Source organism: Ipomoea triloba, chromosome 2, assembly GCF_003576645.1.
Source record: "Ipomoea triloba cultivar NCNSP0323 chromosome 2, ASM357664v1".
NCBI classification, from domain to species: Eukaryota; Viridiplantae; Streptophyta; class Magnoliopsida; order Solanales; family Convolvulaceae; genus Ipomoea; species Ipomoea triloba.
Window position 1 is genome coordinate 6336674 of NC_044917.1, and position 70612 is coordinate 6407285.

Consider the following 70612-nt stretch of genomic DNA (forward strand, 5'->3'; position numbering starts at 1 on the left):
AATGATTTGTACGTTTAGGACATTTTTAAGTGTATTGTAAGAGGAGAGAGAATTGGCTAAATTAGCAAATGGAGAGAGAATTGACTAAATGAGAGGAAGAACACAAATTTTTATGACAAAGCTGCAAAAGTGGCTAAAAAGGACTATCACAACACACCTTTTGATTTTTTTTTTTTAAATTTCTTTTAGTATTATTTTATTATTATATTTATATAATATAATATCATGTGAGACCCATTTTTAAAAGTGAGAGAGATTTGCATGAATTAAAATAAATAGTGGAGAATTTGTAAATTTTATGATGTGAAAGTCGGACTCATTTAAAAAGTGAGAGATATTTGCAGGATAAAAATTGACGCGTTTAATGTTTCTTGTTTCTTTTTTTTTTTTTATTTCAAATTTCTCTAGATTTTTTCCGTCCCTTTTGCTCGGCCATCTTTCCCAATTGACAAAAAACCTTACAAACTTTGTGAACTAGGTCTTAGGGTTCAAAATATAATAATTGGTAAAAGAAAACCCAGTTTACCTATAATGAGTTGGAGAGATGCCTTGGAAAAACACTTTGGTCTTGGAAGGATCAACGTTGGAATCTACCCACTTCGACCATGTTTTCAGTCCCTCTTCAAACGCAACCATACGATCCATGTCTTTGTACACTTGATCACCTTTCTGGATGTAATCCCATCTGCCAATTTAAAGTGCAAAACACATAAATGCTTCATGCATAATCATATTCAATTCCTCATCTGATGGGATACAATAATATATACTTACGGTTGGCTGCTTCCCTTATGAAGCCACCAATGCCATGTATTGAAGATGAGCATGTCATACCCTTTCCAGGAGTTGCCATTTTGGATTGAATCAAGCTTTAGCACTCTTCCTATCTTCTCTGTCACCAAATCGACCAGAAATGGATTCCGACATAACATCACAGAAACATTAAACTCCTGCACGCAACCCATTCCAAATTAATTAGTGTACTCTTAATCAACAATTTCTGCAAATGCCTAGCTTCTTTCAGCTTACACAAAATAATTTGAAACCTTGTGCTTAGGACTAAGGAGCAATCATATTTGCACCCTTGATTTTTTTGTATATATATATATATAAATTTGATATGACCTATTTGTTTAACTTGTATGTAACAGATCAACTAGTTCGCGTATAATCAATAAATAATTGAATATGAAGGACAATGACACGTATCACAAATCACATCAAATAATATAAAATTGGGTGCAAGTAACATTTTCATAAAAACCCGTACTCACCAACAAACTTGGGCATAGGGGTATCAGTATTTGGGTAGTTCTCTATTTCATATCTATACAATATTATACTCTCTCTGCCTCATTTTACCTATCTTGTTTATTATTCATTGGTCAAACTAGCTTTTCTTCATTACTTATTTTCTTTAGTGTCAAGCCTTGTTAACCGAATCAGACAAACAAAATGGGACGGAGTAACTTGTAAGTCAAAATGACTGAAATTAAAGAGGCTTACTGGGAAATTAAATGTGGGGAAGGCCCCTTTTCTTTGGATTGCCAAGTTTGATTGGGGCAGTGCTGCATGCAACATGCATGTTAAGGACTGCCACTGGTTGAGGCTTAACGAATCCCCAACAAACATTAGCTTCTTCCCTTTTAGCCTCCTCAGAAGATCCCTACCATCAAATCTACAAAAATCCAACAAAGGTTCAATGTTCTTCATATGTTATTACACATTAATTCAAGAAAATTAGTATATATACATACTTGGGCATTTCACATGCAGAAGGCTTCCATCTGTACTTGAGATACAGCTTATCAGGCCTCCCATTTCCCTGGCAATCGAATTCTTTATCGATAAATGAACAAACCGATGAGTTGTATATCGGGTATGATTCGTCGTAGATCCAACTTCCTTGGAACAGATTACAGCTGCTAATCGCGTGCTGTGATTCAAGATGATGCTGTAGGACTGCTATGTCACTGGAGGACGGGCGAAAAGACAACATAAACAGAACAAAAATGTAAACTAGTGAGCTGCAGGGCTTGTTCCAAACTTCCATCTTTGTAAAAACAAAAATTTACTTGGTACTATTCTGAAACAACCTGTCTGAAGGGAATATATATATATACTGCAGTATATATCATCTTTGTGTAGAAGCAATTTCTTATCATTGCTTGTCCATGATTGCTATTTCCCATTTTCATCCTTTCAAGGAAAGATATCCCTTCATCCTATTCACTGTTTCAGTGTGTAGAAAGCTTTTTCTCTTCAATATGATGACTTTTTTTCTGATTTCACATTATTACCAAAGAAAGAAAAACTGAGAAATTTAAATCTTGTTTAATTTTCCAGGTTAAACTCTGTAACCATTTGCCCAGAATCTGAAATACAATTTATCAATGTTGCCATTAGGGGCTGACCAATTCATCTGTTCTAGTAATATTACAAAGTAAAATCAAGAAAATGTAAGAATTAATATAGTAGTTCTCAGTACTTCTCAGTATAAACTCATTAAAGAATAATGTTGTAGAGTATTTCATTCCAAGTATCAGGAACTCCAGCTAGACACCAATGGCTGCAATCCATTCCTGTTCTTCCCCCGAGCCCATACATCGAAGGGTGCCCGTCTTTTCGCAACAACGACAGGTTTGTGACATCAAGCAATGTAACAGGCTTCTCTATTGTTCTCAGTACTCTCTTCAGCACTGTCAATGCAGGAGGCAAACCTCCGGGATATGTTGAGCCGCTCAATGGCAGCTTCTGCCCTAAGCAATTTTTAACCCCCGGTTCATTCCAATCTGTGCCACTGCCCACAGAAACAATACACTAATGTTATCCATCAATGCTTATAAATGAAAAGTTTCACCATCAGTTTAAACTTTTAGTTAACCATCAATGCTTATAAATGAAAAGTTTCACCATCAGTTTAAACTTTTAGTTAAAACGGAAATACAGAACACATCATTTGATTCAAATGGCTTACTTGTAGTGTGATGGGGAAATGCCTTGGAAGAAAACCATTGTTTTGGAAGGGTCAATGTTGGCCTCCACCCAACTAGCCCATGTAAGCAGTGCCCTCTCGAAAGCAGCCACTCGATCCATGTCTTTATAGTATTGGTCTCCGATTTTGATGTAATCCCATCTGCAGAACAGCAAAATATCCTAACTAAGAATCTGAAATATACTCAAAAATGTATGTTTTGGAGCCGGAAAATGGTTTTTGGACTAACGGTTGGGTGACTCCTCTGCGGTTCCACCAATGCCATGTGTTGAAGATTAGCATATCTATTCCATTCCATAGCTTCCCTCCTTCAATGGAGTCTAGTTTTAAGATTCTCCCCTTCTCTTCCCTAACAACATCCACCAAATACACAGTGCGGTCCAGCATTACTTTGACATCATAGTCCTGCAAAGCATTAAGGACCAACATTTAAGACACTTCTGCCATAGTAAAGTCTAACGTTGGAACTGTCTTGCCTCTATACTTAAAGATTTGAGGTTATGCATTCATTACTTATAATTGGACCAGAAAATGAGTTCATGCTATGTTGAGCAGAGCTAATGCATTTGCACATGCCTTAGTAGTTAGTAGAAACTTTCATAGTTCAACCCAAAAATCTTAAATGTTGATCAACATTTCTTTCCTATTCCCTTGCTCACAAAAGGCGAAATTCCCTCGCCCTCAAGGACCCCACACTCCGGCCCGACAGGATAGTAAAATCATGCCCCCATGGGCAGCTCAACTGGTCACAGGGGTGAAGTTTGGAAGAAGAGACCAGGGACCGAGACTCACCAGCGGCAGTGAATCCTTGTGCACAGTAAACAAAGATTTAGCCTCTGTGTTCAATTGAGTTACCATGATTTATATCATCTCAGAAACTTTGTCGGGCCGGGGTGTGGGGACCCTTGGAGTTGAGGATTCAACTTTTTTGGGAGAAGGATGGTAAAAGGGTGGTGTCTGCCTATCTCAATTGGTGTAATTCTCACATTGCAACTATTAGGGCTCGAGATCCTGTGTCTTTACCTACAATCTACCACACAGAAACTAACTGAACTGCCTGTGTTCATTCAATTTACCAACTAAGCTAACTTATGTATCATTTCCATTCCCATTCCCATTTCCTATCAGTTAAGATTCTACCATACAAGTGAACTTGATCCAATCTAGAAAAGGTTCCAAATATAGGTGGAGGACCACTTTGATGAGGCCAGACCATTAACTACAGCTAAATTGTCACGATTCGAAGATGGCTTATTGTCACACCGAGTTGAATGGCAATAAATGGGTTTAAATTGACATTGAAGGGGATTGAGGTTACCGTGAAGGTGAAAATGGAGACGTCACCAACCCTGGTTTGATTGTAATTGGTGGCAGGCGTTGAAGTGTAGAGAAGGCAGGTGAGTGACTGCCATTGGTTTCGGCTCAACGAATCGCCCACAAACATTATGCTTTTCCCTTTGAATTTCTCCAGGAAGGCCCGCCCATCAAATCTGCAATAGTAAGCTTGAATTAATTGCCCCAAAACACTATATGAACTCTTATTTTTACTCTCAGTTTTTTCTTTTTCTCTATAATATTTAATTTAGACACTTTTTTTCAACGATCTACATAATAAAATATTCGATCATTTGTCATATCATCATGAACTAAAAGTAAATAAAGAAGTAAAATTAAAAATTACATGGAATACAACTATTGGATTTTGGGCAGTCAAGGCACGCAACTAATGCTTTTTGATACACAGACAAAAATAGCAAACAGGTGGCGTGCACTTGAAAATTTTGTCAATTTTTGAACTACCTTACCTTCTTCAAGATAAGGTCGCAAGTCGCAATTCATCATAACTAGATTAGATCAACTTTTTTCTATGAATGTCCCCATTAATTTCTGGACTATTCTATTAAATAATTAATAAATGAGTTAATATCACAAATGGTCATTTGACTATTGAGGTAGTACTCCTTTTAATCCTTGACTTTCAATTCGACCACAAATGGTCCTCTGACTTTTATTTTTTACCACAAATAGTCCTCTATTAAAATTTCTGTTAAATATGTGTTAAATCTAATGGTATTATCGTCAAATTGATATATATAATGGTCATAAAATAAAAAATGTTTAGAATTTTTCACCAACAACCATAATTGAAACAATTAACAAATATAAATACTTCTAAATAAAAAATAATGCACCTTATATCTCGTAATTATGCGTACAAAATGAAGNGACCAGGGACCGAGACTCACCAGCGGCAGTGAATCCTTGTGCACAGTAAACAAAGATTTAGCCTCTGTGTTCAATTGAGTTACCATGATTTATATCATCTCAGAAACTTTGTCGGGCCGGGGTGTGGGGACCCTTGGAGTTGAGGATTCAACTTTTTTGGGAGAAGGATGGTAAAAGGGTGGTGTCTGCCTATCTCAATTGGTGTAATTCTCACATTGCAACTATTAGGGCTCGAGATCCTGTGTCTTTACCTACAATCTACCACACAGAAACTAACTGAACTGCCTGTGTTCATTCAATTTACCAACTAAGCTAACTTATGTATCATTTCCATTCCCATTCCCATTTCCTATCAGTTAAGATTCTACCATACAAGTGAACTTGATCCAATCTAGAAAAGGTTCCAAATATAGGTGGAGGACCACTTTGATGAGGCCAGACCATTAACTACAGCTAAATTGTCACGATTCGAAGATGGCTTATTGTCACACCGAGTTGAATGGCAATAAATGGGTTTAAATTGACATTGAAGGGGATTGAGGTTACCGTGAAGGTGAAAATGGAGACGTCACCAACCCTGGTTTGATTGTAATTGGTGGCAGGCGTTGAAGTGTAGAGAAGGCAGGTGAGTGACTGCCATTGGTTTCGGCTCAACGAATCGCCCACAAACATTATGCTTTTCCCTTTGAATTTCTCCAGGAAGGCCCGCCCATCAAATCTGCAATAGTAAGCTTGAATTAATTGCCCCAAAACACTATATGAACTCTTATTTTTACTCTCAGTTTTTTCTTTTTCTCTATAATATTTAATTTAGACACTTTTTTTCAACGATCTACATAATAAAATATTCGATCATTTGTCATATCATCATGAACTAAAAGTAAATAAAGAAGTAAAATTAAAAATTACATGGAATACAACTATTGGATTTTGGGCAGTCAAGGCACGCAACTAATGCTTTTTGATACACAGACAAAAATAGCAAACAGGTGGCGTGCACTTGAAAATTTTGTCAATTTTTGAACTACCTTACCTTCTTCAAGATAAGGTCGCAAGTCGCAATTCATCATAACTAGATTAGATCAACTTTTTTCTATGAATGTCCCCATTAATTTCTGGACTATTCTATTAAATAATTAATAAATGAGTTAATATCACAAATGGTCATTTGACTATTGAGGTAGTACTCCTTTTAATCCTTGACTTTCAATTCGACCACAAATGGTCCTCTGACTTTTATTTTTTACCACAAATAGTCCTCTATTAAAATTTCTGTTAAATATGTGTTAAATCTAATGGTATTATCGTCAAATTGATATATATAATGGTCATAAAATAAAAAATGTTTAGAATTTTTCACCAACAACCATAATTGAAACAATTAACAAATATAAATACTTCTAAATAAAAAATAATGCACCTTATATCTCGTAATTATGCGTCTAAATAAAAAATAATGCACCTTATATCTCGTAATTATGCGTACAAAATGAAGATTTTGCACCTTATATCTCGTAATTATGCGTACAAAATGAAGATTTAACACCTTATATCTCGTAATTATGCGTACAAAATGAAGATTTAATATTAGATATCTCGTAATTATGCGTACAAAATGAAGATTTAATATTAGAGCTCTCGTAATTATGCGTACAAAATGAAGATTTAATATTAGAGCTATCTGATTTAATTTAACCAACAGATTAAAATGGAATTTTTTTTTTCAAAAACATAGCTTCCATTATTTTCATGGAATCATGGTTGTTCATACATGGCTGATTAATATTTCACACTCTTCATTAATCGATCAAACATTTTGTTTGGGACATAACTGAAAGCCGCCACAATTGAATTAATATAATTAATCAATTACAAATTGCAGACATTTAATCATGAATTTTTATTTAATTTGTTCATTTATGTAATTTGTCACGTCCATTTTGTTTTTATATTCATTAACTTAATGTTTATTAATGTTTGAAATTAATTATGTTGTCATATAATTATAAAAAAAAAATCATAATAATATTAATCAATTTGACGATATTACCCCTAGATTTAGCACCTATTTAACAGAAATTTTAACAGAGGACTATTTGTGGTCAAAAATAAAAGTCAGAGGACCATTTGTGGTCGAATTGAAAGTCGAGGACTAAAATGAGTACTACCCCAATAGTTAAAGGACCATTTGTGGTATTAACTCTTAATAAATATAAAAACTCATCTCACAATCTAACAATCAATAAAAAAAAAATTAGTACAGAAACTTTTTTTTTTTTAAATAATACTCTAACCTACCCCTATTCATTTGTGTATCCGAGTTGACATGATAATAATACAAATACAATATGGCTAAATACGAATATGAACACAAATACGATTTTTAAACGGGTTGAAATAATATATACATTTAGTTAACAAGTTTCAAATATAGACATGTTAATATAATTTTATATTTACAAAATAAAACTTTAGAAATAACTTTTTAAAAAATATATATATAATTAAATCTAACAAAATAATAAAGATATTCAATTTATAACATACCAATAATATTCATATAATGATAAAATAATATCTAAAATTCATAAGTAACACTAATATTAATAGGTTAAACGAATTCTTAATGTGTGAAATGGATTTACCTATACACTAATTTTAACATGTTCTTAGCATGTCAACTTGTTAATGATCCATGTACTGTTAACCGTGTTGCAAATTAATAGGTATACTCTAATGAAATTAAACTCTTGCTTTCCTGCAAATTATTACATTTTTCCTAGGAAAAAATGTTATATAGATTAAAATTTTGTATGTTGCAATTCTTTATGTTCTTCATTATCTGTGAATTAGTCGATCTTTCTACAAGTTAATCAAATAAAACCACTTAATTTGAAGAAATTTTAATGTAAAAGATGTGGGGTGACTAATGTTCCTGTAGAATATATAATATTTATTAAAAGAATCTTTCTTTTTCTAAAAAGAGCTTTTCAAAAAAGTTGTAACTTCCCTATCAAAAACTGAATTTATCATTAACAAATTTAGTATTTAAGGGTTTTTAATAAAACAAAATTAATGCAACTGATAAAAATTGTAAAAAACTTGTTATTTCACTAACGACTTAAAGAAATACGTAGTAAATCTAATTCACTTACATTGAAAAACTAAACTTATATTGTAATTAGAATTTACAACTGAAAAAAGTGCGTCACGTTTTTTATTGTTGTATACACTTCGAAACGTACTTCGTAAAAATAAAATATTATTTTACCTAATTTGTAATTTATAATGATAAATAAGGAGTAATAAATTATAGGAGTAGATATTAAATAAAGGACAACCTACGAGTACGAGACACCCGCCACAGAACCCGTGACGACGACAGACAGAAATTAGCATAGTAATCTCCGGTTCACATAGCACCGAGAATCTATGTCTCAATTTCAAGATCTCCAATCATAAAATAATTTGAAAAAACTACTAATTAACATTATTATTTAGACCTTGTTAATCAATTGTATAATCTAACAAAAGAACCCTTTCTTATAAAGAGAATCCCAATCAAATTAATCAGTTGGTCACTTTTTTTTTTAGTACTACTGACTTTATTAGAATGTAATATCTTTCTCAACATATTGAAACACAAAGAATCAATAACATCGACTCCACTGAGGCTCAAATCCACCCCTTCCATATGGGGTGCAACCGAGTACCACTAGACCACAAGGTCTTGACAGGTTGGTCACTTAATAATCATAAAATTGTAAATTCAACTCCTAATAAGAGTAATTATAGACTTTCTTAATTTAAACTGATCAGTTATGAACAAACTAAACTAATTTACTTCCTCTCTATCAGTTAAGGTTAAAAAACAGAATTTACCCAATACAAATCTACTAGTCACTGTTGGGTATTTCACTTTTCAAACTTGAAAGGAACTTTGGTTTTCCAAAAAAAAAGAAAAAAAAACTTTGAAAGGAACAAGTGGCACTATAATCAATGCACTAATCACAAAAAGGAAATAACATTGCTAGCCACTTTATGGCTGTTGCCCATCAACTTTTATCTCACTTTAGATCCATCACAGTTCATAGTGACATTGAATCACATGTTTATATTGTTAAGGGAAAAAAAAAAAAAAGAGAGAGAAAGAATAATGGAAAAAAGGAGAAAAGAAGTTGCAGGTATGAGGATCCATATATAGTTATATACCTGGTTAGAATGCAGTCAAGAGGTTGCCATCTGTAGTGAAGATAAGAGCGGTCAGGGCGGCCATTTCTGAGGCAATTGAATTCATGTTCTATGAAGGGACACATGGAGGAATCGTAGAGAGGATAGGTTTGATCTTCAACCCAAGTCCCTTGAAAATAATCGCAGAAAGGGTGCTGCTGCTGCTGGGCTCCATTTGCATTATGTGGTTTGTGAAGAAGAATGGTGAGCAGTAGTAAGCCTATGAGCACCACAGAGAAACTGCAGCCTATACATACACCCATCTTCCTAGAGATAGAGATGGAGTTGGAGTGGAGACAACAAGTTTTAGAGAGAGAGAGAAAGAAATTGCTGCACCCCTCTCTCTCTCTGCTTTCTTCTTGTACTTGTTGTGTGTGTGTTGACATGTGTTGATATGTGTATATATATAGTGACAGTATCATGACAGAACAAATTGGGCTAGGTAACCTGGGTGTGAGCGGATATAATGGTTTTTTTTGGGTTTCTGACAGATGGACAAGTAATAAGCATATTGTGTCATCCACACACAACTCAATTTATTGATCAATTTCAAGAAGAGTCAAAGTTTTGCCTCACAAACAACTACAAGGTGATGAGTTCGATTCCTACTAGTAGGGGCGGACACGTGTCAAGGTCAAGTTCGATCCGATCATAAATCACAATTAGCCCACTTGAAAAATTTTGAGTTTAGATTTTTAAGCATGAAAATCGAACTATAATATAAAGAAAGTGTGTCGAGTTCGGGTAGTTTGATTTGGTCCTAAATAGGATTCCAGTTACTAAACTTGAAATTTTGCTAGGCCAAAAATGTTTACTAGTCACATACTTGTTATGTCCTTTAATAGACAATTAGTTGTCAATTACGAGGTATTAGAAGTTAATATTGACAATTTATACTTTGGATATTAGGTTCGGGTCTTAGGTCAACTTCGAAGTAAAAATCCTTCACCCAAGACATGAACCGGTTTAAGCTATTTTCTACGCGGATGAATTCGGGTTTGATCAAATTTTATCAAACCTGATCCGGACTTTCAAATTTTAGGTAGAACTCGATTAAATTTTGAGTTAAACCCGTAATATGCTCATCCCTACATGCTATTAGTAAGTATGGAATCGATTCTATTTGTGGAAACTAGTGCACAAACACTTTGAAAAATGTATAAACTATAAAAATACATCTCACGATTTACATTTAATTCTTAGTAATAATTAATAAGCAGACAGTAATGGGAAGAGTCTGATGCATGCAATTGATGAGCTCAATTAATTATACAGGCCATAATGGATTTTCAGTTCAATTATGATGAATATTTCCCTCTGTTTCAGATTCTTTGAAACCCCAGAACCAATGATCTCAACCTCAATAAGTACTGTCAACAATAATATTACAGTGCTCAGATCATAAATATTGTCCAACTGAAGATGAAATTTATTGATTGCCTTATTTATGTGACAGCAGGCATGTCTCCTATCAGTTTTGAAACCTGCTTTTTGATGCTTTAAAATCTCAAATATCCAAAAGGCTTAAAACAAATTCAGATAAAATGGCAAATAAAAAGCCTTTTCTTCATTCTCTGTTTATCAAACATATATAGAGAAAAAGATAAGAAGAAATGCATACACAATACTAGATCAACTTTCAATTCAAATATGATCAATATTTAGTTTAAACTCTATACAAACTTGCATTTTGTTTATCCTATGTGGATTTGATGTATCACAGTCTCAAACATCTTTTATACATCACTATACTTCATATTACTCTCTGAATATTCCAAAAGGTTTAAGAGTATTCAGATAAATATTGCAGATATAAATGCATCTTCTTCATTCTCTTTTTTCCCAGTAAGAACTGTCTGCAACTATGGGGTATAAATCACTAGTTGATGTTGAAGAAGCAGTCCACGGCACGTCCATTGATACACTCCTATCAGGGACATCAATCAATTTATCTTCTTCTTTACTCTTCACTATTTTGTCAGGAGTAACATCAGTGCTTAACTCAAACTCTTCGAGACTTGATCTGCTTTCGAGCATGCTAACCACTGCTGACATGGTTGGTCTCGATGCCGATACAACATTTGTGCACAGGAAAGCTATGTTAATCGCCACCAAAGCCTCTTCCTTATTGAAGTCAGTTCCAAGTCTTGAATCAACTAGCCCCATTATATTTCCTTGCTCCTTCAAGGCGTTAGCCTAATTTGGAGAAGTGAAATAGATATGTTAGTCTATCAAGTTCGGGATGCACTAGGTGAAGGGAAATAAGGCAAAACACAAGTCCTATTTCATACAATACAAACTGGAAGCCAAGAACTTCTAAGAAATTTCGATAAGAATGGCACACTTGTGGCATACATTTCAACGTTTCAACAAAACACGAGTACTATGCATGCTTGTGATGGAAGCACAAGTACAAATAGTGTCCAGATTTACGTTATAACAGAAACCTACAGGGTATAGTCGCTAGAAGTAGTTTTCAATGAAAAAAAAGAAAGAAGAGATAATAGATGAAAGAAAGGTGAATATGATTTACCCAGTCAAGAAGATTAAAGCACTGCTCCTTTGGCTTGATACTTCCAGTACTTCTTCCACTGACAATTTCCAAAACAACAACACCATAGCTGTATACATCGGCCTTATCAGTTAAGTAGCCATGCATTGCATATTCTGGCGCCATATACCCACTGAAAGTAGAGAATATGTCACATCACACACCATACATGTTTCAGTTTCAATAGGATTTGCCAGACAAAATGTTGTGTCAAAATCAAAATGAACAACATAGAAGAAATAGAAAACTACAGAAGACAAGAAAATTTTCATTTTAGACAGCACATATGCCAGAGACCACCAATCCATGATTCTCACCCCAACCCCACGCCACTTACAAAAGGAAAATTTTTCTCCTTTCTCTTTTTTCTTCTCTACCCCATTTCCTACATCCAGCCCTGCAATTCTCCTTCATTCTTTTTATTTATTTGTCAATAAATTTAATGAGAGCTATATTGATACCTAGTTAAAACTTAAAATTGTATTGTATGAAATTAAAATTTAGCTTAAATTTCTAGGACCAAAAATGAAATTTACTGAAAAATAGAATAATAACTCACAATGTCCCAGCAATACGCGTGCTTATGTGTGTATTCTCCTCTTCATCTAGTTTGGCCAAACCAAAGTCTGATATTTTGGGATTAAGATCCTTATCAAGAAGTACATTAGTAGCCTTGATGTCTCTATGTACAATCTTCAATCTAGATTCTTCATGGAGATAAGCTAAACCTTTTGCTATACAAATACAGATTCTATATCTCGTTGTCCAATCCAATTTCAACTGCTGTTCCACTGGGCCTTCAAGATGCCGGCAGATTAAAAATGCTGATCAGCAAGTTGTATGGATTTAAGTGAAATAAACAACACAAGAAAGCCAACCACTGAGCTTACCAAATAGTGCACGGGCAAGGCTGTTGTTTTCCATGTACTCATAGACAAGCAATAATTGGTTCCCCTCAATACAACACCCATAAAGCTTTACAAGGTTAGGATGCTGAAGTGCAGATATCATCCCTATTTCATTAATAAATTCGCGGTTCCCCTGCTTTGATTTGGAGGAGAGTTGCTTAACTGCAATGTCTGTGCCATCTGATAGACGACCCTTCAATTGTAATTAAATGTAAAAGACGTCAAAAATGTCATATTAAGTAAAAGAAAAGAATTACTTCAAAGTAGCTTCCAACCCACCTTGTATACAGGACCAAAACCACCTTCCCCAATCTTATTAGAAGCATCAAAATTCTTTGTGGCAGCTTTAATTTGCCTCAGCGTATAGGAAACAGCTATACCCTTCAGATCTGCCAAATAAATTTAAACTGATAAGAGAACAAAATAAATGGAATTCAATGGAAATTGCAAGCAGAACACCTATGGCATATACAGACATTAAGGGACTGTTCAGAGAGTACATATTTGCACATGTATACAACATACCAGCACACTGAATCTTGCTACTGCTGCCATGATAGGGGTCATTTGATATCCCATATTTCTGAAGTATGGTTCTCTAGTAGATGCTTTTTGCCTTTAGATAGGAAGCTTGTGCAATTTTTTTTTTCTTTTCTATTCTTCTCTACATCTTCAGAGATTTTGAAGATGAACTATCTATAGATGTTCTTTAACTCTACATGCCCATATATATTAAAGATGCATTTCAATATGTTGTCAAACTTAAGTGTGCACACCGTTGCAGATTGTCCATATAGTATATATTGCCAGTTCAGTTCAAAATAGGGATAAATGGAAAAAAAAGGTTGAGTTGTAACACAGTAACCAACACAGTAACCAATTCAACAGTACACTACCTTGCTCCATTCCATTCTTATTTTGCAGACATCCTTTCCACCAAAGTAAGCCCAGAGCAATTAAAATGGTGGACAGAACAGCAAGCACAATCCCCACAATGGCACCTGCGGATAAGCCTTCTGAAGGGGGGATTGGGGGCTGAAAATCTAAATACAATAAATGAAGGAAATGGTTAGAATGAATTCCTGAGGTCATGAATTCTCAACTACGTACATAAGTGCAGAAGAAACTCATTGAAGGGTAACAATATATGTTGATAAATCCATTTTTCTTTGATTGGGATTTTTCTTTTCAGGGCTTAATTGTATTTTTCATCCAATCAAATTTGGGAAAACAAAGGAGTAAAATATCAACTTGTCTTTCTCTGGAGCTTATCTTTCTGAGGTTATCTACATTTTTAATATACAAGCAAGGTCCATTACTGGTCATGTTAGGTGAAATGGTTTCATGAGAACTGAAACCATGAACTCACTTTTAGACAAGCTTGAAAAGACCTATGTGGGTTCATTTAAAATTTATAACAAGTTTTTCTGCTGATCAAAATGATAGTCCTCACCAAAAAAAAAAAGGTTATCTGGACAGCTAAAAAATTTCAATTAAATCTTGTCTACATAAGAGTGAAACTAACTGAGTGCTCATGAAAGATTAAAGCATACCAGAGACCACAGAAATAGCTGAAATAAGAGGGCCATATACTCCCTTGAAGGGGATAACCGTTGTTCCTTTTCCAGCCCAATATAAACGGATTTCTAAAGTCGTCTCATTTACAACTGCAGTGAATGGTTTTATGACTGCCTTGTTAACCCCACCTGCTTCACTTTCTATATTGAAATCCTTTGCCACTAGCTTTCCCTGAAACAATTAGAACAAATTTCAAAGACAAATGATTTACTACAACATATACATTGCACTTGAACTTACTTTAAATAGACTTATTCTAATTTGATCATGTATTCTGATAACTGATAATATTTGCTCGCAGTAATTCCTTATAGCACTTTTTCACAACCTGGCTACTGAAAGGGATAGATACCTGAATGTAAATATCAAAGATGCGGCTCCCAAGGCTACTATATGATCTGTTATCTGTAAACATAATCTCTGCAAAGTGAAGGTTTACGGTGTAGTTCCCATTCCCCAAGCAGAATCCATAGTATGTCAATGACAGGGGGGAACTCCGTGCATCAGTGTAAAGCTGGGAACTGGTGGAAGAAATTCTTGAACTGTTAGACCAACGATAAGTGTTAATATATTTATTATTATCGAGTAAGTGGCCTGTGCTGCTAAGTGCCCAATTGCTCTGACTACTGACAAATACTGAAGTCGCATCTGAGGGATCAGCTTCATATGTTGTACCATTATCACTTTTTACTTCTTGTCCACCACAATTAATATGGATAGCATACCATTCTGCCATAAAACACTTCACAAAAGTCAAGCAAAGAGGAAAGATATAGCCATATAGGAATAAGAATTTGAAAGATTTTCTCCTCCAAATCAAGGAACTATTTCTGTGTTTATGCATTATGTTTGTCATGATGTCATCATTTACATATTTAACTGACATAGTCATGGTATTTCAATTAAGCATGACCTGTTAAATGCTGCATTATCAGTGTTAAAAATACGCAATTCATTTGGTATGAATCCTGAAATCTTAAAGCATCATTTCCAATTGGGGAGATAAATCAAATGATCAATAACAATCATGGAAGTAGTTTGCTACCATTCTCTGTGTATGATAATTTGTAAAATTAATTCTGAACTTGAGTCATGTTTAAAGAATTGAAATTTTAGAGCGCAAAGCCTAGAAACAGAATCCACAGTAATGATGTAGAAGGGAAAAAAAAAAGAAGGTCAAATTGTGTTGATTGCTGTATGCCTTTATTAAAAACATAAAAATGTAAAGCATGCTTGTCTTCCTTTCAGGGGTTTGCATCTCACACTCTTCCTATAAGGTTTTTGGTATAAAGAGGTGTTATTTACTTTTAATTCACATTCGGAGTGGTTGGACTTGGGAATTGGCCAAGCAGTTGGATATTGATCACTAGGAGGTGAAATCAAGTCCTAGAAAGTAGAAAGTAGAACCATCTTCTCTGAATAAGGCTGCCATATTTTCTTTTCCATAGCTTACATCACTAAGAAGCCTTGCACATTTTATTTAGAGTCACTGAGAACATAGGTAAAAGATAAGAATATCAGCTTAAACTAAACCTGATAATTGACTTACTCTGTGCGCATTCCTTCTTCAAGCACGAAACAATGCCCCTGAAATAACCAGTGAGATTATACCTTCGATAGAGAACAAACTGATGTAGTGTCTTAGCAGAGTGTGTGAAAAGTATGAGGGCTAACAAATTTTGAGACTTACGATCTATTTCCATTATAAGAGCTCGCAAACATATTTCTGATTGAAGAGAATTCAAAGTTAGCCAAGTTTTTAGACAAAATAATCAGCATTCCTAGCAAAGTGAAGGTAATCTCACATATTGTTCTGTTGGCAATTTGAGCTTCCTAAACTTTTGGGTGTATTTGTGTAATTGTTATAGGAAAGATCACTGCAGACAAAGTCAAACACTGAAAATTTTATTTACCACACTTTCAGCATAAAAATAAAAACACTAGCCACAAATTCAAGTATACAAGTGACAAATATTAGCCAAGGAAATAAATACAATAACTCACAGGGACTTAGTTATCCAATCAGGCACAACTCCAGTGAGCAAGTTCCCAGTCAGATAACTAGCAAAACCAGAATCAAGAATTAATATATTATAGTGATAATGGCTTATTTCTTAGGAAACTGTCGTTAGATGTGCATGTCTGAAGAGCCAATGTTAAATATATTTTGGGTATTTTCTTTATCATAAAAATAATATGACTAATGATATTTTATTTATTATATCATTTCAGGCAATTTATTTATGAATTAATTCCACGTAGATATTTCATAATACTCATTCTTAAGAGTTAAGAATATGAGTGAAAATAAAATAATTGGCTGATATTGCAAAATATTCTTAGTCAAATGAATTCTAATGGGAATTTAGAATTCCATAAAGACTTGCACATTTTTCGACTTATCATTTTGGACATGGTGAGTCATACTATTATGACATACAACGAGCAAATGAGTGCTTGTTAGTGACTAATGAACAATGAATCACATGGTGATTAGCTTCAAGTTATCAATTCATTGCTAATTATTGTTGAAATTGAGAGATTGGAAGTCTTGGCGAGCCAATAAAGTAGAAGAAAAATATGTGAGAAATCAAAGAAAAAGATAATACAGAAAATATATGATTCTATTAATAATAACAAACTACAATATATCATTATATTGTCTGTCTATGTCTTGAACAGTACAAAAGGTCCTACATTTATACAAACATTAGACTAAGCCCACTCCTACTAGGATTATAATGTCAAAGTGGGTCTAAATAGTCAGGTAGATCTGCCTAAAGTTTTATACTCAGACTTTTAGCTTGGATTATACTAATAATTTCTCTCATGTGACAAAATGACTTATATTCAACTCTCTTTCTGAGGTAGCTACTAGTTAGTGAATGTAACCCTAATCCTGGAAGAATTTCAGTCATGAGTCAGACCCACATACATTTTTATGTATACATAAATAGAGTACTAGTGTGTTGTAGATATGCTTTTGAAATATGAATATACAAAGTTTTTTCTTAGTAATATCAGATCAAAGCCATAGGGCTTTATTTCATGTGAATTGTCATTTCATAGGATAAAAAATTCAGCTGGGATTGATATCTACATTGTATGTATGGACTGTAGGTCAATTAGCAGATTTATTTATGAAATGGCTCAATAAAATTAAGGTTGATTGTATTTGTAACAAGTTTGACATGATCAATACCTATGATCTAACTTGTGGGGGAGAGTTGAAGGTAACCCTAGCCCTAGTAGGGTTTAGTGATGGGTCAGGTCTACCTACACCTTTATGTATACATACATAAGGCATTCTAAACGTATTTCAACACACAGATACATGAAAGAATCCTTTATTTGTAACAGTGTGGATGATTTAGAGCAACCTCAACATTCCAAAATTTTACAAGGTTTTTGCAGTGACAAGTAGGAAAGAGAGGGAAGAGAGAAGAGGGGATTAGATGGAGAAAAAAAATTCTGACAACAAATAAAAAGAAATTAAATAAGAGAATTTACACGCCTAGCTGGCGAGTGCAGTGGGAGCTGCAGGTGTGCCTAACGCGCGCACACCAGCACTAGTATCTTCTTCTTTTTTTTTCAAATGGGTCCCACCCAAAAAACTTGAACTTGCAGGAGAAAAAATGGTGTAAAAACCTTATCCCCACCCCCCCACCAGTTAAAAACCTCAGCCTAATTTTTTCATCTGAAAAAACTCCCCAAAGAACTTCTCTTGGGATGCTCTTATAAAGGCACTTATTTCAGCACTTTCAATTGAATAATATGTCCAAGTAGTACTTTCTTGGATAGAGGATGCATAGTCAAGACATGGCATTTGTATCTCTCAGGAAAAGTATTATCTAGATATACTTGAAGAGAGTGGAATGCTTGATTGTAAGCCAATGTCAGTGGATATTGATATAACAGACTACATCACTACACATCATGCATCAACCCTCAAGCAAATATATGTTTCATGTTGAAGAAAATCCTTAGGTGGTTTGTTCAAGTGATCGACCACGCCCTACCCCATAAACCACAACTTAATTGTAGAAAAACAATAATGAAAGTTCTATGACCCAAGTAATTATTCAGTAGTTATAGTTGGGCCACCCAAAAGATTAGAATGAAGACAGTCAAGAGAAGACTTGCTAGAAAATAAGTAGGAACCCCAGAGGTTGATCACGAAAGAGGGAAAAATCACAACTAGAAGTTAAGCATGGAATTATATATTGAGGCTAAAAAGAGCAGGTGACTACCAATGAAAGTTTAATTGCTCAAATAAGAGTCTATGAAGTATGAATAATAAAATTTTAATGTAAAGTCATACATGAATTTTATATCTTTTGAGCTTCCAATGATGTGAGGTACTTGTCCACTTAGCTTGTTAAAACTGAGGTCTCTGCAAGAAGAATAAAATGTCCAATAGAAAAAAAGAGCTTAACTACGGCAAAAAGTTATATGCTAGTAGAGAAAGATGAGCCTTTGGGAAGAATCTAATTACAAATAAGAGAATGTGAAGAAAAAATCTTAAATTACATACAAGACATTTAAGTTTTTCAGTGACCCAATATATGGCGGTAACTGGTCAACAATATTGCAACTCCTTAGTATCCTGCATGTCTCAATACAGACAGAATGAGGCCATTACTATGTTTTCTTAAGAGACTAGCAAAGCAGTGGTTAGAACTCACAGTGTTTTGAGGTTTGTGGCATTGCTAAGGTCTGGAAATTTTGAATCCGTACCATTCAAATCAGTAATTCTCCTGAGCAATTTATACCATATAAGGAAACTAGCATCAAACAATCCTTTATATTTTGTATTGCAAGATAAATAAAACAATAATGATAAATACTAGAATATAGACCTCTAGCCAAATAATTCAAGTTGATGAGTAGATTGAAGAGATAACTCACAAGTCAATCAATTTTGTCAAGGAAGAAATCCCAGCAGGGATTGGCCCACTCAATCCACTACCCTGAATAACTCTGTCATTATCAGAGAGAAAACATGACTTTAACCACAAAAACAATGAAGGAACCAAGAAAACTGTATAGCCAAAAATCTATTAGGTCTCACAATTTTTCCATATCAGTCCATTCCTCTATGAAATCTGGTATACTTCCGCTGAAGTAGTTATCACCAATGCGACTGCATTATGATAAATGATGGCATTATCAACAATTAAAAAAAAAAAAACTTAATAGACACTGAAAGCTGAAACTAGTAGAGAAGGATCAAAATAGAACTCACAAGTCCTTCAAAGCTGACAGCTTTGCTAGTTCCTTGGGTAACTCTCCACTAAGATTGTTCGATGGTAGATGTCTTAGGCAATCAACAAACAAAGAGTCATTCAGCCTATTCTCCCTTTCTATAAAAAAGAAATTGACTACAATGGAGAAAAAGTTCATAATTATATAAAGGGTGCAATTAAGTCCCTATTCGTGAAGCAATCACAAAAACCTTACAGTTTATTAATGAGAGTCAGATTCCCTAGCTCCGCAGGAACAGTTCCAGATAGCTGATTGCACTCGAGTGTCCTGTGAAAACAATATAAACAAAATTATTAGCAACAAATACATTTAAAAAAGAGAGAACGAGAGAGATTAGTAAATTTCATAAACTGAATAACAACAAAAGTATATCCATCCACATGTTTTACGGATTTACAGAAAAATAACAATGAAATCGTTAACAACTAATAAGAACATGTACATATTGGCAAGAGTGCTGATGTTGCCAAGCTCTTTTGGTATTTGACCCGTAATGCGATTCCCTAGGAGGGAGCTGCAGTATAGTAACACCATTTTAAAACTCAATCAACAATTCATCCAGTCTCCAGAGAAAGAAAGGGGAAGATCAAACATTTTTTCACAAGAATGCGGAGGAAAAGGGCGTAAGAAGTAAAAACATACATATTGACAAGTTTCATGGAACCCCATTCAGGAGGGATTGTGCCGCCAAGGTAGTTGCGACTGAGATCGCTGCAGGAAGCAATAGCAACTTTCGTTAAGAATGCGAAGCTGAAGCAATTAATGGCTCATGGAGTCTAGCGATATCATATGCTTACATTTCTTGAAGGAAAGGGAGTTTAACCAACTCTGCTGGAAGTGTTCCACCTAGATCCTGTTGTTTCAGAACTCTGCAATTGGATATTAATTAATATAGTAAACACGATTAATAAATTTATGTGCTAAAAAAAATTTAATTAATAAGAGTCAAATAAGTCATTGAACTACACACCAAAATGCAATTAGATCATCGAACTAAAACAAATACAATTGACTCCTTGAACTACACAAACTCATGCAATTCAACCTAAAATGACTTGTTTACCTGAAATTGTGCTGACGTGGCGGTTATCGATTTAAAAATATTTTTAATAATTTAGAATAACATTTTCAAAATAATAATAATAATTAATTAAATTAAAAAAAAAAAAGCGTCGGAGACGAATCGTCTCCGATAATCTTTGTCTCCATGGCCGATGGGGGTCCAGACCTTCGTCTCCATGGTCTGGTCAGCAGACGACATCCCTAGCCTGGAGACGAAGTCGGGAATGGCTTTTTTTTAATTAGTTATTTTATTTTAAATTATTAAAAAATTATTTTTTTTAAATCAGTAACCGCCATGTCAGCACAATTTCAAATAAATAGGTCATTTTGAGTTTAATTGCATGAGTTTGTGTAATTTAAATACCTAATTACATTTTGTTTTAGTTCGATAGTCTAATTTTAATTTGGTGTGTAATTTAGTGGTCTATTTAACCTTTATTTCAATTTTGATTTAAGTGATAACTCTCATTTAATTGCTACAACATCAAATTAAAAATACGAAATATCCAAAAAGAAATTCAAAACAATTAAAGCTAAACTGGCCCAGAATTGTGTCCAATTACCCAAACAGAAATGTACTAGTTGGCCCAAAACCAAATACCAAAAGTACGTTACAATATGACAGGTGATAGAAAATAAAATATTATGTTCACTCTCAATATTTAATTTACTTTCAAATTCTTGATATAAACACTATTTTAGGATACATACAATAAAAATAGTCTATCATTATTTGTCACATTACGAAGTTAAAACTATACATAATAGAACCCGTGACATAAATGGTACAAGCATGGCCCGCATATTTATTTCTAAAAGGAAAATGATTTAGGGACTTTCATGAAGTAACACCCCTGCAATGTGTTGTGATTTTATTGTTAGAAGAAAAAAAAAAAGAGTAAAAAATTGTGAATCACTATTTTTTCTAGTTGAATCCAAACACGTCACATGAACTAAGAGTAAAAAAATATAGTAGAATTTGTGATTATGTGCAATATTACTCTTTCTAAAATTAGACCATATTGAAAACCGTTTCAAATAGAAAATAAATTAAATGATGTTTGCCAGCAAGAATAGGCCAGTTAATTCTTGAGTGGTGAATTGTGGTCAAAGGTTTTTTTTTTTTTTTTTTTCCAATGACCTACCGAGAATGAAAACGTGGGAAAAAGTTGAACATTTGGAGTAAAAAATAATAATATATGCTCCTAAATATTAAAGAATAAATAAAGAGGTGAAGTTACGTTACATGCTAGTGACATGGCAGGTAGTATTATCTGCATAGGAGCAATCGCAGGTAACTACAATCATTTTTTCTTTGGTGGGGTTTGGACTAACCCAACTGGGGTGCCCGCTGCATGGATCCACATTGAAATCCCAGTCCGTTTTCCCCAAAGTTTTGGCAATCTGCTGCAAAGCATCCACTGCCCAACACGGATCAACCAAAAGAAACTATCAATTTAATATAATCATACTTCGGTTTTATAGTTTAAGACTAGAAATGGCAGATTTTAAGGAAATTAAAAATGAGATCAATAAAGTAAACCAAATCATGTTATGCGTTGTTTATTTCATGCGTATATAACTCTCTCTCTCTCTATATATATATATATATATATATGCTGTATGTATAGATTTTCCGGGGATACCTTCATCAGTAGCCAAGAGAGGGGCGGCGGCGGCGGAGGAGGCGGACGCTATAGCAGAGAAGCACATGAAGAAGACGAAGAAGTTTGAGACAGACATTTCCGGCGGCCAGAAATAATGCGAACTTGATGAGATGGAAATTAAAAATGATTTCCGATGAGTTTCCATTTCTTTCTTCATTTCCTCTCTCTTATCATTTATCAATCAGCTTGTGCAAGTTGTACAACAAGCAATACAAGCATTTAGTATTGGGAATTAACCAACATGGTTGGCCTGGTCCCCTTAACCATGAAGTTTTTTTTTTAAATTCAAATGATAAAAATTAATTTCTCATTCACTTATTATCTATTTTGAGTATATAATATATCAAATTAATTAGGCATCTCACTAACAAGAACGTGAATCTATTTTGACCTATTTTCTAAATTGGGAGAAGACAACACTAAAAATTATATCACAGAGTGACCACTTTAAATGTAATTTTAAATCAGTTTTTTAACATTTACACCAAGACTGATAAGAGTGTAGGTATGGATGTTAATCGGAATTAATGATAATGAATAAGACTGGCGGACTGGGCAGTAGAGGGCGTGGACTTTGTTTAGTATACGTACGAAGACTAGTTGACTAGCTTTAGTTTCTGGTAGGGTTGCCGTGTGGGGTTCAAGTTTTGTGGAAAATACGAGCATGATGAATAGTCTGCGGTTACCGTTCTTCCTCTTTATACTTGTCGGCCTACAACGACAACAACTCCCCAACCCCCCTTTAATCTTCCATTATATCAATCCAGTGGCATAAGATGGTTTTTTCATATGAAAGGTCATGAGTTTGAGCTTCAGTGGAGACAATATTGACCTTATGCTTTGATAGGTTGAGAAAGTAATTATGAACATATATTACATTATAATAGAGTCAATAGTACTAAAAAAATCTTTTTTATGTAACATTTTAGTTATTTTGGGTTGATATTTGTATGTATTATATTGATTTATTGTACTATGTGTAGTTGGCAATTTTGACTTAATAAAGATATAGGACAAGTAAAGAAACATTATTAATTCTCATTTATACACGATATGATGGAAAAATAAAAACAAAAACTCTATAATTGAGTGATATAAATTTATAATTTTAAGTGAGAAGTTACAATAATCCAATACTTACTATATACCAAAAAATACACAAAAGGGAAAAAAATTGGTTGGTTAGATTTGAGAATTTGAGTAAGTAATATAATGTGGTTTTAGACTTTCATAATCTAAAACACGGACATCGACTAAACTCATAAACATTAAAATGCTTAAAAATTACATGTTTATGAGTTTAGTTGTAACTTTTGAAAGTTGAAGGGATGTTTTATAAGTGACATTTTTTAAAGGGCTTTATTTTAGTTTTTTTTTTAATTTTTATTTTTACAGTTAATATATGTGTGATTTATATCAAATTTTAATATTTTGTCATATACATTTTTGAATTTATTTAAACTTCACCCCTTCTAAAGAAAATTCATGGATCCACCCAAGACAAGCACGACGAATATTATGTCTATAACATGATAAGACCCTTATTTATAACTTTAGGATTCGCTTAGCTTGCCTCTTAACTCTATTAATTAGTATACAATTATTATTTGGGGCAATTATAATCAAGTTGAAAAATCGATTTGGTACCATTAAAATTTAAAATTCGACTTGTTATGAGAGTTATTTATTAGCCTTATTGTTTTAAGTCAGTCACATATAAACAACTTAATGCAAGTTTTCTTGTAAATCAAATAGTACAATCGGCTTTTGGCCGTTAAAAAATCACTGAAAATCGAAATCCTTGGGCTCTTCACGGTTGACTGTCTTCTTGAGGGATAGAGTGGAATTAGTTTAATAGACATATTTGATGCTTCAAGTTACTCTGTTCAATTTGGGGGACAGATACGAGACTTCTCCACTGAGGGTTACATAGATGGGAGGATTAACAGTTTTCAGCAATGGCGTCGAGGCCCTAGTTTAGAAATGATACAAGAAGATAACCATGTTTTTCATTCCTTACTTGATTACTAATATGGTTCAACATTGTTGGTTATAGACATTGGTTTAATGGGTCCAAATTATTCTTGTTGGGCCTTTTTATGCAATGGCTTCAAGACAATTTTTTGTTTTTTAAGTAAAGCATCTAATAAATTAAAGTAATATAATAATGATATGTTATATATATGTAGTTGTGTAATCGTGTAATACTATATCATCGACTAGCTACGTCAAAGTGGTACCAAAAAATAAATTGAAACAGTTGGCAATATGCAGCCTTCGTCCACAGATTGAGACGTACCCTTATTGATGTGGAATATGTTAATTCATTTTTTTTTCCAAAAAATACAATTTGTACTCCATCCTAAATTCTACTATCAATTTTTATTCATTTCCACAACATTTTAATGTTTAAGACAAATTTATTTTTTGGAAGTACACTTATTAAAAAAAACTCAAAATAGTATGTAATAAATTAAACACACAAATGAATAATTGTCAAATAGGTAACAAAAATGTGATCAGATCATTTAGGTTTTTTTTAATAAGTGTATTGAAAAGTGTGTCATCAATTCGAACATCCTTAATATAGAATATTTTTCTTGGTTTTTTCACGTCACATAGGAGAGGGGAAGGAGAGAGAGAAAAAAAAGGAATAAAAATAATTGTGTTTGGAAAAAAAAAAGGAAAAAAATGAAATTACGCACTACACGTGCAAACTGGGCGTGCTTGGTACGCGCTTCTTTTTCCTTTTTCTCTTTGTGTGCTGGTCCCATAAAACTATATTTAGTGCAAACTTGCATTGTTTTCTCCTCTTTCCTCAATCCTCTCTCCTCCATTAAAAAAAAATCCTAAAAATTTACTATTCGTGATGGAAAATACTATTTGTACTCCTGAATTTTACTCACTCACAAGATGAAAATTTCATATCCACGCTTTCTACATCAAGGAATATAATTGATGAAGTAGAATTTGGAAGCCCGATATATAGTAGAACTCATTGGTGATGCTTAGGTAAAACTCTTGGCATGACATACTTGAAATTATGATTTATGTGTAGTTTTGTATTTATATTGCACTTGATATAGGGCTACATTTAATAATTTTTTTTTAATTACTCATCACATAATGTTAGATTGATTTTTCAAATGTTGAGTCTGTAGAAGTATATATCATGAATTTTTCATCAAAAAGTTAGTGTTTTCTCTAAATATATAGTGTTTATTTCAACTCAAGCATTTCAACTTATAAATGATTAATATTGTCAAGGTGAACTATTTATGATATTGTATATTTAATAATGTGATAGGGATTCAATCGCATTTTATGTGTATGCTTCAGTTAACAAGCATGGACTAAATTTATTTACAATTTAATTTTTATAATATTAAGTTTAGTATTATTATATAAAATTTATATATTTAGAAATTACATTAAAACTTAAAAGTACTATCAAACACACACAAAAAGAGTTAATGGGTTGTTAGATTTTTATAGTAATTCAAATTAATTCATTCAAATATGGAGGAGGAAGATAAAACTAAATGCGATACGTTGAAAATGAATATATATACTTAAGGTATAAAAGTATAATTGCACATATATTAGTGTAATTGACTAATAATAATTGTCTAATAATTATTATGGTAATTAAGCTAAACAATGATCGTTGATTTTATTTTTATAATAATTATAATTAAATTATTTCTCATTTTTCTCATATTTATTTTAGTAATAGTATAATTACATAAGTCATACTACATATAGATCTTTTAAAAATAATTGTAAATAAACAAGTCATATATTATTCAATTAATTGAATAATACTTTTGTTTCATATATATGTTTCATATAACATTTAGAAATTATCCCAGCCTGAAAAATAAAAGGAAAATGACACTTTTTCCCTGATAGGGAATATACCCCGGGTGTACAACCCTTAGTACTCTATACATATGCTCGGTGTATTGTACAGGTATTGGGCCTATATAAGGGCCTAGCCCTTCAAGTGAAAGGACTTTTTTTAGCCTTTTACACTCTCTCTAGAGAAAACCCTCACCCATTCCTCCTAACTCTCTCTACTCTATTCAAGAAGTAACAGTGAATAGAGAAAGCTTCCAAGAGCTCATATTTGGCTATCTACTCTCCATACTTTACATACATTCTCACTACATTATCTATACACCGGAGTATACGGAAGAATAATCCTTATCAAATATAAATACATCATATATGGTCTGAGTCAAATATGAAAACAAAGGATATCAACTAGGATGGGAGATAACACTGATTCTACAGGTCTACCCTTCAAAAGACAACGCAACGCGAGAAGATATCAATTATGACTAAAGATCAATTCTGTTACGAGGTTAAATTTCTCGTATTTAAGTTTATTTAGTTAAATGTTAGACTATACACAATCTGCACAAAAAATTACGGAGGAAGTAAAGAATGAGTTCATAATTGTTTATACAAGTGTATGCATCCATAATCGCCGGAGAGGTTACCGGGGCGGCAGAACCAAGCTTCGTCATCGACCACGTCGGGGACGGAGAAATCGACCCATTGAGGAGCATTCAAGTGTTCAAAGAGATCATCTTTTACAAATATCTTCCTTCTTCAATTCGTTCAGAACCAATTTCCCTTTTTTGGTTAATAATTTTGAAAAAAAAAATTGTCCTCATAATTTTAGTAATTCTAAATGCATTAAAAAATTTCGACAACTTCTCACCTACAATTTGACAACTAAAATTAATAAAAATTAAATAATTATGAATTAAAATTGATAATTTTTAAAATTCGTGGACCTAAATTAAAAATACCATGCATAATAGTTATAGGATCAAAAGTGACATTTTTAAAAGGCAAAAACTTGTATGAGACCGTCTCACCATGAGACGGGTCGGGTCAATATGCAATTGTAACACTTATATGTTCAAATGTCATACTTATATGCTCAAATGTAATACTAATCAGGAATAAAAATTTTGTTACTGGGTAAATGTAATACTTTTAAGGGAAAATACAATACTTTTACATTTCAATTTAAAAGTATTACTTTTTCCCTCAAAAGTATTATATTTGCCCTTATAAGTAAGGGACACTTGTCAACATTACTTATTATGAAAAATGTATTACTTTTTCTCTTATAAGTATAAAAAATTGTATTCTTGATTAGTTTTATATTTGAGCATATAAGTATGATATTTGCATGGTGCTTTGACCCGACCCGACCCGCCTCACGAATAAGGATCCGTGAGACGGTCTCACACAAGCGTGACTCTTTTTAAATTTTTTTTTGACTAAATTACCAGAAATGAAAATATATAGCAAGTGAAAAATCCAATTCGAAGGCCAAAGCAAGAACCTTAGCTTATTGGCTATTGCATATATTTCTTAATTGTGAAGGTATTTTGATCGCAACATAATGGAAGCAAGAAATTCTGGTACTGGTGTTTGTTCAAACCGGGAAGTCCATAATTCAGTTCTGACCAGGCAAATGCCTACATTTATTTTCCAGGCTGGGATAATTAATGTCATGCTTAGCCCACCATTGGTTTAGGTATTTTTGGGATATTATTAGGTCATTACATGTGGCAATTTATTATCAGTTAGTACATATGATGACTAACATTCTGATGATACTTGATCCTATCTCTGCTTTAATGCCTAAAATGAAAACCACAACAATAATAAATCAAATTTCTCAGACTTCTTGGTAAATGGCAACTGATACCTGTACGTGGTTCTTTTTCACCAATAGCGTATTTAACAACTCCATCAAGATATCAGCTAAAAGGAGCCTCAATTTTATGGTGAGAAAAAGGAGTCTCAATAGTGTAAAGAGTTGATTCCATTTGTTCTTATTGATGTATGGGTGACAATCCACTTTTAATCTTTTTTATTAGAAGTTTAGAACATTTACATGCATTTGATCCTATGGCATAACCATTTTTTGTCATCTGTCAGCAAATTAAAATCGTTGAAATGTTGTTAAATACAAAAGCATTTCGATTTTTTTTATACAAAGTGAGTTAACTCCGTTCTATTTTTATGTTTATTTTTTTTTTGAAAAAAAAATCATAACTGAATATTGAAATGGCTTTGTATTTACCTGCATTAAAACTATTTTGTTGATATAAGATTAGAAATGGCCATGCCACAATAATACTAGAATCAAATGTGGATATTCTAATAAAAAATTGACTAAAAATGAATTGGTACCTATAAATCTAGGACCAAAAAAGAAATTAACTCATAGTGTAACTTTTTTGAAGTTTTTTTTTAGTGCCAAATAGAAAAGAGAAGATGAAAAATGGATGAAAACAGAGAGAAGGGAAAAAAATTCTGACAAAAAAAAAAGATGAAGAAGAAGAAAAATTATTTCACGTTTCTAGTTGATTTTTTTGATTAGTTTGATTTACATTTTTTTGGGATGACGAGCGAAACCCATAGTTACTACTTAAGAGGATTCATTGGGTAAATTACGCTCTTATATAATACGGAGTAACTCGCAAATCATATAAAAGAGGCAAACTATACCAATTAGACTTTGTGTGATGGATTCAATTGAAGCAGTATTGACTAGATAGAACCAAACGCGTGACCTTCTAGTATAAGAATGATGTTTTATCCACTTGGTGGTCACCCCTTTCGGGGCTTGATATACAAATTGTGTTTAGACCTCTAAAGGGAATACAATTGTTAGGTAGTGTTGATGTGGTAAGAATTATTTAGTCTAAAATTTCGTCATTACTTTAGTTGCTTATCCCACTCTTGTATTAAAAATAATATATATATATATATATATATATATATATATATATATATATGTATGTATGTATGTATGTATGTATGTATATATATCCCTTTTCTTTTTTCACATTGATTTGTAATTTAGCCAAAATAAGAAAATGAAGACAAAATAATAAACAAAATCCCTCATTTCTTGACAACTAGTACTCTTTCCACATGCACCCCTCCTAAAACAATCTCCCTACCTACAAGAACACCATCAATGATGACGACAATACAATAAATGCCGAGAAAATTTTAAATTAATTTAATATAAAAATATACTTTTTCTTTGAACTTTCACATATAATTTGTGTCTAATTATTTTTTTTAAACTTTATATACATAGTATTAGTTTTTTTTTTGGGGGCCATTAATCCCTTATACCGAACCACTTTGTTTTTTTTTTTTGGTTGTCCAAATGGAGCCGATATCCAGAAGACTAATCCTCTGTCTTAATGGTCAGCACACTAAGTGATAGGGAACTGGCCAAATAGTTTATACCAGGGCAAATTATTGTGTGGACCATGAATATAAGGTACATTATTTTTGTATTGAAGGTACATTATTTTATAGTACCTTCAATAATGTACCTTCGATATAAAAATAATGTACTCTAAAATAATGTACCTTCAGTACAAAAATAATGTACTTTTAGTATATTAAAAATGTACTTTTTATTTGTGGTCCATGCAATAATGATTATTTATATCAGTCTTCCATTTTACTATATTTTACTTTGTGTCGATAATTGTAACAAATGATTAAAAAAAAAAGTAAACAATAATTGTTATTTTTTTTTCCAAATAAAACCGTAGTAAAATTTTTCTTTATTGGAATACTTACAAATGTGTGAATGGACAAATGATGTTAATGTCCAACACTCCAACCGTCAGAACGCAAAGCCAACACACGACGGAACTTTGATTTCATATTGACCCGGAAGACAACGATCCAGTTAGGAAACATAATTAGCTTATCTGATAATTTTGATTTATTTGACCATTATTAATTGTTTGCCTTGATTAAATAATGAATATGAGTGTGTGATTAATTAATTTTTTGTAACATTTTATTACTCTAAAATGTTAAATTTTAAAAAGCTATTCAAAACAGTTTTTTCAATCAACTTTTTGATAAAGTCATTTTGTATGTAATCAACTATCACCTAATAGTTAATATATCAAACATTTTTTTTTACAATCAGTTAATATTATCAACTGGTTAAACTCACTAACCCAATCAGCTAACAGTTATTTATCAAATACTCGCAATATTTCATTTTATTGAATATTGATATCAAAATATATACTTATTATTATTGATAAATTAATTTGTTTAGAAAACATAAAAGTAATTGATTTTATTATAAATAAATTAATTAATCAAATTAAATAGTATCACATCGAATTCTAAAACCGTGTGAAAATTGGCCTTTATTACTTCACGCAGACAAATTGTAATACGAGGGTCTGAGTGTTATTTATTTTAGAATTTTGATTGTCTAATCATTAACTGCCTAAAAACTTTGTGAGAGTTCCTTCGGTGGAGAGCATTTCGTTTTACTGTTTCCGCCTTCTTCCCAAACGCACCCCTCAAACCCCACAGTCCTCCTTCTGATCATTTATCTGCAAATTCTCTTCAACTCTAACTTGCAGATTTGGAGTCTTCTGAGGAAGCTCGAATTGAAGAAGAATGAATACTAGAGGGACTCTTGTTGCTCTGTTTCTATACGCATTTCTGGCATTGAGTTTCTTCGCTTGCCTCACATCCGCCGCCTCACTCTTGCCTGCGGAGGAAGGTACGCTACATATACTGATGAGTGATATATAGATTGATGTTGAGTGAAAAACACGAACAAACAAGTAGTAAAGCTCCGAGTTTACATCACGGACTTTTTCCTGTAACTGTATTGTTTGATTTGTTTCATCCATTCCGTTCTTAGTTCCTATAACTGCAGTTTTTTTTTTTTTTTTGTTTTTTTGAAAGCTATAACTGCAGTTTTTAAATTAGTATAATGGAGAAGAAAATGAAGGGGAATGCTGAATGAATATTCGTGACATTTGAATTAGCTACGGAAGTACAGGATGAAATAATTAACATTTTATTTTAATTGAAACATAGCAGAATTGCATAGTGCAGTATTACTTTTTCCGTGCGTTGATCTCTGATTTCGGGAGGATTTTGATCGGTTGTCATATATCACTATTATAGTCTTTTTGAGTTTTTTTTTTTCTCCTAAAATTTCCGAATTTGTATATATTCAAGTAAACATCAACATCATTTCTGTTAAATGTATTGTTATTTTCTAAATATTTGTTGCTGTTGAAATAATTGCAAGGGAAAAATGCACTTTTGGTCCCTTAATTAGTAACACATTTGAAATGTTCTCCCTATCTTTCAATTTGGACACATTTGGTCCCTCAGTTATTGAGACGTTTGTCAATTTAGTCCTTCTGTTAAGTAATTTAATTAACTCCGTTTAGACCAGGGGTATAATTGAAATTTCACATAGGAAAATGCACTTTTGGTCCCTCACCTTGGCATAGAGTTGTTTTTGGTTCTGATAGTGAATATACTCTAGGACCGGTCGGATGCACTCCAGACCCGGTCTTTTGCTTTCGGTCGGGGAGTCGGCTGGTCGGGATTCTGATGTGGGCTCGACCGTCACGGGTCGAACAGTGCCCCCGGCGGGCTCACGACTCGGCGTGCCAAGGACTGCCACGTNCCCCCGCCGTGTTTGGCCGAGAGGAGTCTGACGGCGTAAAGAAAGTTGAACAGTTCCATCATGCAGATCTGGGGAAAACACGCGATCATCCGATGAGCGTTCGGAATGATCTGCCCCGGAAGGACCTCATAGTACTTCAAGAAGGCAAGAAGGAAAGGAGAGAAGGGGAAGGTCAGAGGCGCCTTCAGGGAGTCCAAAGGAGAGAAGGGGAAGGTCAGAGGCGCCTTCAGGGAGTCCAGATGAATCCCGAGCCAGTCGTCGACGTGTCGATCGATAACGTTGCCGAGCGACCGACTGACCTTGTAAGGAATCCGACCGCGTAACAACGCGTGGATTTCGTCTACCTCGGCTCGGGTGAGCAGGCACTTCTGCTGTTGAACGACCTCGCTGTTGAGGAAGAGCATCTTCTTCCGGGTCGCGGAAGGTTCGTTGGCGGTCTGATCGGCCTCTGCTGAGGTCGGATCCGACGAGCTGGTTACCGCTGGGGCGTGCGATGCTGACAACTGGCGGGGGTTCGGCGCTGATGGACTCGCTTTTCCCGGGGCCGGGAGTGCGCGGGGTCGGGATGAAGCCTCGGGGCCCGAGGCACGCCCTGGGGCTTGTAACTTCCGAGGGACGCCCTTCCGAGCTAAAGAGACGGCAATCTCCTCCACGGCGCGGGGGCTGAGATGAGGGAATATCTTCGAAACCACTGCTCGAGGCGATTTGCCCCGGCCCGACGAGCTGACACCTTCGGTGGAGGCTGAGGGTCGCGGCGGCCCTTCGTTTTCCTCGGCGATTGGAGAGACGTGTTCCACCTCGTCGATCTGATCGAAAGTGGAGCCTCCCGTTGAAGGAGAAGAGCTTTCGCTGACCGCTTCGTCGCCTTCGTCGTAATCCCGAGTCGATACGTTCTGGCTGTCCGAGTCCGACATCCTAATTCCTATTTAAGCGAAGGGATTGGGGTTCAGCTGGGAGGCGTGGCCGACCTAAACCACGGGGTCTAATCTTGCTAAAAAGGAGCAGGATAGAAGGCTTACCGAGTATGGGGGCAGCGGAAGAGAGCAAAGACTTCGCGATGTGACACGACGATTATCCTTCGTTTCCACTCGGGAGGCTCTGATCTCCGAATAGCTGTGGAGGCGAAAGTGGGCGTCGAAAGGTGGAGCGCTTATTTATAGGCGGGGAGGGGTAAGCGACGGCCGCGGTGACGGTTCGGTTTTCGAGGGTTTTCCCGCCAAAGGTGTTCTCCGCCGTGAGCGAGCCCTCACCGAGTTCCGGTACATCCGCGCAGGAGAACCACGACGACAAGTAGCAACGCGGTCTGCTTGACCTGAGTTTTCACCCCAAACCTCTCACTCCAGGACCGGTCGGATGCACTCCAGACCCGGTCTTTTGCTTTCGGTCGGGGAGTCGGCTGGTCGGGATTCTGATGTGGGCTCGGCCGTCACGGGTCGAACAGTGCCCCCGGCGGGCTCACGACTCGGCGTGCCAAGGACTGCCACGTACTCCTTCCCGCTTGGGCGTAGAGTGAAGAGGGCGCATGCGCGCCACGTTCCCGCCATGCCGGAGGTCCGGCAACCGTACATTTTCCTCCCTTATAAATAGCACATTTATGAGGAGAAAGAGGGCTTTTGGACTGTTTCTAGACAAAGACTTAAAGAGAGCTCGGAAAGTAGGGAAGCCCACTGCCGACCTGCCGAGCCCTTTGAGCATTTATTAACTTGTAACCGGGTTTGGATCCTTGAGTTAATAAAGATCGTATTTTCCGGTTTTACTTGGTGCACGTATTTTACCACATCAGGTTCTATTTCACTACCCACTGTCATTCCAAGCCGAAAAATACTGTGAATTCTGTGAGGTTCTATTGCTTCCACTGGGGTTTTGGCGAGGCTTCCAAGTATCAATCTCGAGTATCTTGTCACTCTTCTCATCATCAGCTCCCCCGTCCTTGAGGTCAGAATTCTCGTAATTGTTCCATGCATGTTCTTCCATCCAACAATCTAATCATTTTGAACATAAATCCTTCCTTCCCACGCTTACATTCTCATTCATATTCGATTTGGAATAACAACTCTGTATTTAACAGAACATAGGAATTTTTTCGATAATAAAGAAATAGGAATCTACAGAGACAGAACCAACAACCTAGTTCTCGGAATCTACATAGACCCAAAATAGAAAATTGTTTTTTTGCGTTTGAATTTAAAGTGAGTGAATATATACCTTCAAATTTGACCCATGATGAGTAGAACTGTAGGAACATTGCTTGAAGTTTTACCAGTCCCTTGAGTGCCCTTAACGCCTTCCTAGCCTACAAATGCACCCCTTAAAATTACAAAAAAAACCATATACACAACATGATACTGTCACATACTCTAAATAAACAACTCATGATGGTTGAACGATGGTGCACATGAATGTTTTTAACTACTAAGATCAAGCAACTGACTTTGGATTAGCAGACAAGATTCCTACATCATTATGAAACATGGAATCAAACTGACATTATAAGTCCGTAATCCAAGATGTCAAATTTTATGTTGAATCAGAGTACAAAGGAAACACCATAATAGCAAAATAGTAACATACATGCTTTAAAAGAATAATCTGATAAAATAATGGAGAGACTTTTATCCACTTTTATTGCATCCATTAATCATATCTCACTCATATATCCAATTGCTCAAAGGCAAGGACAAATAATCAAGTACTAGCAATAGAACCTCACAAAATTCACAGTATTTTTCGGCTAGGAATGACAGTTGGCAGTGAAATAGAACCAACAACAACTCTGTGTCAAGGTGAGGGACCAAAAGTGCATTTTCCTATGTGAAATTTCAATTATACCCCTGGTTTAAACGGAGTTAATTGGATTACTTAACAGAAGGACTAAATTGACAAACGTCTCAATAACTGAGGGACCAAATGTGTCCAAATTGAAAGATAGGAAGAACATTTCAAATGTGTTACTAATTGAGGGACCAAAAGTGCATTTTTCCCTAATTGCAAATATGGTGGATGGGAATACCATGCTTTTTATTTATTTATTTTTATTTTTGTTTTTTTAAAAAGCAAGATATTATTGACACGTATCACTTCTTTTTCTTTCTTTCTTTTCTTGATATATATATGACCATATTCCCATGAAACAAATTTTCATGTGGGAATTGCGGTCCATATAGGATGACCAACGGTTGAAAATTAATAAAAAAAATGATAAAAATGTGATGACATTTTTATAATTTGTTGTAATTATGATTATGCATTTAGAAATATTTTAGTATATTTATAAATGTTTGACTATGGATTTGAAAATGCCTTGAGTGCATCTTCTTTTCTATGTCATCACAAGAGTTTCTAAATACATTTTTAATCATCCGTAAATACACGGGCAAACATTTTTAAATGCATAATTGTAATACAATTTTTTTTAGAAATACTATCACATTTTTTTCTCTTTTTTTTTCCATTAATTTTCATCCTTTTGTTATCACTAAATGAACAAATCAAATTTGTCCACAATACTCCAATAGTTATACCATGGACCCGGGTCCATCTTGGAAGGGGGACCCATTACAATTTACATATTAAATATTTATAATTTACCTATTGAATATTTACAATTCAAATTGCGAACATTCAATATGTAAATTGTGTATTTTAAATCTGTGTCCATCTTACAATATGGATTTGAGTCTACAAAATAATTTGTCACAACACTCATATGTGGTTATTCTCTTTCGGTCTATATATATAAGAAATATGAATTTTTCATTAGAAAAAATGTTACAATTAGATTTGGTCAACTGGTATCCAGTGTATGTAAATATCTTTTGCCGTCTGATACACTCTCATTTGTACCTATTTTACTTGTGTTTTTATGTAGGTTTTATAGTTAATTGTGTGATAAAATGTTGTGTCCAATGCTTATTTCCTTGTTTTCATATTTTAAATGGTATAATGCTTGGTTTAGATGTTTTTGATGTGTTTAGAAGTGCATTAGAACTATTTGGGAGCAAAAGCCAATTCAAAGGAGCCAAAGAGTTGTAATTCCCGCTACCATGACGACATCTTGGTAATCGGACCATATCTCTTCCTATGAATATCCAAATGAGATGATTCTTGAGCCATTGGAAAGAAGACTTCAAGGGCTACAACTCTTATGAAGACATCAAAGTGTAGATCAAAAGGAAAACTGGTCAAAAGATCAAAGAGTTGTAATTCCTGCTAAATATGGCGACACCTCGGTAATTGGACCATATCTCAGTCTAGGAGTATTCAAATGAGGTGATTCTTGAACCATTGGAAAGAAGACTTCAAGGGCTACAATTGTTATGAAGACATTAAAGTGTGATTCAAAAGGGAAAAGGGTCAAAATCAGGCTGCAAGTTGGAGCTTCGTCACAGGCGGATTCTCGCCGCGGCGAGCTTCATTCTCGCCGTGGCGAGAATCCCAAATTTTGGGCAGTGACGCTCTCGCCGCGGCGAGAATTAGGCTCGCCGCGGCGAGAGTTGCAGATCTGCGATTTTGCAGTTCTTTGAATTGCCATTTTTGCCCCCCATTCTCCACCCACTATAAAAGCATCACTTCCTATCAACCATAACAAGCTTGGCTGCGGATTTGGACCAAAAATGAGAGCAAGGAAGAAGATTTGAAGCAACAACAAGAGAAGAGAAGAGCTTAGAGGCATCATTCGGGAGAATTTCTTCCTCTCTTTTCTATTTTAAAGCTTTATTGTATATTTGTTGAATTTATTTTAGCCATGATAGGCTAAGCTTTCCTTTGGGATTTTTGGATTGATAAGTGTTTATGAACCTATGTGCCTAGTTCTTTAATTGCTTGAATGAAATATCTATTTGGGTTTATTACTTGTGTTGTAATTGTGGCTTAATTTCTTGATGCTTGTAGTTAAGGATCCTAATTACTTGTTTCATTGCTAAATTTGTCTATGAATTAGAGCACCCACAATTGCACTTGATTCTTGTACCTCGAGAGAGGACATGTTGATTAAGGGATTTATTGTGAATAGCTCACGAGAGTGAGTATTCCAATTGTGAATAGCCCACGAGAGTGGGTATTCCATTTATTGCTTGTTCTTGCTTATACGTTGTGAATAGCTCACGAGAGTGAGTATTCCAATTACCTTATTTTGGGTTTAAATTACGAGAGTAATCTTTCCCTTTTAGATTGCAATCATCCACACTTGTTGAACTCTAATGGTTATTTCACTTTAGATTGGCACTAGGTGATTAACACTTTGACAACCAAAAATCCCGCTCTTAATCTCTTGTATATAAAAGTCCGTTTGCCTTGCTTCATTTATTTTGTTTTCATAATTTTAGATAAATACCCATTGTTAGCGTTGGAATAGCTTCTCGTGAATTAATTAGTAACTAGTGCTTAATACCCCGCTTCCCTGTGGATCGATAACCCCGGAATACTCCGGGTATTTGCGTGTACCTAAAAGCTACAACCACCGTCATTGGTCTGGCCCACTGGATGGTTTGATTGATTACGACATGGGTTACATTTATGGCAATATGGCATGCATGTACTTTACAAGTTGACCAAGTTCGGAAAGTTTAATGAGTTTTATTTATCTATTGATGGGTAAATACCCCAAGGGACTACTGTAGAAATACAATGTATATAGTCCATGTATTATTGTACCCCTAAAAGGTCGGGTGTCCCTTAGGAATTGTTAAAGGGCAAGTGACCTTTGGGAAATATTATATTCCCGAAGGGTTAGGTCTTATTCCTATATAAAGGACCTGACCCTCCACTGTAATGGCATCCTTTGATCCTGGCCTCTCGACCCTCTCTCTCTTATTCACTATGGAGTTCTTGGCTATTCTTCTCCAGGAAGAAAAACATGCATTTCCTTCCCAAGCATACACACTCCATACACTACATCATACTCAATCAAACACACATGGTGTAAATCCGTACCCCCGTTTACATTTACACCATCATTGGCGCCGTCTGTGGGGATCACGACGAAATGCCGTGTTCCTCTAATCAACGGGATGGTGTTCACCACCATCCTCATCACCATTAACAATAACTTCATCGACCAGTTCCACCGGAGTTGCTGACAACTGCGCCGATTTCTACCCGGCCGGAGTCGTTGCTGCCACCACTGGAGAGCTCCACCATGCTGCCGCACCACCATCACCGGATCCAGCTCCATGATGCCGCCGCTCCATCACCACGGCCCCCTCCACCGCAGCCACGATGTCTCTCTCTCCCTCCCTCGCTGGAGCAAAATGCCGAAGTCACCATAGCTTCCGCCGTCATCCTTCGCGCAGCTATCACCACCATAGCATCAGTAGAACTCCGGTAGCCGTTGCCGGATTTGGATTTCGTTGGCAAGCTCATTTCCTCCGGCCACCTTCGCCACCCTCTCGGCCATTGCTCCAAACCACCAGAATCTATAATCCTTTTTTATTGTTTTCCCTTGTAGTGGAACATGTAAAAAAAAAAAAGGGAGGAGAAAATTATGGGGGGTGTCGGTCAAAAAGAAGCAATAGAATGGGGGGAAATGTTGTTGTCAGAAGTGGAAAAATAAAGAAATAAAAAGAAGACAAAATAGTTGGTGGCAAAAAGTCAAAAAGCAAGGAGGAAATGGTGGAAGGATTTACTGGGGATAAAATAAAAAAAAATGGTGGGGGGAAAGAGATAGGAAAAACAAAAGAAAGTGAAAAATTGTTGGTGACCAACTATAGCAACCTTGTACTTCTTCTACTTGGACCACCGAAGAACACCCATTTTTGTTTTGGTCATAGCCAACCTGCTTCCTTTATCTTCATTCCCCAAGAAAATAGTTTACTTATTTTCCTCCACCACCCACGTGAATACACTCCAAACCAAGTAGCCTAATAAATTATCTACTCACAAGGCTCAAGGTTTCATACTTTGTAATGTTTATATCTATACATTATGAAGAGGATCCATGGAAAGACAAAAGAAAAGGGAGACAACACCAGTACGCCATCACGTTGCCACTCCATCCCTCTCTCTAGCCACCACCGCGACGTCACTGCCACCGCCTCCAACAACGACAATGAACGACGGCGATCTCAGACTCCTCCCATGACAATCGCCGTCCCAGGAGCTTTACCCACCGCCGACCGCTGCCTCGACCAGTGACCTTCAGCGACTAGTACACGCTTCTTCCTCCGGTCACCACCACCCGCCGCGAATGTTGCCTCCAAGCTCAGAAAATACGTTGGCTCAAGGAACACCCGATCCAACAAACCGCCGGAAAGAGATGCGGTCGCCGGTGACGTCTCTTTCTCTCCGGCAAAGAAGACAGCAAAGAAGAAGATGATGAAGCTGGTTTCTTCTTTCTTCTTCTTAATCCATATAATATTATTATGTATTATTATTATAATGTTAAAAAAAAAATGTATGGGCCTATGGGGTAGCACGGCTACCCCATGTGATTTTCATAAAGTGTCCCCCACATTGCATTTTTATATATATATAAAAAAAAAGGAAATAGGACAGCCACTTTCGGCTATCCTATTAAAAAAAAAATTCCTTAATGTGTTCCTATTATTGGATTAACGAAGATNAAAACTCTCCGACCCTTCCGTTTGGGGTTTGGCCGACCTGCACGGATTTGTTCGGTTGAGTGTGCCCATGCCTCGTCATGGCACTTGGAAAAATCTCCGGCTCTTCCCTTTGGGGTTTGATCAACCTGCACGGATTTACCCGGTTGATTGTGCACATGCCTCGTCATGGCACTTGAAAAAGGACCATTGTGGTCGCAAAAGGGCCATTGTGGTCGCAAAAAAATACATAAAATCCCGCGCTCCCGCGATGACACCAAAATGGTCGCCCAAATACCGGCTTGGTGAAAAAGATGCCGTTGGCACAAAGAAAAAAGGACCATTGTGGTCGCAAAAAAAAAATAATTATAAAAATCCCGCTCCTCAGCGATGAGACCCTTGTGGTCGTCAAAGCACCAGCTCAGTAAAAAAGATGCCTTTGGCACAAAAAATCTTGCGCAATATAGTGGCTTTGGGTGCCCGCACAGCCCCAAAGTGGTGCATTAAGGTATCCCTCGGAGTGAGGGTTCATTTTTAGTTATAGAAGTGGAGTTAGGAACTAACTTAGAATTTGCATATCAGGATAGGCATGCATTACATGCATATTTGCATTTTTTATCTTATTTTTTGCAGGATTTCTAAAAAGCTCACGGGATATGAAGAATCACTAGGGGACATGAAGAATCACTCGAGATTCAACCTAGAAAAGCTGATCAAGCTGCATAAAACCAAGACAGCCCCCTTTATAGTCTTTAAATGATTACGCCTTTTTGGTTGCACTCTTTTTCCCTTAGCTAGGTTTTTTCCCATAGGGTTTTTCTTAGTCTAAGGTTTTTAACGAGGCAACCAGCGTAAATCACGCCCCTCATGCTCAACTCAGACTTGAGGGGTTCATCACAGACTATTAAGGCATTCAGACCGGGGAGACTTTGCTTGTAACAAGTTGGCAGCCCGGAGCACATTTTACTTCTCGAACCTGACGACTCTCGCAGATTCAAGAAGTGGGGGACTTGTGATGGGTAAATACCCCAAGGGACTACTGTAGAAATACAATGTATATAATCCATGTATTATTGTACCCCTAAAAGGTCGGGTGTCCCTTAGGAATTGTTAAAAGGCAAGTGACCTTTGGGAAATATTATATTCCCGAAGGGTCAGGTCCTATTCCTATATAAAGGACCTGACCCTCCACTGTAATGGCATCCTTTGATCCTGGCCTCTCGACCCTCTCATCCCTTGCCTCTCGGGATCCTGATTCCATTCATCACTCAACTCTCACTCTCTCTCTCTTGTTCTTGGCTCATCTTCTCGAGAGGAAACCATAGCTTTCCTCCCCAAGCATACACATTTCATACACTACATCATACACAATCAAACAACACACGTGGTGTAAATCCGTACCCCCGTTTACATTTACACCATCATCTATATAAACTTTTAAAATTTTTTTTAATGTAACTGATAAATTATATTTTTATGATGAAAAAATATGTAATTATTATATCTCTACTTTTTTTTTTTTTTATATTAATGTGACAATCAAATCATAAGGTATTTTTATTAATATATCTAGAAAAAATGTTACTCCATCCGTCCTATTTTATGTGTCTGGTTCTAACTCTAAATAAAAAGACACATAAATAGTGCGTTTCGCGCATTGTCGCACCCACACGCCATGTTGGGCACGTGAAAATGCTCTTCTTCTTTTTGTCAATTTTTTTAATTTATTTTTTCTTTTTCTCCCATTTTTCTCTATTTCCTCTTTTTATATAGCCTGTAAAAACCAACTAATGAACTTGCTCTTTTATGTCACAGTGGAAGTTCTGAAAACAATATCTGCAAAGCTAGGGAACAAGTATTGGAACGTTACCCAGACATCTTGCAATGATGGTGTAGGTTTAAACCAGACCTTTCCCGATGATGGATCTGGCAACGATAAGTTCAGTCATGTAATATGTGATTGCAGCTTCAATGGCAGTACAGTCTGCCATGTTACAGATATGTAAGAGTTATTCTTTTATTGTTATCTTTGATGCATTTTTCACACTAAAAAAAAACTGTTTATTGGAATTTATCAATGATTAGGGATTTTTGTTAAAAAAAATGAATGTCTTATTTTCTTGTATAGATCTCAAGAAGACATAGATTGACCCGTGAATTTAAGATTTTTTTTAACACACACACACACACACATATATATATATATATAGTTAACTCATTTAATTTCATGGATGATAAAAATGATCATGCTATAATAATATTAGGACTAAAAGATGATATTTTGAAAAAACTTGATTAAAAGTACTACCAACAGAAAATGAAAGTAAATTTTGGTAAGAAAAATGTCTGTTTCACCCCTGAATGAGACATTACTCTTTAGAAGTAGTATCTCAATTTTTCTACGACTGAAAGCTTCCATACATCTTTTATTGTAATGAAATTTAAATTTTTGTTTAACAATGCAGCCTGTTGAAAGGTCTTAGTCTCCCAGGAGTTCTTCCTCCAGACTTCGCAAAGCTTAGGTTTCTGCGGCAATTGTGAGTAATTAAGACTGAGTATTGATACTATTGTTATCAAATTCAGTTATTATGCTTTTAGAACTAGTAAAGCTCTCTGTTTTGATCATGTTCCCTTGCATGCATGCTTTTAATGCACCAACATTTACTTATACTGATGTTTCTTGCCGTCCTAGGGATCTGACTCGCAATTACATTAATGGATCAATTCCCACCAGCTTCGGCCAACTCCCTCTCACTATTTTGTAATATCTCTTTCTCTTGACTTTTCTGTTTTAATTTACTGCTGCCTTAACATGTTTTATTAGTGTTATGCATTAATATATATAGGTCACTTTTGGGGAATCGAATCTCTGGGAAGATACCCAAAGAAATAGGTGATATTTCTACTTTGGAGCAGTTGTAAGTTAAAACTTTACATATGTAGTGCTCTTCGTCTCACTGTATCAATTAGTAGTACCCAATTTTGATTACAAATATGGGTTGATTGCTTAGAGTATTGGAAGATAATGAGCTTCAAGGACCTCTTGATGAAAATCTAGGAAGGTTGAGCAATTTGAACAGACTGTAAGTAGAATGAATCGAAGGCTTTATGAATTATGATTAATACCGGGATTCCTACAGTGGAAGTTATTTTTGATTGTGATTGCTTAATTTCAAACAACTTTGCCGCAGCCTTCTCTCTGCCAACAATATTACTGGAGTCATACCAGAAACTTTTGGCAATCTTAAGAATTTGACAGACTTGTAAGTGTTATAAGTTTAAAAGAGTGTAGGTTATGATTTCAAGAATCAAGGTTCTGAAAGTTATTGTTGTCTAATTTTTCAGTAGGATAGACGGAAATCCAATATCTGGTAAGGTTCCCAATTTTATTGGCAACTGGACACAACTGAAAACATTGTGAGTATTTATGAAGAATCATATGATAACATTTAATGAAAAGCTATGGTTTGCATGTGGCATCTTGATTGAGAGAGTTACCAAATTTGTTGCAGATACATGCTTGGCACATTGCTAGAGGGGCCAATTCCTCCCACTATATCCCTGTTGAAAAACATAGAAATACTGTGAGCTCAAATTTGCTTCTAAATATTGTATCTGTGTTGCTTGTTAATCATAACAAATTCTCTTTCTTTTTTTCTTAAAAAAAAAATAAAAATTGTTACGTCTCCTTTAAACCCCTACCCCACAAATGAACTAAATAGCTAATCCCACTAAGGGAGATGAAACTTCAATTTGATAGATGTTTACATGCATTGTGCTTGTCAGGCAAATTTCTGGTTTAAGAGGAGGAAGCATGACATTCCCAAAGTTAGAGGGCATGGAAAATATTACAACATTGTGCGTAGGATATACTTATATTTTGTTGCTAGCAATCAAATCTTCTCTTTGATATATCTATATTCTAATGCACTTTCCAATGCAGAGTTTTGAGGAATTGCTCGATTGCTGATACCATCCCAAAATACATAGGAGATATGTCCAAGTTAAAAACTTTGTGAGTTTTTTTTATGAGTGGGAGTTCTTTTTGTTGCTTGGTAAAATCTCATATTTAGTTTTGTAATATCAGTTATATTAATATGGCTCTACTAAGCGTCTAAGCTAGTCATCACTCATATACTGTGCTTTCATTTCTCTAACATTATGGGGGGAAATCCCTCCGAGATCATAGGCTCTTATGGTGCACTTATATTGCACATAGAAAACAATACAATTGAGGGACATTTTACCAAAATTGGACTAACTACAATGTTAGCCATCAGCAACAATTTGGTTTTGAAGGTAATTTACTTGGTTTCTGAAGTGTGATCTATTCATTTGCAGAGATCTTAGTTTCAACATGCTAAATGGTAAAATCCCAACTGCAATGGGCAAGAAAATTCAATATGTGTAAGTACATCACCTATGAATGCTTATCAAGCTGATGTATTTTTTTTAATAAATAAATTTTATTACAGTATTATTATTTTCATAGTAATTGCTCATCCTTATAAGTACTCCATTGTTTGTGATTTAGGTTTCTAGCGCATAACATGTTAAGTGGAGAGATACCCAGATGGACTTTGGAAAGCAAAGATAGCATGTTAGTATGAGCACAAGTGTTTATTATCACTACTCCCACAAGTATTGGTAGTCAGTCATGGGATTGCATAATTACTTATCTTAATAGTTTTGTCAAAATGTATTCAACTAAATCAGAGAGGTAAATTTATGAAGGGAAAGTAGCATTTTGTTTTTTTCTTTTGTTATGAATTTCAGTTTTACATAAAAATGTTATTTCAATTTCTTGCAGTGATTTATCCTACAACAATGTAACAGAGTCATCTCCAACAGGGTGCCAGGCCTCCAGTGTGTATGTCACTTCCCTATTCTGTAGCTAAATTAAATATATTATGTTACAGTGTTACTTAAACTGGCTTTTTTTTTTTTTTTTTTTGGGTACAGGAATTTAGTCTCCAGCTATTCAGTTCCAAGGAGTGACTCGTAAATTCCCTGAATATAGACTATAGTCAACTACTTTTTGTTATTTGTTAGATTGTTGCTCATTTCATTTCATTAAGTTTGCAAATTGATGTGATATAAATCATATAATCCCATTTACGATTTGTAGTAATGCTTGGTGTTCACAGAAAGACCTCCCTTGCAGTAGTGGCAAAGCTCGATGTGAGTCTCACTGTTGCTATGTGAGAAAACTATTTAGTAATTTACAACAGCTTCATAGGATTTTACTTTGTCTGCAGATCATTCTCTCTTTATAAATTGTGGAGGAGGCAGAGCTGAATTCAAGGATAATACATATGACGAGGACTTTAACAATGAAGGCCCATCATACTTTTCTGCATCCTCTGATAGATGGGCTTACAGCAGCTCAGGATTGTTCATTTCAAATGATATTGCCAAATATGTTGCAGCAAACACTTTTTCATCAAATGTGATCAAAGGTGATATTTACAAAACAGCTCGACTTGCTCCAACTTCGCTTGTGTATTACGGGTTTTGCATGAAGCAGGGGAGCTATAAAGTGGTCCTCCACTTTGCTGAAATAATGTTTTCTAATGACTCAAACTATAGCAGTCTTGGGAGGCGACTATTTGATGTAAAAATCCAAGTAAGTCATAGGCATATACCACTTTAACATTACAGTTTTTTGGCTTTACGATTATTCACAAAGTAGTGGCATAACAGTTAATCAATTTCCTCGACAGCCTTTCTGAATAAGAGTCATGCTAGAAAACTTTCTGTTTATTTGGTCTTCTTCAACTCTTATGCAGGGGAAGGTAGTCTTGACGGACTTTAACATTGCGGAAGAAGCAAAGGGTGCTGGGATTGGCATTACAAGAGAGTTTGGCGATGTTCTTGTCAATGGTAGCACCCTAGAAATACACTTGTATTGGACTGGAAAAGGAACTAATGCTATTCCTCAGAGAGGTGTACATGGACCTTTGATTTCTGCTATTACAGTCACACCAAGTTAGTATCTCTGCATCCTTATACTTTCTGCTTTTCTCTGACTTGTTAGTTGTTTCTAACAAAACCTGCCTTCTTTCTCATAGACTTCAATACTGATGAAGGGTTGAGTGCTGGAGCTATAGTTGGCATTGTAATTTCTTGTTGTGTGTTCGCCCTGTTAATCTTAGTAGCTCTAAGGATGAAAGGGTATCTCGGGGGGAAAGTTGCAGAAGACAGTGGTAAGATATACCACAAGAATGTTTTGAGGTCACTCTACAAATAACATGTTTTCTTGTCCTATTTTCGGTTTTGCTGACATTTCTAACCATCCTCTTGACACAGAATTGAGAGCACTTGATTTGCAGACGGGCTATTTTACTCTCAGACAGGTTAAGGCTGCTACTAACAACTTTGACCTGGCTAACAAAATTGGTGAAGGAGGATTTGGGCCAGTTTACAAGGTAATTAGTTACTTCTCCCACTTATCTTTCACTTTTATCTCCATTAATTGTTAACTCAGTTATCAAATTAACAATATTGGAAAAGCAATTAAGGATGCTTTATCCCAATCAAATCATGGACTGATAATCCTACTTCATTGCAGGGAGTTCTTTCAGATGGTGTAGTCATTGCTGTCAAGCAACTCTCTTCCAAGTCTAATCAAGGAAACCGGGAATTCATCAATGAGATAGGAATGATAACAGCTTTACAACACCCAAACCTTGTGAAGCTTCACGGTTGTTGTATAGAAGGAAATCAGCTGTTACTAATATATGAATACATGGAAAACAACTGTCTTTCTCGAGCACTTTTTGGTAAAATGATTGGCTTTGAATTACTAAAATGATATCCGCTCCAGTTTTGTTGCTAACCTTTCATTTTCCTTAAGGACTCGAGGATCAGAGGTTGAGTCTAGACTGGCAAACCAGAAAGAAGATATGCTTGGGAATAGCCAAGGGCTTAGCATATCTCCATGAGGAATCGAGGTTGAAGATCGTCCATCGAGATATAAAGGCTTCCAATGTGCTTCTTGACAAAGATCTAAACGCTAAAATTTCAGACTTTGGTTTGGCTAAGCTTGATGAAGAAGAGAATACCCACATTAGCACACGAATTGCTGGCACTATGTAAGCCTTTTTCTTAGTAGTTCTTTGCTTTGTATGATCTTATTTAGGTTCCATATTCTAGAACCCATCCCCATACCCAAGAAATATTTCTACTTTGATATTGTAGAAGTTATTCTTGAAATAGTTCTTTTGCTATTTCTAACTGTTACTGGAGTATTTGGAATTAAATTTAATTTGTAAACAACATATTGAAAATGCTGCTTTCTTATTCGTTCTTTCAGAGGTTATATGGCTCCAGAATATGCGATGAGGGGCTATTTGACAGACAAAGCAGATGTTTACAGCTTTGGAATAGTTACATTGGAGATTGTAAGTGGGAAAAGCAACACAAATTACAGACCAAAAGAGGAGTTTGTGTATCTGCTTGACTGGGTAAGCCAAGAAATGAGCTAGCGAGCTAGCTCTATCTGCTTTTTTCACCCTCTGTAGCATCATTTCTGATAATAACCCTGACGAGTTTGGTTTGCAAAATGAAGGCTTATGTCCAAGAAGAACAGGGAAATCTATTAGACCTTGTCGATCAGAGCCTGGGTTCCAACTATCCCAAAGAAGAAGCGCTGATGATGCTCAAATTGGCTCTATTGTGTGCCAATCCATCACCAACTCTCAGGCCACCCATGTCCTCTGTGGTGAAGATGCTCAACCGCGAGATCCCGGTGCAAGCGCCACCAGTCGGGCTGGGGAAGCCAAATGATGATCCTGCCAGGTTTAAAGCCTTCAAGAAACTCTCACATGACAGCCATACCACAAATTCGTCCTCAACCATCTCTAAGGACACTACTCGTCAGCTGCAGAGAAGTATTTCACTTGGTGCACCCTGGACCGGTTCGTCGAACTCTTTTCCTAGCAGGGATGGCTACCAAGATTGTTCTTCCACTACCAAACTTCTTCCGGATCTTTATAACGTTAACCTGGAGTGATTGATGGATAGAATATGGAAGTGAGGCTTGAAAATGGCAGTCATTGTATAATGATTTATGTGAAATGATATATATTTGTTTGGTGCGAAACTAGAAAATGGTAGTGACTATATATGTTTGATCCCTTGTCCCAATTTATTTATGTAATATATTAAGTGCTTTAATATAATATTGTAGCTATTTAGTCTTTCAATTATTGATTGATATAGTTGTAAATTTAGTCTCTTATAATTTTAATAGACCTAGAATTCATATGCTACGTAGTGTAGTGTATATAGAGAGTAGAAAGTATGTGGTAGAATGCGAAGTGATGTATGTATTATTAATAATAAGTTCAAGTATGTTGGGAAGAGTCCGGTAAAGGGCTAAGTTTATCGATTGGTGGCTAAGGGATTGCTGCGTGGAGGCCAGTGAAGAGCCAAGTTCAAGAGTGTACCTCTCAAAAATGTTATGACAGTTTATGAGGAAATAAAGTTGCACCTTCGCTACCAACTGGTGCGTCTTAAACTAGAAAGTGATGCACCTTAAACTTTAAACATATGCACTTTAAGTTATAAAATTACGCATCTTAAGCTTTAAACAGACCTACCTTAAGCTTTAAATTTAAACACTTTAAGCCTTAAACTTAGACACCTACAACTATAAACTTACACACCTTAAACTATAAATTTATTATGCACGTTAAATTTTAAACTTACGTAAAATTATCATAATGTCACCGCGTTTTCTTTTAAGTTTTATTCAATCTAGACTGTTGATTTTGGTTAGATCAAGAGCTGAGATTTCACTTCATTTTTTACCTGGAGACCTCCTTCACTTTTGATCTCTAGTTTCTCTCCCTATATATATATATATATATATATATATATATATATATATATATATATATATATATGAATGTGTGGTTTGTCTATTCTTTAAATCAACAAAATATTAAATTTCAATTCTTTTTTTTTCTCCATGAATCAAATAATAAAATATAATTCATGTTATATTTATTATATATTATATTCCCTATAGAATAAAATTCTAATTTTTCTAAAATTTAGGTTGTGAATCAAATCATACCTTAGCCAAAATGAAAAGAAAGAAGACAAAAGTAATAAACCAAATCCTTCAAAGTTGACAGCTGACAAATGAGACCCATGGGCCGTGGCTCTCTTTCACTCACACCCTTTCCACGCAACAAACCCCTTAGCTTCTACAACAAAATAATTAATCCCCATCAACTTGTTGATTACGTACAATAACTCTTCAACGATGACGCTATAAACACATCAAATAAATGTGGCGACAATTTTGACTTCTCTTAGTTTTAAAAGTAATAATTTTTCTTTTAAAACTTTTACATAAAATGTATGTGTTTGTTCATTTCTATTATTTTAATTACATATAGAATTTAAGTTATTTTTATTTTTATTTATGTTGGGTGAACTATTTTATATCGATTCTGGTCAATTTCATTAATTCAGTAGTATATAATGTTTTAATATCGCCCCCATTGAGGCTCAATCTCATGACCTACCACATAGGTGAGTCACTACATGTCATTTGAGCACAAGGTGTTTGTCAGAGTATATAAATAAAATGTGAAATATATATTTGATTTTTGAGTTATATGTCAATTATAAATTTTTAATTACTCCGTAATTGATTTTATTATAAATTAATAAGTTTCATTATAAAAAAAAATCCATAATCAGTAAAAATTAGTCAAACTAAACAGTAGTCTGAGGAATTTTAAAACCGTGTAGAAATTCCTTTTAAAACTTTCCGGCATAATTAATTAATTATTTCGAGTTTTGGACGCAAATTCTAATTAGGTAGTCTGACTTTTATTACAGTGAGTATATTATTTAAAAATTTGATTGTCTCAAACCATTTACTTCCGTCCGTGGAGACTGGAGAGCATTTCTTCAATTAATTTAAAAGTGTTTCTCCCTTAGCTTCTTCCCAAACGCAGCCCTCAAATCCCTCATTCTCATTTATCTCCAAATTTTCTTCAACTGTAACTTGCAGTTCTGGAGTCTTCTGAGTTCTGAGGAAGGTCGAATTGAAGAAGAAGAAGAATGAATTGTAGAGAGAATTCTGTTGCTCTGTTTCTATACGCATTATTAATTCTGGCGTTGAGTTTCTTCGCTTGCTTCACATCCGCCGCTTCACTCTTGCCTGCGGAGGAAGGTACGCTATATACGCATCGATCGTTTCTCATATATCACTGTTATATTCTCGGAGGTTTTTCCCTAAAATTTCCTAATTTGAATATAAGATCACATCATTTCTGTTTAATGTATTGTTATTTTCTAAATAAGGAGTACTTGGTGCTGTTGAATAATTGCACATTTTGTGGATTTTAACTTCTCTTACCATTATCGCCATCGGCTTTTTGGTTAAAGAAAATAAGCCGATATTACCGGCACGTGTTACTTTTTTTTTTTTTTTTAAATGTATTTCTTTGCTCGTCTGGATAAATATAAAAATACAATAATTTTTTAAAAGGGATAATGTCACATATTTTTCTTAAATTCTTATTTTGACATGACATGACATATTTTTATTAAAATTTTCAGTATTTAATTATTACTCCTTAATTAAATTTATTTATAAATTCCTGGCGAGATTAACAAATTAATAGGCACGAATAAAAAAGAGTTTAAATACCAATCATGAATAAAAGAGGGGGACCAAAACCTTGGGTCTGTGACACCCGATTGCATCCATATGGAAGGGGCACTCCATATGAAAGGAGTGAGTTCGAGGCTCGGTAGAGTTACTAGTACTAAAAAAAAATGAATAAAAGATTGGAGAAATTATATTATTACAATTAGATTTAACTGATAATGGTACACATGGTATCTAAAAATCTTTTGCATCATTGACCTGGCCCATTGGAGACGTGGCTTAATTAGATGCATGCATGTACTTTACAATTTGGCTTTGACCATGGTGTGAAAGTTTACTACGGACCTTACGGGGTATGTATATCATGTTCTAGTCTACGTCACTACGTCGGGATGTCGGTTGGTCAATACTTTGACCGCCAGATTCAGTAATTTCATCACATTAACAATTACGGAGTAATTTAATTTGACTATTCTTCATTTCAAAATATTTGAATTTTGAAATCAGTTGGCTGGCATTCTTGAAATTAGTTGAGGAAAACCTTCATCTTAGGATGTTTTATTCCGTTAATAAAAAAAAACTAAATTAATTGAATTTGTAACATGTCTTAACCGACTCTTATTTCTGAATTAACTGAATCATTTTTTTTTCGGTTAATCGATTAACCAAAATATTTTAGTACAATTTTTAAAATTTTAAATAAAAATTTTTAATTCATAGTTTCAGACCATAAAATAGTCATTGCATCAATATATAAAAATGATAAAAATGGAAAAACTAGTCTAATAATATGATTTATGAATTGTAATATACACACACTGACACACACAATTCAACCGATCGGTTAATTTGGTAAATCGACACTTTCAATCCAAATTAACTGATAAAATAAAACTTTTAAAAATCATTAACTGTTAACCGAAACAAAATAATTTCATTAAAAAATGATTAACTAAAATTTGTCAATTCAATTGGTTAACTGATTTTTCACCAAATGCACACCCCTACTTCATCCCCATTGCCCATTAGCTTTGAATTGACGCTTAAGGAAATTGCTCATAATGGTAGGAGCTTTCCTGTGTCTCATGCTTATTTTCTACAATCAAACTTTTGACTTTAGTTCATGTATTCATGTCATAGTGGAAGCTTTGAACACAATATCTGAAAAGCTAAGGAACAACTATTGGAATGTTACCCCGACATCTTGCAATGATGGTGTAGGTCTGAACCATACCTTTTCCGATGATGATATTGATGGATCCGGCAACGATACGTTCAGCCATGTATTATGTAATTGCACTTTCAATGGTAGTACAATTTGCCATGTGACAGGCATGTAAGACCTCCTTTCACTATCTTATATTGTTGAAGTGTATCCAGACGCCCACACACACAAAAGAGGGAGAAATAAGTTTATAATTTGATGGGTTTAAGTAGCTAATTAGTTGGATTCAATTTTTAGTATTGATTTGATCTAGACACAACACTACTATTTAGAACTTAGAAGGAGTATCTCAAATTTTCTATGAATTAAAGCTTCCCTATAAGTTTTATTCTTATGATAGTTAAAATTTATTTTTAATGATGCAGCCTGTTGAAAGGTCTTAATCTCCCAGGAGTTCTTCCTCCTGCAGAAGACTTTGCAAAACTTAAATTTCTGCAAGTATTGTGAGTATTGATACTCTTGTAAGTCAGCTTGTATTATGTTTTTAGAACTATAACAGCTCTCTCTATTGATCATGTTCCCTTGCATGCTTTTAATGCACCTACATTTATCTATAATTATGTTTCTTGCCTTCCCAGGGATCTGACTCGCAATTACATTAGTGGATCAATTTCTCGTAGCTTTGGCCAACTCCGTCTCACTAAGTTGTAATAATTCTCTCTAAACTTTTCTATTTTAGTGCTAGACTATTTTAAAAAGTTGCAATTAAACATATTAGCTCTTGATTTAATGCAGTTAAATTGATAACTTGTTAAATTCTTATAATTAAGTCAATTAGCCGGTAAATCTAGGGTTAAAACCAGTAAAATATGTTGACATGTCATTTTTTTAAAATAAAAATTTTAAAAATAATGGTTTCCAAAGAAGATGGAGAAGCTGGCTGCCACTTCATCTTGTCTGACAATCCTTCGTCCAATTGTACAAAAAACCTAGTCTTGGCTTCTCCATCTGTTTTTTTTTAAGTAGTTTATTTGAATAAATGTTGTCACATCAGCATTTTTACCAATTAAGTTTAGGTAACCAGCTAATTGGTTTGATGTATTTAATTGTAACTTTTTAAAGTTTAGACTTTAGGTTTAATCATTTTTCCTTTCATTCATGTTCTGCTTTAATATAGGTCACTTTTGGGAAATCGCATCAATGGGACAATACCCAAAGAAATAGGCGATATTTCTACGTTGGAGGAGTTGTAAGTGAAACTTTATATATCATTGTATTAATTAATAGTACCCAGTGTTGTTTACAAATATGGGTTGATTGCTTAGGGTTTTGGAAGATAATGAGCTTGAAGGACCTCTTCATGAAAATCTAGGAAAGTTGAGCCGTTTGAAGAAACTGTAAGTAAAAAGAATCAAAGGCTTTATGAATTATGATTAGTACCACAATTCCTACACTATTACTCATTTTGTATTGTGATTGCTTAATTTCAAACAACCTTGCTGCAGCCAACTCTCTGCCAACAACATTACTGGAGTCATACCAGAAACTTTTGGCAATCTTAAGAATTTGACAGACTTGTAAGTGTCATAAGTTTAAAAGAGTGTAGGTTTTGATTTCAAGAATCAAGGTTCTGAAAATTTTCGTTGTTTAATTTTTCAGTAGGATAGATGGGAATCCAATATCGGGTAAGGTTCCCTCTTTTATTGGCAACTGGACAAAACTGACAAAATTGTGAGTATTCCTGAAGAATCAAATGATAATATTTAATAAAAAGCTAGGGTTTGCTTATGGTGTCTTGATTGAGAGAGTTACCAAATTTGTTGCAGATACATGCACGGCACATTGCTAGAGGGGCCAATTCCTCAGAATATATCCCTGTTGGAGAACATAGATACACTGTGAGCACAAATTTGCTTCTAATTGTTTCATTTGTGTTGCTTGTTAAGTATAACAAATTAAGTCTCCTTTAAAGTTTAAACCCCCACCCCCAATTCATGAAGCTTATGAATGAGCTAATCCCACTAACAGAGATGAAACTTCAATTTGATAGATGTTTAAATGCGTTGTGCTTGTCAGGCAAATTTCTGGTTTAAGAGGAGGAAGCATGGAATTCCCAGATTTAGAGGGCATGAAAAATATGGAAACATTGTGCGTAGGATACACTTATATTTTGTCACTAGCAATCAAATCTTCTCTTTGATGTTTCTGTAATTTAATGCACGTTCTAATGCAGAGTTCTAAGGAATTGCTCCATTGCTGGTACAATCCCAGAATACATCAATAAAATGACGGACTTAGAAACTTTGTGAGTTTTTTGTGTGCGTGGAAATTTTTTTTGTTGCTTGTTGACATCTCACATTTAGTTTCTTAATATCAATTAACTTAAATAAGATTCTATCATTCTATTAAGCTGTTCATCGCTCATATACTGTGTTTCATTTCTCTTTCTCTAACATTGTGGGGGTAAATCCGTCCAAGATCATAGGCTCTAATAGGTGCTCTTATATTGCACATAAAAAAATAATACAAGTGAGGGAGTAGACATTTTGCCAAAATCGGACTAACTACAAAGTTTGCCATCTGCAACAATTTGGTTTTGATGGGAATTTACTTGAATTTTGAAGTGTACACTATCCATTTGCAGAGATCTTAGTTTCAACAACCTGAGTGGTAATATCACAATTCGAGACAGACAGAGAATTCAATATCTGTAAGTACATTACCCATGAATGCTTATCAAGCTGGCATCTTCTTTGTTTGTTTCTTTGGTAGTAATTGCTCCATCCTTATAGGTATTTCACATTTTTTGTCTGTGATTTAGGTTTCTGGGACATAACATGTTAAGTGGAAAGATACCCCAATGGATTTTGGATGCCAGAAGATATTACATGTTAGTATGAGCACAGGTTTTTATAACCATTAGTACTGGTAGTCAGTCATGGGATTGCATAATTACTTATCTTTATAGTTTTTTTCATAATGTATTCAACTAAACCAGAGGTAAATTACGGGAAAATAACATTTTTTGTTGTGAATTTCAGCTTTACATAAAAATGGTATTTCAATTTCTTGCAGCGACTTATCCTACAATAATTTAACAGAGTCAGAGCCAAAAGGGTGTTCAACCTCTTATTTGTAAGTCTATTGAGTAGCTAAATTAAATATATTATGTTTCAGTATTACTTATGCTGCCTTGTCCTTTGACAGAAATTTAGTCTCCAGCTATTCAGTTCCAAAGAATGACTCGTAAGTTCCCTGAATAAAGTCAACTGCTTGTTGATATTTGTTATAGATTGTTGATCATTTCGTTTCATTAAGTTTGCAAATTGATATGATACAATCCTATTCGTGATTTGTAGCAAAGCTTGGTGTTCAAAGAAAGACCTCCCTTGCAGTAGTGGCAAAGCTCGATGTAAGACTCACTGCCCACCAACTCTACTGTTGTTGTGTGAGAAAACTATTTACTTATTTACAACAGCTTCTCAGAATTTTACTTTTTCTGCAGATCATTCTCTCTTTATAAATTGTGGAGGAGACAGAACTGAATTTGAGGATAATGAATATGAGGGGGACTCAACCGGTGAAGGTCCGTCATACTTTTTTGCTTCCTCTGATAATAGATGGGCTTACACCAGCTCAGGATTGTTCCTTACAAAAGAGGATGTCAACTTCGTTGCAACAAACAAGTTTCCATCAAATGTGATCAATGAGGATATTTACAAAACAGCTCGACTTGCCCCAAATTCACTCATATATTATGGGTTTTGCATGCGACAGGGGAGCTATAAAGTGCGTCTCCACTTTGCTGAAATAATGTTTTCTAATGACTCAACATATAGCAGTCTTGGGAGGCGACTATTCGATGTCAGAATCCAAGTAAGTCAAAGGCCTATACCCACTCTAACGTTACAGTTTTTTGGCTTTGTGATTATCGTTCACAAAGTAGTGGCATAACTGTTAATCAATTTCCTTGAGGGCCTTACTGAATAAGAGTCATGCTAGAAAATTTTCTGTTTATTTGGTCTTCTTCGACTCTTATGCAGGGGAATTTAGTCTTGGCAGACTATAACATCATGGAAAAAGCTAATGGTTCTGGGAAGGGCATTACAGAAGTGTTTGACGATGTTCTTGTCAATGGTAGCACCCTAGAAATACACTTGTATTGGACTGGAAAAGGAACTAATGCTATTCCTCAGAGAAGTGTACATGGACCTTTGATTTCCGCTATTACAGTCACACCAAGTTAGTATCTCTGCATCCTTATACTTTCTGCTTTTCTCTCACTTGTTAGTTGTTTCTGACAAAGCCTGCTTTCTTTCTTGTAGACTTCAATCCTGATAAAGGGCTAAGTGCTGGAGCTATAGTTGGCATTGTAATTTCTTGTTGCGTGTTCATCCTGTTAATTTTAGTAGCTCTAAGGATGACAGGGTATTTGGGGGGAAAAGTAGCAGAAGACAATGGTAAGATATACCTCAAAAGTGTTTTGAGGTTGCTCTACAACTAATATGTTTTTTGTCCTGTCTTAGGTTTTGCTCACATTGCTAACCCTTCTCTTGTCACAGAACTGAGAGCCCTTGATTTGCAGACAGGCTATTTTACTCTCAGACAGGTTAAGGCTGCTACTAATAACTTTGACCAGGCGAATAAAATTGGTGAAGGAGGATTTGGGCCAGTTTACAAGGTAAATAGTCACTTCTCCCACATATTTTTCACTTATCAAATTGACAATATTGGAAATTTCTGACAGAAATTAAGGATGTTTTATCTCAATTGAATCATGGACTGATGATCCTACTTGGTTGCAGGGTGTTCTTTCAGATGGTGGAATCATTGCTGTCAAGCAACTCTCTTCCAAGTCGAAGCAAGGAAACCGGGAATTTATCAATGAGATTGGAATGATATCAGCTTTACAACATCCAAACCTTGTGAAGCTTCATGGTTGTTGTATAGAAGGAAACCAGCTGTTGTTAATATATGAATACATGGAAAACAACTGTCTTTCTCGAGCACTTTTCGGTAAAATGCTTGGCCTTGGATTAATAAATTGATATCCTCTCCAGTTTTTTTGCTAACCTCTCGCTTTCCTTCAGGACGTGTGGAACAGAGGCTGAGTCTAGACTGGCAAACCAGGAAGAAGATATGCTTGGGAATAGCCAAGGGCTTAGCATATCTTCATGAGGAATCGAGGTTGAAGATTGTCCATCGAGATATAAAGGCTTCCAATGTGCTTCTTGACAAAGATCTTAGCGCTAAAATCTCAGACTTTGGTTTGGCTAGGCTTGATGAAGAAGAGAATACCCACATTAGCACTAGAATTGCTGGCACTGTGTAAGCCTTTTTCTTAGTATTTCTTTGCTTTCTATGCTCTTATTTAGGTTCCACGTTTTAGAATCGCATCCCCATACTCAGAGAAATACCTACCTTTTTCTTTTTTGGATGATGAGAGAAACCAACAGCCACTACCCGACGGGTGTGCACTTGATAAATCTTGTCTTCTAACCCTAACTGGCAAAGGACTACAAAGAGGTAAACCAACATAGGTTGTCCATAACTGACTAGCTTAAATCAAGAAAACCAATATGACACTCCCCTTCTGAGAGTCAAACTTGGAACCTTGTGGTTACCAAGCCAACCGCTGAACCGCCTAACCAACTTGGTTTCGGTTGCCCTCAAATATACCTATTTGATATTCCGTGTCATGTTTTCTCTTGTTTCTTCCATATGTTCAACAGTTTATTGTTCTCATATATAATACCCAAGTATTGTAGAAGATATTTTTGAAATACTACTCTTGCTATGTCTAACTGTTACTGGATGATCTGGAATTAAATTTGTATAACATGTTGAAAATACTGCTTTCTTACCCTTTCTTTCAGAGGTTACATGGCTCCAGAATACGCGATGAGGGGCTATTTGACAGACAAAGCAGATGTTTACAGCTTTGGAATAGTTGCATTAGAGATTGTAAGCGGGAAAAGCAACACAAATTACAGACCAAAAGACGAGTTTGTGTACCTTCTTGATTGGGTAAGCCAAGACATCCATTACCTTTATCTGCTCTTTTGTTACCATTTCTGATAAATAACCACTCAGACATGTGTTTGGTTTGGAAAATGAAGGCTTATGTCCTAGAAGAACAGGGAAATCTATTAGAGCTTGTGGATCAGAGCCTGGGTTCCAACTATTCTAAAGAAGAGGCGCTGAAAATGCTCAAATTGGCTCTTTTGTGTGCCAATCCATCACCAACTCTCAGGCCATCCATGGTCTCTGTGGTGAAGATGCTCAACGGCCAAATCCCGGTGCAAGCACCAGCCGTCGGGCCTGGAAAGTCCAACGATGATCTTGCTAGGTTTAAAGCGTTCAAGAAACTGTCACATGACAGCCAGACGACGACAAATTCTTCGTCGACTTTCTCCCTGGATCAGAGCCAGAAAAGTATTTCAGTTGGTGCACCATGTACAGGTTCCTCACAATCTTTTCCTATTGATAGTTCTTCCACTTCCAAACTTCTTCCTGATCTTTATGACGTTAACCTTGAATAACTGAGAGGGCAAAACTAGAATATGGCATGCAGTAATTATACTTTGTTTGGTGTTAAACTAGAATAAGGCAATCATTATATTTGTTTGATGTCTCCTTTTCCAAATTATTTTTGCCTAAATTAGAAAGGTTGTGTATCTATTTTTAAGTAATGTGTATATTGATTCTATTGTTCAAAAATATGATAAAAGAAGGGTGATACGTTTTATGATTGATAAAATATTCGAATTCAATTGTATAGATAATAAAAATGAGTAAACAAACATGGTACTGTGTATCAAATCAGATAATAAAGTACAAAAATTTTTAATCAAAGACCACTTAGATTTTTCAACTATATGGATAATTATATTGGTAAACTAGCTCAAAGTATATAGATTGTAGATTTCACAACAATATGAAATAAAACATGAAAAATATGCATGATAAATAAAGAACACAACGATTTTTACCTAGAAAAAATCAATGAATTTTTCGACAGTGTCAAATCGAACTTCAGAATATTGTTTTATTATCACAAGAGAATTTAATACATAATTTATAATTAGAGGACAAGGTCCCTATTTATAAGAGAACATATGCCTTCGTTAGTCCTTTCCACATTCGAAATAGAATCCAAAAATATAGGCCATAGTATGATTTGGACATGAATACCGACTCGTACTCATTCTCCAGTTCTTTAACATTACTCCGGCATACGGTGTGGACCATGGTCCAAAATGATAACGTTGAATTTTATGAGTTAGAATAATGTACATTATGTGTTAGAATAATGAAACTTCTAGATAATTTAATTACATTGTGTGTTAGAATAATGTATGATTTTAGAATAATGAAACTTTTTGGGTTAGATAATATATATTATGAGTTATAGAAATGTATATTTGATCGTGATCCACACAACTGTGTGGACCGTATTGCATTACTCCCATATAGGAATGTAAACAAATAAAATATTTTTAATTCAAATTTGAATATTTCAATTCGAATTTTAATTGTTCGAATACGAATCCGAATTCAAATATATATTTCGAATCGAATAGTGCTTTCCTAGTCATGAAAGGATTGTGTATTTCTCCTTTATCCATACAACTTCTAAATCGATTAAATTAAGGTTATTGCATGCACGAACTCACGCCTATATATATATACCAACAATCTAATCCCAAAAACAGAAGAAACTAAAAATCGTGTTTTCTGAATTCCCCAAATTAAAACGACAATCTATCAATTATTACGTGGGCATGGAACGACAAGAACATATTCCAGACGGCTACATATTTCGTCCAACAGACGCAGAGTTACTGAGCTATCTTGCTCTATATGTTACCGGCAAACCCGTATTATCCACCGTCCCGATTACGGAGATCGATCTATACAACGGAGAGGAGCCATCGGAGATATTCAAACGATCAAGAGAGAAGGTTATGTACATTTTTACCACCTTAATAAGGAGGAGTTCCAGCGATTCACGATACATTCGGACCATTAGAGATGGAAAGGGGACCTGGAAGGCACAAGACAGAGGAAAACCGATTTACAGAAGATACGGTAATGATGACGATGATAACCAACACTTGAGACAACTTATCGGATACAAGAGGAGTTTGAGGTACGAGAAAAGTGGATCAAAATATGACGGCCGATTCTTGATGAAAGAATATTATTTTCCCAGCCACATAAGAGCCACACTAGAAGTAAGTAAGATACATTTTACTCTATTTATGTAAATTTGGTAATACTTGTGTAAAACTGTTTCATGTGTCTCAAAAATTTGATCAGACGGCAAATTATTGTGTGGAGCATGGTCCGCATAAGTCGTTATACTGTAGACTGCGGTCCACAATGCATTGTGGACCAAGTTCACAAAACGACGTCATTTTAATAAGTAGAAGAAACGGCTCTCATAAATCTTCATAATTGATACTGCAGTTGTGTTGAAACGGAAGGAACGGAAACTGTTTCATCTGTTTGGAACTGATACTGCAGTTGTGTTGAAAGAGAACTGCAGTTTCACGAAACGGAGGCCGTTTTTGTTTTCATTAATCAAAACGACGTCGTTTTGTCAATTGGACCACAATGCTTGGTGAACCGCAGTCCACAGTAAAATTTGCGTGGTCCGCATAGTGCTGTGTGAACCATAACAACAAGTATATTTTTAATATACTAAATAATGTGCATCCTCTAATACAATGTACATTTTTAATATACTAAAAGTACATTATTTTTATACTGAATGTACATTATTTGATATTATGGTTTACACAGCTATATAGACCATGATCCATACAATAATAATTGTCGATCCAATCCATCTCATAGATTGAGACATGTGAAACAGTTTCCCACAAGCTTTTGCCATATGTATTGTTTAACTTCAATTCGTTATGTAGATTACAAGATTTTAACGTAACTATCATATATGCAGAGGCCATTGAATGACACTGTCCTTTGTAGAATCAAGAGGAAACAAAATAATAGAGACATTATGGGTTTCGAGAGTGGATCGATTGAAGAAGCACGAAACATCGGAGACATCATCGGCAAATTGACGAAATCTAATAGTTCTTCGGAAGTTAACTCTCTTCTAGAGACGTCGCATTAGTCCCAATGAATTGAAGGAGATAGTTTTCATTGTTCCTTTTGGGGCGACCAGTACTTAGTTTAGTAGACGTTCATATGTATATTTTCTGAGTAATAATGATGTAAACTGCCATCACTATTTGAGGTTGAGCATTGATTAATTTTACCTTATAACTCTAACGAAGAAAGGACAATAAAAATGTAAATCAACTTAAATTATCTGTATATACTAAGAAGATTAGTAAGTCACACTGTTCTAGAGTCTAGTTTGTTATATTGTAGTTACTAACTTGATCGGATTGACTTATCAATAATATATTTAATGGTTTATATATATACAGTGTTATTAGAGGCGACCAAAAACCGGTCTCTACGACGAAAAATCACTCTCTATGATTTATTGAGATTTCAAAAAATTGTTTTGACTTTTTTTTTCCATTTTAATTAACTTCTATGGAATATAAAAAATTCGAAGAATGAAATAAATTATTGTAAAATATGCATTGTTGCAAAAATCCCCGCTTAGACGCTAGGCGCTCCTAGACCGAGGCGAATTGCTCCCTAGGCGTCTGCCTAGGTGGCTGGCCGCCTAGCGCCTAACTCGGCCGAGTTGGCGACCGATTGACTCGAATTTGACCGAGTTAACTCGCCCAACTCAGCAGAATTAGCCGAGTTAACTCGAGCGAATCGGCCTTGTTAAATAGGTAGTTGGACTTATCACTTTTTGTGTAATTAAGTCAATGAACTTTTTTTTTTTTTTGGTCAAAAAAAAAAAGTCAATGAACTTTTTAAAAAAATTGCATCAAACCATCAAACAAAGTTTGGGAGAAGAAGTAAAATATGTGTAATTGGAACATATATCTTTTTGATTTCTTTTAATGCAATTTAAGTTTAATATGTTTCAATCTTTACCCTTAATGGTAAAGGAAAAGACAACTCTTAGTACATACTATGTAAGCGATATGATCGGATTCTACCGAGAAAATTTTAAAAAATGTCTCAATTGCATATTTTGCTTGTTTGGTGGTTTGATTGAATACTTTTTAAGTTCAGTGATCTAATTACACAAAAATAAGAATTTCAGTGGCTATTTCAATTATTTGACACCTTTTAAAAAATTATTTTCTAAAATTCATTGAAATAGGGCTAGAAAATTGCAAAGTAAACAAAGATTTAAAACCTATATATTTCAACTTCGTGATTAGTATTGTTTTGTTACGTTAGATTTCTTAGCTTACATCACATTAATTATAAACTCCTAGACCCCGACTTGCTCAAGAGTTGCTTAAAGAAGTAAATCACTAGTCACTCAAGTAACATCCGAGTCAGTCTCGGCTTGTCGTTAACTCACAAAGGATCTTATCCCCGATCACACTTTCATCAATTTGGAGAGCCCAATAAAATATATAAATATGTGATTAAAAATATAATGCTAAGTTTAAAATTTTGACCTAAAATAAACATAGAGATCAATTTGAAATTAATGAATCTAAAGGACTAGAATGCTAGTAGTCAGCGCCATACAATGCGCAACGAGCAGTTGGTGGGAGTTGAACCTCGACCCCACCTTATCATTAGATGATTGGAATGATAAATTTAGTTCAAATGGTTTAACACTTGAGATAGCCCTGCAAACTCATCTTTGACATATATGCGATAAAACATGCATATTGACTCCATCAATAATGGTAGGAACCAACAATAGACTATCTTTAGATTTACCTGGAAGAGTGATCTCTCACTCCATGAGGATTAAGCCACCAAGGGGTAGGGGTATTCGAGGTGGAAGATTCACATAGGAAGTTGGATGAGTTGAAGCAAAATGAGGAAGGTGCGACCAATACAAGGTTTTCAAGGAGCTAAGGTTGTTATGCAATTAAGTTGATTAACAAGTTATTTGTACAAAGATAACATGTTAATGTTGCAACTTAAGTTAATGTGTCTAATTATAATTTTTTTTTTAAAAAATTTTTTGTTTTAGAGGATTGATAGTGTTAATACTCACTTACACTGGTCGGCTACTCAGGTAGTATTCTTACGGTCGGTAGATCGGCCACTTGGCCCGACCGGTGTTCGGTCCGACCGCCTCAGATCGGTCGTGACCTCGATTGATTGACAGTGGTTATGTCGGGGCCGTCATGTGCTCCTTCCCGCTTGGGCAAGGAGCGAGGTAGGCGCATGTGCGCCACGTGCTCGCCATGCCGGAGCCTCGGAGATCGCAGCTTTCCCCTCTTATAAATACCGCATTAATGAGGAGAGAGAGGGATCTTTTGGCTGGATTCTACGCTAAGTCTTCAAGTGTGCTCGGACAGTAGAAAGCCCACTGCCGACCCGCCGAGCCTTTTGAGCCCTTATTATATTGTACCCGGGCTTTGATCCCTTTGCAATAATAAGAGATCGTATTTACCCGCTTTAAGCCTCGTATTACCATATTTACCGTTATCAAGGATTAATTGCATTTTGGTCTATTTGACTCTTATCCTTTTTAGTATACTGAAAAAATAAATTTTTTTGTACTACATATTAATATTTTTAAAATTCATTTTAGTATAATAAATGTTTATTTTTAGTATATAATAAAAACAAACATCTATCAATGATTTACCTTATAACAAGTTGTAGTACGTAATAACTATCAATGACTTACCTTATAACAAGTTGTAGTAATAACTAATAAGGTTCAAAATTGGGTTGAGCTTGATTTTCTTACCTTGTAAAGTTAATTTGTTTGATTTGAAATTTCATTCGATTGTTGAGGTACTTCATTGTAACATATAATTAGGCTTCAATTTGTATGGTATTGGGTTTTATTGTTTCAACTTATAACATGTTATTTTACGATAATAAGATTTTCATCACTTTCTTAAAAAAAAAAATAGTCACGAATTTGATTATTCTCAATATGTTCTTAGTTAAACTTGTCGCACAAATTTTTCTTAATTAATTACATGTCTTATATAATTTGAGAGTTATTATAAAGGAGTAATGTTTACTCAGTAAATACCATAATATAACATAATAACTTTTAATTTCCGTCATTAAAAAAAAACTTTAATATAGCTCTCCGTATTAAATTATTGGATGACTAAAAAAACCTCAAAGGGACATAGTAATCTCACGTGTTTCATGAATATAAGCAATAATGCGGTGATGCAATAATTGTACTATCGGAGTTGATAGTTGTGTTGGAAGAAGAGTCTTAACTGGGCCCACTACACTGGCCCTACTTTATTATGTTTCTTTGTTTGATCATGTTTATGAATTTTTTTTAGCACTTTTAGTTCCACGACTATCGTAGTACTGGTAGGATTGGTCTACGACTTTTAAACTTTGTAATTTTGGTCCATGACTATTGTTTTTGTTGTAAAAATAATCCTTTTTCCTGCCGGAAAATAAATTCGGCGGTTTGTCTGGCAATGTTTAGCCGGAAAAAAATATCGACAGAGACAACAAGGTACCAACAAACTGTTCTCTATACTTACCAAATCAGATATGAAAATATCACAATTTCTGCTCAGCTTCTAACATTTGAAATTGGCTGTTTTAGGTCTATGTCTCTACAATTCAAGCCAAGAACTACCCTATACTTGCTGTACAATGGTCCCCAGAGGTATGTCCTGGGAAAAATAAATGCTTTTACAGATAATTTTTAAATTCAGTAGCAGTCACATCGGCATGCTACCAGGTCAATAAGTCATTTTTTGGTTGAATAGTATTATTTTACCTTGTTGAGAGACCTAATTGTAGTTTAATGTGTAATTGGATGGCTAATTTAATTTTTATTCCTAAAATAATTCTCCATTCTTTTGAAGAAAGGAAAATAGAGAATACGTAAATGACAAGAGAACCGAAGTAAACGCAGATAATGAACATTGATAGCTTTCTTTGTTCTACTGCAGAAAAATGCTTATGAATGGTCATTATCTGGGATTCCACACACTGCAGATGCAATTCTGGTGTCTCAAAGTGTTGCTAACTATTTTGTCAAGTAGGGGTTATTTTCTTTCCCTTTTAATTCACCCTAAGTATCGACACCGTATTTTGTATATTTATAATAATGATGCATTTTCGGTATCATAAAATTCCTTTTTATTTATGTTCCCCATTTTACAGTCATGCTAGGAACTCTTCATCATACAGGGAAGAAGATGAACAATTCGTGCGTGACCACCTCATCTACAACTATAATACCACGTATACTGGAAAGGATGGGTAAGTTGTACTTTTCAGATTTTTTTTTTAAAAGGAATTTTCATGTGCTTATAAATTTCACTGCTTTGTTTCCCCTGCAGGAGCGGTTATGAGGAGGTTTATTTACATCTTCTGATCTCTTAGGATTGAGGTGTGAATCCTCAGTGGATATGATGTATGTCTAAAGCCCTATGAGCCATAATAGAAAGATAATAAAGGGCATTTGTATCTGTCTACTGATAATAATCAGTAATAGTATAATTATGTTTGGCTCAATAAATTTTATCTTTTAGTTCTCATTGCAATAAGTTATGCCAAAAAGTTGTATTGCGAAACATCAATTTTATATGCTTGACTTAAAGTCTTTCTTGTTAGAAAATATTTAATCTGAGTGTAGAGAAAACAAAAAGAAACAAAGGAATCAAGAACTTCAAGCGAATATTAGACGCACTTTCCTACAGGTTTTTAATCACCATATATAAGCAACCTAGGTTTCAGATAAGCAACAAGATAATTGAACAAAAAAGAATGATAAAAAATATTACAAAATTTTCTGGAACTACTTCAAATACTGATGCCAAACTCTACAAATAAGCAATAATAGTGATATTAAAACCACCCTCAGCTCATACATGAGATCGTGGGTGGTTACAAGAAGTTTAAAAAATTCAAATATAACAGCAACATATTAAAGGATGTAATAGCAGGTTAGGTTATTTACCTGCTTTTAAATTTTATTGTCCTATTGTAACATGTTAAAGAATGTAGTTAGACTCTATAAAAGTTTAAGGATGTAATTAGACTCTATAAAAGTTTAAAAAAAAAAAAAAGTTGAAGGGCTTATTGAAAATCAAATTTAAGAGCTTATTTGACATTTTCCCTAAAAAATTAATGGTGGACGGATAAAAATTGGGACAAGTGGACAAGTACTGTCTGCTCACTCCATTATAGCTCTCAGATTGGAGCTTGCTGAGAGAGAAGTAGCCGGAATGGGAATTTACTTTCCGATCCTTCTCCTCATCTCTGGTTTTCTGACTTCAGCAAATCGTAATCCCACGGCTCTCTTACCTTCTGAACCCCAACTGAAGCTGTCGGCCAACTGCCCCGCGCCCGACGGCAATCTGAATTACCGGCCGGTCATCGGGATTGTCAGCCATCCCGGCGACGGAGCCAAAAGCCGCCTCAGCAATGCTTCCGATGTTTCCTACATCGCTGCTTCCTACGTCAAATTCGTCGAGTCTGCTGGTGCTAGGGTTATTCCTCTCATTTATAACGAGCCTCCTGAGATTCTCATCGAAGTAAATTTTCTTTATGATAATTAATGCTTGCTTGTGCTGTCTTCAATCTCCATAAAGTTTGCGGCTGTGCTAAAACGCATCGTTTTACAGAAACTCAATCTAGTTAATGGTGTGTTGTTCACTGGGGGATCCTCCAAGACGGGTCTGTACTTTGAGGTTGTCAAGGTAATTTTCCAGGTAATTGATCCTTAAAAATTGGAATAGTGCTCAAGTTGTATGTATTTTACTCATAAGATTATGCAGCTATGGTGACATCCAACCTCCATATGTTTCATGATTGAAGGTTATATATGTACTTTCCCTTTTGTTACTCCCTGTACGGAATAATATTTTGTAACATAATATAGGTTGTCTTAGAGGATAGTATTGTGTTATTTGCAAATCTGTTATCCATCATCTGAAAGTTTGGTTTCTAAAAATATATTCTGCTATTTTATATTTTTTGAACATTGCAGTCTGCTGAATGTGAAGCTCATTCCTGTTTTCTTGCAGAAAGTTTTGGAGAAGAATGATGCAGGAGATCATTTCCCTCTCCTTGCCATATGCTTAGGTTTTGAACTTTTAACAATGATCATCACAAAGGTAAATTTATAAGGATGTGTAGATGTGTAATGTGTTTCCTCCGAATTTCCTAGAAGATGGTTCGTTAGTTCTCTATAAGGTAAATTTATTGATTGTCCTAAGCAAGACCTTGTCATTTCTCTTTCCTTGGGTGCCCCTGATTAATTGCCTGAAGATGTGCTTGCAAATTTCTGAAATTCTCTTCTTCGGTTTCACAGTTGATTTTTTATTCTATTCAATTGTGTAAATGGCATACTGGAAATTTGCATATGTACTTATCAAATCTGTTCCACTCTTGATGTGTGAATTTTAAGATCTTGTTCCTTATAATTTGCTCTAGGACAATAACATTCTTGAGGGATTTAATGCGGCAAACCAAGCATCTAAACTACAATTTTTGGAGGTTTCTAATTTTGAAGGAACCCTGTTTCAGAGGTATATGTTTATGTGCATGTTAAACCAAACATCTACTCTAGAACTGAGCCAAAGTGTAGTTCTATGTGCATGTTAAGGGAGCAATGATAGTTCTTGTCTCGCTTGTATACTCAGCTAATGGTGCTGTGCTGTGTTGTATCATTCACAGATTCCCTTCTGAGTTGCTAAAAGAGATGAGTAAGGATTGCCTTGTCATGCAAAATCATCATGTGAGTTACACCAGAACAAAATTTTATTGTCATCATTGGTGGTGCATTCAAATTTTGGTTGCTTATTCTAAAATAGCTGGGTTGAATTCATGCTTACTGCCTCCTTATTTGACATTTGCCTTCCTACAAGCGTGATGAGATTTTCTACTGACAGAGATTTTAGAGTTTATAGCTAATAAATGTGTGTGTGTGTGTGTGTGCGCGTGTGTGCGCGTTTGCCTTTATCTATCAATCGTGCCTTTTTAGTTCATCATTGTGTGTTATTTTTTAGTAACAAACCCATTCATACTTTTCCTTGTAAAACAGTATGGCATTTCACCTGAAAAATTCCGAGCGAATGCAGACTTGTGTAACTTTTTCAAGATTTTGACGACAAGTGCTGATCAAGACAACAAGGTAACGAAATAAGATATCAAATTTGACAATTCCTACTACTGCATCTCCTTCAAAGGGAGGCTGCTCACATTTGCAATTGATTATTTCAGATCTATGTCTCCACAGTTCAAGCAGAGCAGTACCCTGTAACTGCTGTACAATGGCACCCAGAGGTAAGAGTCTCCGTGAAAATACTAAATATCCCTGTAAATATTCAAATATTTGTTATTGGATACTGGTGTACCTTTTACTGCTACAAAGATTAAAATTGTGTATATGGTGCTGCAGAAAAATGCTTTTGAATGGGGCTTATCTGAGATTCCACACACTGAAGATGCAATTCTAGTGACTCAAAATGTTGCCAACTACTTTATCAGGTGGGTTTATTTTCCTTCTCCTTTTTCACTGTAGGAATAGGAAAATGGAATATGGCCCGTTTGGTAACATAGCTGATAAGCCAATTTTGGCTGGTTTGACTGGTCAATAGGCTACTTTAAGTGTTTGGTAAAATGGCTTATTGCATTAGCTTATTGGGGCAATAAGCCAAAATCCGAAAAGTTAAGAAGAGTAGAGGTTTTGATTAGTTGATTGACCTTAATTATGAAATGACCATTTTACCCTTTGTCATCCCTAACATTTGTATCTTTCTTGTTGTTGTTCATCTGCCTTGCCCCTTTTTCTTTTTTGTTTCCTTAACAACAATAATAATTTTCTTTTTGATTTCACTCATCATTGTAATTCATAATAATATAATAATAATAAATAAATAAATAAATAAAAATTATAAAAGTAATTTAAGAGTTAATAAATTAGGACAATATGTTTATGCCCTTGTATGTCATTTTACATACAATCAGCTAAAATTAATAGCGGATTTTTCTCACACTTTTTTACAACCAGCCGGTCAAACTAGTTAATCCAATCAGCTATCAACTATAAGCAATCAACCATTTGCCAAACACTTCCATATCAATTTAAGATTTTAAGTGTATTTTGATGGAACTCTTATTCAATTGACTTCCTTAAAAAAAAAAGTGCTTTTTGCATATCTTGTTCAAACTCCTTAGAATTATTGTTCACATGCCTTAGTCAATTCTCTGTTGTGGTGATAGAAGGAGGACGAAGGATTTAAGCAACATAATTAAATAAACAAAGTCCGGAATTTTTTTTATTTTTTTTTAAAAAACAGAACTTCCTCTGTTGAATACTTGATGATCCAGGCTTGGAGAATACAAAGCCAACTTACCCTTACAATTATTTTCAAATATCCCCTTTTTGATTCAGCATTGTATTTACCATTTTTCAGTGAAGCTAGGAAATCTTTAAACAGGCCAGATGCTCAAAAAGTGCTTAACAACCTTATTTACAACTATAGTCCCTCTTATAGTGGGAAGTCTGGGTAAGCAATTTTTCTGCCTGATTTCAGAGTAAACCAATGAATTTCTGGGTGTTTATTTCCCTTCCTGTGTCTTGCAGGAGCGGTTTTGATGAGGTTTACATCTTCACTCAGAATTCTGGTCTGAGTTCTCTGTAGATACAGGTCTAGTGTATAATGTATATGAACATGACTATATGATTGTGAGAATTCTCTGTAATTATGTGTATTCATATCTGTCTTATTGCTAGCTATGTAAGAACCTTTGACATTTTTCATTGGAAAAATATTGTTTAATTTCTCTGAATTTGATGAAAGCATCAGTTATGTCATATCTGTGATGTTTTGTCCTTTCCTTGTGGCTGTTAGACCTTGCTTGCACATGCTGAGGAACCTCCATAGTGCTCTGAGTATTCATTTTGCTTGGATATTGTTTGTAACTTTACTTATGCAGGTTTCATCAATAAGGATGTATGTTTTGATTCATTCGAATGGTAATGTAGTTGTTTATTGCATTAAAAGATCAATGAACCATATAGCTCATATACTTGCTAAAGTTTTGGGCTCTGGCCTAGAACAAAATAAATTAATTGCATTTTATCAAATTATAGAATATATCTTATCATTTACTATTTTTAATTATCCAACAATTAGGGGACCAGAAGTGAAATTTATTCAAAAATAAATGCAGCTTAGGGAGTTGGTCTATGAGTCAATTCCAATATTATTTAGAACAAAAAACAAAGAATTTAATACATTGGTTTGGCATTTTTATCATTATTGAACTTGGTTATGCGTGTCACAAACTGGTCGGCTTGAAGATTATGTTAGGACCCCATTTTGACGTGAAAGGCCGATGGGTTTGGATTTCCCTTTCTTTACTAATTAGGATTTGCAACCACATACATATGACTGCCTTCCTGTGGTACGGTATAAAATTGTAATAACTCTTAACTACAATGAAATTCTTGGATTTATGAAAGACGAACAACTGCGAAAGCATTTGTCAAGGATGTTTTCATTAATCAAGAACGAAAGTTGGGGGCTCGAAAACGGGAACAACCCAGCCTTAGAATCGGACGGCATCGCTGTTCGAATTGTAGTCTGGAGAAGCGTCCTCAGCGGCGGACCGGGGTGGGCAGCTTGTTAAACAGAAAAGATAACTCTTCCCGAGGCCCCCACCGACGTCTCCGGACTCCCTAACGTTGTCGTCAACCGCTACAGAGGTAAATTGAATAAGATTGTATGACGAATTAAGTTAAAATAATGTTAGAAAAAATCGAACTCTTAACCGTTAAATATAAAAATTATATTCCATTCACTCGATCACCCCTTAGCTTTCAGGTAAACTTTGTTTGTTTTATTGTTGCTTCAACTGGTGGGTATCCAGCGATTATGACAAACTTAATGATGGTTTCGCTCTAATAAGTAATAGCCAACATAAATCATGCTAATCGCGCTTGTACCTTGCGTGCCATACATGCATAATGCATGTGGAACTTGTTAGTGAATGTATACCCGATGATGCAATTAAAAGAAAACTTACATACATGCCATTAATCTTGTGCTCAAATGGCACGTAGTGGCTCTCCCATAGTCCTATACGAAAGGTCATGAGATCAAGCCTCAGTGGGTTTCAAAAATTTAAATGTTAGTGATATCTATTTAAACATATAAGCAATTCAGCACCCTTTCAGTGACAAGTAA

At 35.0% G+C, this 70612-nt stretch overlaps 7 protein-coding genes across 11 annotated transcripts in view; 4 read left to right on the top strand and 3 right to left on the bottom strand.

Moving 5' to 3' along the window:
* The window catches only part of LOC116010238 (protein trichome birefringence-like 38), a 2754-nt gene extending 656 nt beyond the window's left edge, over nt 1-2098 (bottom strand). The window contains exons 1-4 of one of the 2 annotated variants that reach the window (XM_031249557.1): nt 1758-2098; nt 1507-1678; nt 835-950; nt 527-685 (exon numbers count right to left, since the gene is read on the bottom strand). In XM_031249557.1, the coding sequence (XP_031105417.1) occupies nt 527-685; nt 835-950; nt 1507-1678; nt 1758-2053 (743 nt within the window). In that variant the 5' untranslated portion in view covers nt 2054-2098. Of the gene's footprint in view, nt 1-526; nt 686-774; nt 951-1506; nt 1679-1757 lie in introns of both variants that reach the window. The other variant, XM_031249556.1, reaches the window with a different exon arrangement.
* A 240-nt stretch (nt 2099-2338) lies between these two features.
* On the bottom strand, nt 2339-9826 carry LOC116010237 (protein trichome birefringence-like 41). Its single transcript, XM_031249555.1, has 5 exons — nt 9434-9826; nt 5768-5939; nt 3225-3400; nt 2978-3136; nt 2339-2800 (listed from the first exon to the last, which is right to left on the bottom strand). Exons 1-5 carry the CDS (start codon nt 9712-9714, stop codon nt 2506-2508), a joined length of 1083 nt encoding a protein of 360 aa, XP_031105415.1. The 5' UTR covers nt 9715-9826; the 3' UTR covers nt 2339-2505.
* Nucleotides 9827-11065: 1239 nt separating this feature from the next.
* On the bottom strand, nt 11066-22675 carry LOC116009894 (probable leucine-rich repeat receptor-like serine/threonine-protein kinase At3g14840). Its single transcript, XM_031249078.1, has 24 exons — nt 22462-22675; nt 22062-22236; nt 20551-20622; nt 20396-20464; nt 20196-20267; nt 19949-20020; nt 19734-19805; nt 19560-19631; nt 19397-19468; nt 19174-19245; nt 19023-19094; nt 18810-18881; nt 16493-16549; nt 16294-16365; nt 16179-16214; nt 16038-16075; nt 14841-15217; nt 14464-14659; nt 13807-13953; nt 13190-13299; nt 12893-13103; nt 12562-12799; nt 11985-12135; nt 11066-11647 (listed from the first exon to the last, which is right to left on the bottom strand). The coding sequence occupies exons 1-24, from the start codon at nt 22637-22639 to the stop codon at nt 11279-11281; spliced, it is 3072 nt and encodes a 1023-aa protein (XP_031104938.1). The 5' UTR covers nt 22640-22675; the 3' UTR covers nt 11066-11278.
* Nucleotides 22676-30750: 8075 nt separating this feature from the next.
* LOC116011023 (probable LRR receptor-like serine/threonine-protein kinase At1g53430) lies at nt 30751-47744 on the top strand. 2 transcript variants are annotated; one of them, XM_031250517.1, is made up of 24 exons: nt 30751-31075; nt 41353-41539; nt 42003-42074; nt 42230-42298; nt 42384-42455; nt 42549-42620; nt 42729-42800; nt 42883-42954; nt 43050-43121; nt 43324-43395; nt 43481-43552; nt 43879-43944; nt 44072-44137; nt 44348-44407; nt 44500-44538; nt 44666-44718; nt 44796-45163; nt 45327-45525; nt 45609-45743; nt 45847-45965; nt 46109-46319; nt 46394-46631; nt 46853-47003; nt 47108-47744. In XM_031250517.1, exons 1-24 carry the CDS (start codon nt 30970-30972, stop codon nt 47549-47551), a joined length of 3087 nt encoding a protein of 1028 aa, XP_031106377.1. In that variant the 5' UTR covers nt 30751-30969; the 3' UTR covers nt 47552-47744. The 2 variants fall into 2 exon arrangements, with proteins under 2 accessions (XP_031106377.1, XP_031106378.1); XM_031250518.1 differs by having other exon boundaries at nt 44702-44718.
* A 1686-nt stretch (nt 47745-49430) lies between these two features.
* Nucleotides 49431-58098, top strand: LOC116011021 (probable LRR receptor-like serine/threonine-protein kinase At1g53430). 2 transcript variants are annotated; one of them, XM_031250515.1, is made up of 24 exons: nt 49431-49732; nt 51314-51509; nt 51764-51841; nt 51977-52045; nt 52516-52587; nt 52664-52735; nt 52844-52915; nt 52998-53069; nt 53165-53236; nt 53415-53486; nt 53572-53643; nt 53983-54048; nt 54160-54228; nt 54414-54473; nt 54546-54584; nt 54698-54750; nt 54844-55214; nt 55382-55580; nt 55664-55798; nt 55901-56019; nt 56144-56354; nt 56429-56666; nt 57215-57365; nt 57458-58098. In XM_031250515.1, exons 1-24 carry the CDS (start codon nt 49621-49623, stop codon nt 57878-57880), a joined length of 3093 nt encoding a protein of 1030 aa, XP_031106375.1. In that variant the 5' UTR covers nt 49431-49620; the 3' UTR covers nt 57881-58098. The 2 variants fall into 2 exon arrangements, with proteins under 2 accessions (XP_031106375.1, XP_031106376.1); XM_031250516.1 differs by having other exon boundaries at nt 57444-57545.
* A 668-nt stretch (nt 58099-58766) lies between these two features.
* Nucleotides 58767-60528, top strand: LOC116004182 (NAC domain-containing protein 2-like). The gene is made up of 2 exons (XM_031244133.1): nt 58767-59575; nt 60307-60528. The coding sequence occupies exons 1-2, from the start codon at nt 59123-59125 to the stop codon at nt 60481-60483; spliced, it is 630 nt and encodes a 209-aa protein (XP_031099993.1). The 5' UTR covers nt 58767-59122; the 3' UTR covers nt 60484-60528.
* Nucleotides 60529-65535: 5007 nt separating this feature from the next.
* Nucleotides 65536-69237, top strand: LOC116005822 (gamma-glutamyl hydrolase 2-like). 2 transcript variants are annotated; one of them, XM_031246066.1, is made up of 10 exons: nt 65536-65950; nt 66041-66115; nt 66443-66532; nt 66852-66946; nt 67095-67155; nt 67462-67551; nt 67641-67703; nt 67819-67907; nt 68837-68929; nt 69007-69237. In XM_031246066.1, the coding sequence occupies exons 1-10, from the start codon at nt 65642-65644 to the stop codon at nt 69062-69064; spliced, it is 1023 nt and encodes a 340-aa protein (XP_031101926.1). In that variant the 5' UTR covers nt 65536-65641; the 3' UTR covers nt 69065-69237. The 2 variants fall into 2 exon arrangements, with proteins under 2 accessions (XP_031101926.1, XP_031101920.1); XM_031246060.1 differs by having other exon boundaries at nt 65537-65950; nt 66041-66127.
* The last annotated feature ends 1375 nt before the right edge of the window (nt 69238-70612 follow it).

Coding starts and splice junctions, on each gene's coding strand:
- LOC116010237 (XM_031249555.1), bottom strand. CDS start 9,714: ATGGGTGTATGTATAGGCTGCAGTTTCTCTGTGGTGCTCATAGGCTTA. Junction 3,137..3,224: donor CGCAGAGGAGTCACCCAACC/GTTAGTCCAAAA, acceptor GCTGTTCTGCAG/ATGGGATTACATCAAAATCG. Junction 2,801..2,977: donor ATTTCCCCATCACACTACAA/GTAAGCCATTTG, acceptor TTCTGTGGGCAG/TGGCACAGATTGGAATGAAC.
- LOC116009894 (XM_031249078.1), bottom strand. CDS start 22,639: ATGAAGAAAGAAATGGAAACTCATCGGAAATCATTTTTAATTTCCATC. Junction 22,237..22,461: donor TCTCTTGGCTACTGATGAAG/GTATCCCCGGAA, acceptor CGTGTTGGGCAG/TGGATGCTTTGCAGCAGATT. Junction 19,806..19,948: donor CTGACTCTCATTAATAAACT/GTAAGGTTTTTG, acceptor TGATTGCCTAAG/ACATCTACCATCGAACAATC.
- LOC116011023 (XM_031250517.1), top strand. CDS start 30,970: ATGAATACTAGAGGGACTCTTGTTGCTCTGTTTCTATACGCATTTCTG. Junction 42,801..42,882: donor CTTAAGAATTTGACAGACTT/GTAAGTGTTATA, acceptor CTAATTTTTCAG/TAGGATAGACGGAAATCCAA. Junction 44,719..44,795: donor CAGTAGTGGCAAAGCTCGAT/GTGAGTCTCACT, acceptor CTTTGTCTGCAG/ATCATTCTCTCTTTATAAAT.
- LOC116011021 (XM_031250515.1), top strand. CDS start 49,621: ATGAATTGTAGAGAGAATTCTGTTGCTCTGTTTCTATACGCATTATTA. Junction 53,487..53,571: donor ATGAAAAATATGGAAACATT/GTGCGTAGGATA, acceptor GTTCTAATGCAG/AGTTCTAAGGAATTGCTCCA. Junction 54,751..54,843: donor CAGTAGTGGCAAAGCTCGAT/GTAAGACTCACT, acceptor CTTTTTCTGCAG/ATCATTCTCTCTTTATAAAT.
- LOC116004182 (XM_031244133.1), top strand. CDS start 59,123: ATGGAACGACAAGAACATATTCCAGACGGCTACATATTTCGTCCAACA. Junction 59,576..60,306: donor ACATAAGAGCCACACTAGAA/GTAAGTAAGATA, acceptor TCATATATGCAG/AGGCCATTGAATGACACTGT.
- LOC116005822 (XM_031246060.1), top strand. CDS start 65,642: ATGGGAATTTACTTTCCGATCCTTCTCCTCATCTCTGGTTTTCTGACT. Junction 66,128..66,442: donor TTGTCAAGGTAATTTTCCAG/GTAATTGATCCT, acceptor GTTTTCTTGCAG/AAAGTTTTGGAGAAGAATGA. Junction 67,908..68,836: donor GTTGCCAACTACTTTATCAG/GTGGGTTTATTT, acceptor ACCATTTTTCAG/TGAAGCTAGGAAATCTTTAA.